General features: G+C 40.4%; 2 protein-coding genes across 2 annotated transcripts; both read right to left on the bottom strand.

Annotated features, from left to right (window-relative positions):
- Nucleotides 1-42038: 42038 nt before the first annotated feature.
- LOC125272302 (endonuclease domain-containing 1 protein-like) lies at nt 42039-43306 on the bottom strand. Its single transcript, XM_048197063.1, has 2 exons — nt 42953-43306; nt 42039-42867 (listed from the first exon to the last, which is right to left on the bottom strand). Exons 1-2 carry the CDS (start codon nt 43235-43237, stop codon nt 42325-42327), a joined length of 828 nt encoding a protein of 275 aa, XP_048053020.1. The 5' UTR covers nt 43238-43306; the 3' UTR covers nt 42039-42324.
- Nucleotides 43307-44888: 1582 nt separating this feature from the next.
- On the bottom strand, nt 44889-59780 carry LOC125273150. The gene is made up of 10 exons (XM_048198416.1): nt 59698-59780; nt 59521-59566; nt 58614-58777; nt 54905-55125; nt 52306-52416; nt 48320-48489; nt 48035-48101; nt 47803-47958; nt 47428-47504; nt 44889-45414 (listed from the first exon to the last, which is right to left on the bottom strand). Exons 1-10 carry the CDS (start codon nt 59778-59780, stop codon nt 45286-45288), a joined length of 1224 nt encoding a protein of 407 aa, XP_048054373.1. The 3' UTR covers nt 44889-45285.
- Nucleotides 59781-66178: the final 6398 nt, after the last annotated feature.

A 66178-nucleotide genomic window follows, 5' to 3' on the forward strand; every position in this document is an offset into this window, starting at 1 on the left:
AGATGTACATCATTAAATATAAAAAGTCTGGCTGTGCTTAATGGGTACATTTTTGTACCCTTTAAGCACACCCCTGTTGCCATTAAGCCCACAATATGTTTAATTAAAAATTCTGGTTTATTTTAAACAACCTTTTTAAAGAATTGAAAAATGTTTTATTTGAAGGTACAAAATCAATCACAAAAAAAACAAAAAACAGTTATCAGTTATATATTCATTATGAAGCGTCATTCAAACACACTGCAACATCTAGACTAGTCCTAGTTCATCTAAGTAACATTCAAAAATCAAATTATAGTATTGTAAGCTTTGACGCCTTTCACTGTTTAAACAAAACGGGCTGTGCAACAAACTCAAGCTCCTCTTCTGTTGTATCGAAATCCTCTGACATTTCTCTTTAAAATTTATTTTTTTACACTTCTAATTGGTGACCACACGATTCATACTTTCTGTCGTGTTGTGGAACAAGATGTTTTAAAATCCTGTGCAGCTTCGAACACGGATTGTGTGTATGATTTGTAGTTTAATGAGAGAACTGCTTTAAATGAACTTATGTCTGATCCGGACCTCATTATAAAAACCTGATGAAAATGGATGCAATTGTGGTACAAGATACGTGTAAACATAAACAGGAGGTTCTGTGTTAAACTTTCTCATGATCCCACTAGAATTTATCAATCTGAAGTGTTGTCTTTTTTAAACAGTGCTAAAACTAATGGCTGGATATCACAATCAGAATTTGATTTTTTTTTTTTTTCAAGTCAAGATGGCCTCTTAGTCAAGATGGCCTCCTATGTTTTTAAATACAACTATTTTAGTTTTGATAATGATTTTTAGCTTTAAGGGAGTGGCACGACGATGGGTTAGATTTTCCCCCAGAATTATGCGAACTTATTCATGGGTTATTTCGAGCACCGCTTTATTTACAATTGCGATGTTAATTCTGTTTTATTCTCATATAATGAAATGGTATAGATATATCAATTATGTATTTTTTTAGGTTCATGAGTTTGTGACCATTTTAAATCCTTTTGTAGAGGAACTGGAATTGTCATTCAGATCCTGATTTTATTGAAAAGTCATGGATTATGTAAAAGAAATCTTTGGACAGAGGATTTCCCACAAAATGGGTTAATGATGCTTTTGATATAGCTTTAAAAAAAAAAAAAACAAGTACAGAGTTGTTAAACAAGAAGATAAAACGTACAAAAAACATTTGTTTTTGTTTTACCACCTACCACCTGTTGTACAAGTTAATATGATTCTTTAGGGTCTAAATGATGCAAATCTTTTGGTATATGCCCGTTTTCAGAATGCAGTTTCTCCTACATCTCAAACTTTATTGAGCCCTATGCTATCGGTGTGGTAATCGTGCACAGTGTAATAATACATTCAAAACAGCTGTATTTTGTCATCCAAGAACAGGTCGAAAATATAAAATTAACTCTGTTATTACATGTGCTTCAATACATGTTGTGTATCTTATTCGATGTCCTTGTGGTTTGTGTTATGTGGGGAAAACATCTCGACAATTGAAACAAAGGATCAGTTAACATAAGAGCTCCACTAGGAGAAAAGATATTACTGATCCAGTTGCTGCACATTACCTTTCTTTTAATCATGATGTGTCCTCCCTACGTTTCATGGGGAATTAAAAGGTGTCTGTTCCACCACGAGGTGGCGATATTGATACTCTGTTATTAAGACATGAATTGTTTTGGATTGTGACTTTGCAAACCTTATCACCCTTGGGGTTAAATGATGAAGCACTGTCAATGTAATGTTGTAGTGAGATTTTATTGTATTTCTAAGTGTCTGTTTGATCGTGAAGGGATGATATGGTATTTTTGATAAGATAAGAATTGTTTGACGTGATTTTACAAACATGATTACATTTGTTTGTAAATAATGAAACATTTGTAATATTTGTAAAATTGAAAAGTATGTTTTATTGGACATTTGAGTCCTTGTTGGTGATTGGTTCACATGTAGTGTCAACTACTGTACATTCATTGGTTGGGACTGTTTTTAAAATGTCTTGTCTGTAATATTATTCATATGCCTGATGACAGTCATTGGACCGAAACATTGCTTGTATTAATAATAAATTAAGTTAAATAAAATAATTAGTTACTTTCCACCTCTGCATTCCAGTACCTGTTACTTTATTGCTTCTGACTTTAGCACACTCCACAGAGACTAAGTTAAGTACTACTCTTGTTATGTTTTCACATGATACTTACTTGTTACATTCATTTGAAGTCCTGGTTTCAGTGCGAGCATTACATTGCCTGACTTGGCTATCTGAGTTTGTTTCTGAGTTTAATATGATGAAATACTGAAGTGTGTTATCTGAATATCTTACTGTTGAATAAACCCCAGCATTGTGTCAGACCTACCTTGTCCTTCTTCTTTTGTTACAAGGAACAACAAGATTGTATAAAATTTCTGTATTCACATTTCACAACACATCAGTGTGTTGAAACTTTGCATGCGTGTCCATGACCCTAGATGGCACAAAATTTCAAGAAAATAACATAGGTTAGAAAGTATTTCAGATAGCTTGAGAAAAGGAATTATAGTTCATTTGTACCATCTGTGGCTAAACAAATAATTTTCAGCATTGAAATAAGGTCAAGGTCAAGGTCACTTTTATTTATATAGCACCTTTAAACAACATTTCTGCCGACCAAGGTGCTTCACAGAAAACAATAAAAAGATCATACAAAAGCAGTCATACAAGGAAAAAAGTATATAAATCAGCAACAGAATCATAAAACCAAATAAAATCAAAGACTAAGATTTAACTCACTGAGACTAAGAAATCTAAATATTATGTATAGGCCTGAGAAAAAAGATATGTTTTCAGAGATGACTTAAATACAGATAAGGAGGAGGAAAACCTAATTGACCGAGGTAGCAAATTCCACAGCTTAGGGGCAAATATGGAAAAGGCTCTCTCACCTTTAGATTTCAAACGAGACGATGGATGGCTAATAACTTGTCAGAGGATGATCTGAGAGATCTTTGAGTGGAATATGGACAGATAAGGTCAGAGATGTAAACTGGAGCCAGACCGTGCAAGGCTTTAAAAACAAAAAACTAAAATCTTGTAATCAATTATAAAGTTGACCGGTAACCAATGTAAGTGCACCAGGATAGGGGCGATGTGGCCCCTTTTTTTTCCCCGTCAAAAAACGAGCTGCAGCATTTTGAACTAATTGTAAACGCGATAGAGAAACCTGGTTGATACCAGCATATAAAGCATTACAGTAATCTAGTCTTGTTGAAATTAAGGCATGAATAACTGTCTCTAGGTCACCAAATGATAGAAAGGATTTCAATTTCCATAAATTCCTAAGCTGGAAAAAACTAGCTCTCACAACAGAGTTTATTTGCTTGTCGAATTTTAACTCCGAGTCAACAATAACACCCAGGTTCTTTACATAGGACCTAAACTGGGAGTCAAATCATGTACTGATTGGGAGGAACCAAATAGAATTACTTTAGTTTTGTTTTCATTTAATTGAAGAAAGTTTTCACCCATCCAACTTTTGATGTCATTTATGCAGACTAACAAATCAGATAAAGACTTAGACCCAGGTTTTATTGACATGTACAACTGAGTATCATCCGCATAAATGTGATATGGAACCTTATGAAATTCAAAGATGTAACGTAGGGGAAGCATATATAAGGAAAATAAAATCGGGCCTAAAATGGAGCCCTGCGGCACCCCGCACGTAACAGAAGCAGGCGAAGAATGAAACTGACCTATCTCCACAGAGAAACTCCTCTCAGTAAAATAGGACTCAAACCACTCTAAGGCCGAGTCACAGATACCAACCTCAGTTTTTAACCGGTTTAAAAGAATGCAGTGATCCACTGTATCGAACGCTGCACTTAAATCCAATAATGCCAAAACTGCACAGTTTCCAGAATCTACAAATAATAAGTCATTTACCACTCTTAACAAAGCCGATTCAGTACTATGCTTAGATCTAAAACCGGACTGAAAAGGATCCAATATATTATTCTCAATTAAGTAAGGGGATAACTGATTTAAAACAGCTTTCTCCAATACTTTCGAGATAGGTCTATAGTTATTAAGATCAGATGGATCCAGGTTTACCTTTTTAAGCAGTGGATGAACCACTGCATGTTTAAAACAAGAAGGAACAGAACCTGACTGTAGGGAACTGTTGATAATAGAAATAATATTTGGTGCAACGGAGTCCAACACTTCCTTTAGTAATGTAGTTGGTATAATGTCAAGAGAGCAAGTGGTCGATCTTAAACTGGACACAATATTCAACAATTCAGAATGCGAGATAGGGAGGAAAAGTGAACATTTAGCTGAATTTGAAGGTAAATAAACCTTTTGGGATGAATTCATTACAACTTGAAATTTAATGCAAATGATTTTGTTTATGAAGAAGCTGCAAAACTTCTCACACCACTCTGGGCTATGACTGACACCAATCTCAGCAGGAGGATTTAATAGAGAATTGATAGTAGAAAACAAATACTTTGGAGAGTGAGAATTTAGAGAAATCAGATTTTAAAAATATTTAGACATTTGCAAGGCAAGTGCTTCTTGAAATTTGACCAAAGAATTTTGCAATAATTGATAGGAGACTTGTAATTTGTCTCCTATCAATTATTCTTTCTGCTCTTCTACATTCCTTTCTTAGAGCACAAACTTCCTTATTTAACCAAGGCTGTTTTCTAGATTTTAATTTCCTAACTTTGAGGGGAGCAATTTCATTTAAAATCTTAGAATATGAGGTATTAAAACTATCAACCAAATCATCAACACTAGAATTTTGTGACAAGATAGGTGTCTGAACTTGAAGTTCAGTACTAGCCCTTTTAAACTGAGTCGCAGTAGAAGAGTCTATAACCCTAGCCAGGTAAGTAGAGGGTCTGCTTTCAGATTTTAAAACAGGAATGGAACAATCAAAAATTATTGGCAGGTGATCGGACAGATCAACATCACAAATATCAATGTTAGTTATTGGAAAACCTGAAGTCATAACAAGATCAAGTGTATGGCCCTGCATATGTGTAGGACCAGAAATAACTTGTGTTAAGTTAAACGAGTCCAAAAGTTGAGTAAACTCTCTTACAAGTGGCTTTTTTGGGCAACAAACATGTACATTGAAATCACCTAGAATAAGAAAATCATCAGCTTTTGCGGCCAAGTTTGATAAAAAATCAGAAAACTCTGTTAAAAAATCCTTATTGGATTTTGGCACTCTGTAAATCAGTGCACAAAGCAAAGGATTTGGTAGGTCAACTTTACAGACCAAAGCCTCAAAACTGGAATAAGCATCTGTAAAAAGAGGCCTACATGAAAATGAGTTCTTGAAAATCACAGCAACCCCGACTAAAAGTTCTAGGGCAACTGAGATATTTACAGTTCAAAGGGCAGAGTTCAGATAAAGAGCTGCGATCATCTGGTGTAAGCCACGTTTCAGTAATGAACAAAAAAATCCATATTATTTGCTGAGAAAAAATCATTCAATAAGAAAGTTTTGTTTGTAACAGATCTGGCGTTTTTAATGGCATCATGTTATTTCCCAGTAAAGAGGAGAAAAGGAAGTCTTTGATATAAAACGAAGACAATCCAGATGTACACCACACTGTGGTTGTTTCTGATGCGGAGCATACCGCTTTGTAGACCATATAACAGGTATCGTCCCAGGATTTAATATGGAAGCTGAAAAGCGTGACTGGGAACCCCGGTGAACATATCTCGAACGACGAAGAATCCTGAGCTCAGCACACCGAAGATAAGTGCTTGGTAACAGGTTAGACCCCGGCCGACAGTTCAGAGGCTTGAGTTCTTGTGCAGTGTAGTTGACTAACACACCGCTACAAGCCGATGGTGAAGACATATCAAAGGGGTAACGTACACTACTCCAAATGACGAACACCCCCAACACAGTCAATAAAGTCCAGCCGCCAAACAATAATACGGTCATAATACAATTTCCCCGCGAAGCAACACTCACCAGGTTCTGAATCCAATACAAATCCAAAGATGGTCAATAATAGGAATCCTTGCGTAGTCCATAAAATATTTTAGCAGAGACCAAAAGCTTTCCAATTTGCAGCCCCACAAAAAGCAGTGATATAAGATGCGGTGATAATCCACTCAAAGCAGGTGCCGTGTATGAAAAAAAAAGACTCTGAAGATCTGAGAACCACAATATTAATCCATGCGTAGTTCATAAAACGAGCCCAAAAATGAAGATCCAAACTGCTGTAGTGATCTTGAAACACTGAGTTGTTTTTACTCAAAACCAAAACTCGACCCAAAGCTAAAATTTGATAAACAAACGTATAGCGAGGTAAAAGCATGTAGGCCCCTATTTAAATATGTAAAATATAAAAATATAAAAATGTGAGCAAACAACGGAGAGCAGCGGCAAACATACATGCACAGCGTTCACTCAAACCGGAAAATAAGTGGGGAAAAAGCTCTTTTTTACCTTCACATGGGTAAGTAAAATCCAAAACAATCTTATTATTTTGGGTCTGTACAGTTGTTTTAGAATATTAAAATATGTGGGTCAAATTGACCCGTGAACATCACAAACATAATAGTCATTTTGTGTGTATATGTCAAAACAAATCAGCATGTTGAAACTTTGAATGCATGTTCATGACCCTAAATGAGAAAAAGTCACAGTGTCAAGGAAAAAACAAAAATAACAACACAGGTTAATCTGCATTCCAGTCATTTGAAGGTGGTAGTTCACTATTAGCTAATCAGTAACTAATTTTTTATTTTTTTTTTATGCTTCCCAGAGAACTACTAAGAACTACTATATACAGGTTCATAATTAACATGAATAATGCATAATGCATAATGCATAATTAAAAGTAAAGTAAAGTAAAGGTCTTGGTAAGCCACTAGTAATGACTGAAGTATTACTAAATCCTTCAGAAGGAATTGCTAATTATTTGGATCAGTATTCTAAAGTGAAAAACATGATAACTCTCTAGTAACTACTGAAGTCTTTGTAAACTTTTGATGTTTTTGTATGTTTTTGTACAGTAATTCCTTATGATATATTTGGTAACACTTAAGTAATTACTAGTGTGTTACCATGATCTTCACTTTAGAATACTGATCCAAATAAGAAGTAGTTACTTTAGAGTTATATAGTAACTCATGAGTTATCATGTTTCTCACTTTAAAATACTGATCCAAATAATTAGTAATTCCTTCTGAAGGATTTAGTAATACTTCAGTCATTACTAGTGGGTTACCAAGGCCTTTACTCTAGAATTAATTATTCATTTTTCATTATTCACATTAATTATGAACATGTATATAGTAGTTCTTAGTAGTTCTCTGGGAGGAATGAAAAAACAGTAGTTACTGATTAGTTAATAGTGAACTACCACCTTCAACTGAGCACTATTACTTACTAATTCATTAATCAGAGTTTATTGTTAGTTAATAGTAGTTACTAGAGTGTTAATAATGCATTACTCATTTGTTCCTGTGTAGTTATTCATTAATGAAGGATCAATATTCTAAAGTGTTACCAAAAGTTCTATTTTGGGGTAAATGTTAAGGCCCTTTCACGCCAAAATTGAAATAATTCAGACTGAAGGAAATGCAAATGCACACCTGTACAGTAGAGGGCGCTGCTCAAACAAACCTTTCAGCTGTGCAGTTGTTCTGGATCACATTAGAGACACAGGAGAATAAATTTTAACACTTACTTTACCAATAAAAAACAAAAAATCTAAAGCCATTAACTGAAGCATTGAAGGTCATCAGCAAGTACATTGGTCAATAAAGTGAGATTAAATGTGTACAAATATTGTTTTTATTTAACATGTTTAATTATTGGAGGTTTGCGTATGATTCTGATTTAGCATTTCACTGATTTTATTCATTTTGAGGAATACTGAATCTGTTTTTGTGCCAATGAGATGAGAAAGTGCATGTCCACATTTAGTCTAGAACTATAAATCATATTTTTCATGTTTAGGAAGGACTTAATTGACCAGTACCATGAACTTTGAACTTGAGATGAAGGATAGGGAACTGTCGGGTCAGGTTGTAGAGGTGTGAGAGTGTGTCAACATGTTCTTTTTTTGAGAAACTGTTGTGGTCAGGGTTATCAATCTGAGACACACCTCAGTACATGATACTATCAGGACTTTCTCAATATCTGAAAATAGCAATTCATTTCCTTTCTTCAAACTTTACAGAATCACATTGTTTTTATTCTTCATCATCAGATAAAGCAAATGTTGAAACACTGAAATGACATGCTGTTTTATAAGTGATCACGTATGCCTGCTGAGTGCAGGATGAGGGAAGGTGGATTGTCTAAGACTGTTGGGTTATCCACCTTTTTCCTATCGAGCCTACTGCATTTTGAATTATGAGGGACACTTCCGGTCCTTTGTTTTACGATCCTTTGTCCTTCTAGCAGGGCATTTGCAGATGTAATTTGATTGGGTGTTCAAGAGAAGAAACACAAGATTCTTATAATACTAATGTGTCACAGAGTTAGCAACATGCAACATAAATTGACAAATAGGAAACGAAAGTCCTTCGATACCAAACATGCAACCCATGTGATCTTAGTTAACCATAGTATGCAATTCTAAAACATTAATCCAAAAGAGTTTGCATTAATACATAGAACAGGCATTTCTATATCCCTATGATAGGAAAATCATAAAATGTGAAAACTGGACACAGGTTTATACATTTATCAAGTGGTTATGCACATAGAATATATAGGATTAAAAGGGTTTATTTGTCCTTTTCAATGAGAATTAAGTGAGAGTCATAGCTCTCTGCAAATCCTTTAAACTGTCTTATCAGTTGGTATCCATGGTCACTGAGGCCCTTCTTGCCCAAGTTGGTGTTTTGGGGGACGGGTCCACAGACACCAGAGTGAGTTTTAAAGATTTTGTTAAATATAACAAATAATTGTGTCTGATTTATCTCAGTTGTAAGGCATCTGAATCTTGACATGTTTGTTTATAATCTGGTGGAGTCCAACCATAAGCTGGAGAGTTATGCAGTTTTGTCTATACAGCAGCAAATGGTCTATTGTTTGTATTTCTGTGAGTATGCAGTCTAAACATGGATGAAACATTCACATACATGTTTACATGTTTATCTGCATAAAATGACATTGTTTATTCAAGGGTTATGTTTTCTTAACTATGCTAACATGTTGATGCAGTTCAGTCATTCATTATCGCTCCTAATGGATTGTTTTGGGGGGTGTTTGTCTGTCTCTTCCAGTCTATGTCATCATTGTGCAGATTTATGCATATCTGTCAATGCAGCAGCTTGTTTCTCGCTTAAAAGCACATGTATAGTACTTGTATTGTCTAAATCTCCCATTAAATGTGTAGGGTGAAAAGTGCTTTACAATGCATAGCAATAGTCTTCTTCAGCTGTTTCACCACAGCGTTATTGGCTTAGCCTTACACCTACAATGATCTGTTAGATGTTTGTGTTGAGAAGGCTCTGTCCTTTTCTCTGTTTCCTAGTTTGTTGGGGGGTTCATTCATGTATGTTACATGTGCAGCAGCATGTCTCACATGCTCACAGCAATGTCTGTGAATGTATTGGCAGTAGCAGGTCTCGGTACTTGCTCCGCAGCAGCAGCAGCATAGCAGATCTATTCCACCAAGACCAAATACATTAACATTGTCATATCCATTACCATGCTAATCTCAATTATCATACCAATATCCTGAGAGCTGTCTTGACAGAATTATCTTAGTCTAAACCTAAAGTAATTTTTACAAACTATATAGCAATTGAAAGCTTTCAGAATCTAATTTTCATATTTGGTGACACTGGGCTGTGTTCCAGAAAGAAGGTTCAACAAACTCTGAGTTAAAACTTTAACTCTGAGTTGACTTACCTTGAGATGGAAAACTCTTCGTTTTCTGTTTCAGAACAGCTGAATTGAGTTAGTTCAATCAGCTCTGAGTAGGTTGACTCTGAGTTAAGCATGTGCACCACAACTATTAAAAGCCACGATCAATGGAGCTCCGATATTATGATTCGCCATGACAACAGAACCCAACAAAAATATCACTGTTATCACTGTTATAATAAAGTGATTTATTTAACTAATGTATGTTTCTCTTTACTGTGGTTAACAAACTCTCAGTTTCTAACTAAACCCGCTTTTGGGAATATACCCCAGTGGCCTGTTGCACAAAGCCGGTTTCAGTTTCTACACAGATAAGTTCAAGATTAGTTTGAGCAAACTGTTTTTTCGGGCTCATGAAGGTGGATTGATTTTTAATGGGTTTCATTGCTATGGTAACTTACGCTACACGGCTAACCTGCTCCGGGGCAGGTTTTATTCTTGGTTAACCAAAACTCGACCAATCAGCTGTGAGTAAAGTGATGCAATAAATCCACTCCCCCTGTATCTCTCGCTCAAAATTAAATCAGTTTATAGTGAAAACATTTTAGAGACAAAATTGGTCATCATTTGCTGCTAATTATTTATTAGAAATACATTATATGAATTATAATTATGTATAATTCATATATTCATATAATTATTATATGACTTGACAATATTAAACTTTGCTTTTAAATTAAAATAAATATAATAGGCTACATGCATTAACATGTAAATCTTTAAAACATTGTACATGCTATTCTTTTGAGCTCTTTGTGAAGCTGTTAAATAATTTCTTATTTCTTGGGCTTCACTTTTTGACTTTCTCTGTGTCTTGGGATTTTTCCATTGTGCACATCATGTACCTACCTAGACAAAACAAGTAGTAGTTGTCCTTGGACACACTGACACTCTCACACGTAACCAGAAGTTGAAGACACACACACATTTACGCAAATACATTTCTTATTTGTTATTATATTTCCTGAAATGCCATTATCCTGGCCCTGGTAATATTTTAATTTACTTTGTACATACTGACACCTAGTGGTGCCTTTAAGAACTCTGTCATTTTATTAATACAGCAGCCATATTGGATTTCAGAGCTCATGGTGCAGAGTGTAGAGGTGCATCCATGTCCATCCTTGTTGTTTTACTCTTGAAAAGGCACAATCTGTAAGTTTAATCTATCCAGTAACATATTATTGTTTATTCTGTTTATGATTGATTGTATATCTCACCATTGTTATATTCTAGATTATGTAAAGGTGATTCATATGTATCTTACATACTGTTTTGAGATATGTGAGGTAACTATAGCTTTGTAAAGATAGCATTTTTTCAATATCTTTGTTCATTTTGGTTACAGTTTCACAAATTGGTCTTCAGTAAAGAAAGTTTGACCCTGATTTCCGTCTGCGACCTTTACTGAGCCTTTGTTTAGCTCGCTGCCAAAGCAAAATAAGAAAAACGCAAGCTGAGGGCAGAAGAGCCATACATGGTAAGGTTTGATTATTAAGTCGTATGATTGGATGCTCAAGCCATTCTGGAGATTGTTGTTTGACCTATGTCTATAAATATGACCCTTCTTCCTGAATAAATCTGAGAATGCTTTGTACTACACTTGATCTGTGTCTGCTTGGTCATTCTCCCGAGAACTCGCGCCGCTGCTGCCACACATCACAGGGGTTGAGGCGCCTGTTTCTAAACTGATGACTGAGACTACAAATATTCTACCTATTATTGAGATTTTGATCTAACAGTTTAGGGGCTCGTCCGGGATATAATTATTCCAATTTTATTAATTCGTCAACCGGAATATTCCCATCAACATTTTGTTTTCCGTCAGAGCGGATCTAAAAGGATATCCGTCAGAGCGGATCTGCACGGATCTTCCTCACACAGAGGGATAACCAAAATATTTGCCAGGTAGCTGTGCGTTTAAACAGTACCCTTACAGACAAATCCTCCTGGACTAACTCTTAGAGCTCCATCCAAGGATAACACTACCTATTATGGGATGAGTTCAATCAATCCTACCACCACTGGAATTGATTAAAAAACAACTTACCTGTGATGAAGGATGACCTCTCAGTCCCCCAGTCCCATGTTTCTTGGGAATATCCCGGACGAGCCCCCAAACTGTTAGATCAAAATCTCAATAATAGTCAGTGCCACACACTGCTGTCATTGCTTTGAGAGAGTTGCTCGGTACTGCCGACCAGACCACTGACAGCACTGATGAGGTACATGATTGTTTGAAAACAATTGAAACCGAAACTGCTTGTAGGACCGATCTGTTAGATACGGCCCTAGAAGAGGGGGATAGTCTATATGTTGATGGTTCATGTTCTAAACCATCAGATGGTGTATATTTGTGTGGCTATGCAGTTGTTAGACTCCCTGACGAAGTGGTAGAAGCAGAATCATTACCATACACATCAGCACAGGCAGTGGAACCAATGGCACTAACGAGAGCTTGTGAACTTGTCACGATTTATACTGATTCTAAGTATGCGTACAGTGCAGTCCATGACTTTGCACATTCTGATTTGATAGGCAGTTTAATTAATGCAGTGCAGTTGCCGAACAAAGTGGCCATAGTCAAGGTGAGGGTACATGCAGCAGGAGATTCAGAGGAAATAAGAGCTAATCAATTGGCTGATACAGCTGCTAAAGAGGCTACTAAAAAAAACATGCAAAAAGGCAATTGAATTTGGGGAAGTTGCTATGATGGCACACGTGACTAATTTGCCTGATATTGATGTCAAAATATTACAGAGCCAACCTACAGAGGCTGACTTACAATACTGGGCCTCAAAACGCTGTCAGCCAGACAAACAAACAGGGAATTATTAGAGACTCTGAAGGGAAAGTGGCCTTGCCAAAGTCGACACTTGTGCTGCTTATACGTCACTATCATGGTCTCTCACACACAAGTGCTGCAAAGACAGCTCAGGCAATTAATGCTTTGTATTGCATTGCGAAAACTAACATTCATCGACCTGTAAATAATTCAGACAGATTCAAAAAGTGGCCAGAAGCTTTCCTATGTGTGAGGGAGAATGCAAAAATGGTGGTTAAAATTTTGTGCAAAGAAATTATACCCATATTTGGGATACCAAGTGTAATTTAAAATGATTATGGAACACCTTTTACATCCAAAGTAACACAATTATTGGCTAAAACTTTAACTATTGATTGATTTAACAGAATGATCAAAGCTCAATTAACTAAAGCGTGTTTAGAGACGGGAAAAAATTTGATGATTGTATTGCCAGCTGTTTTAGCTTAAATACGAATGACATCATCCTCCACTACTAAAATGTCTCCTTTTGAAATTCTGATGGGTAGGCCTTTCCTGACACCATTGGTCAAAGGCCGCGCTGGCGTTTTTTCTTTAGGTGAAATGGAGGATCCTGGACGACTATGTCACGGAGCTGGTCGAAAAATTGAATTCTACTAATAGTGATGTTTTACTAACTCTTCCTCTCCCCTCAGAGAAACCAACACACCAGTTTGTGCCTAATCAGCAGGTGCTGATAAGGAGTCTGAAGCCAGTCAAGATCGGAGAGCCAAAATATCTGGGGCCGGCCACGGTGATTGCAGTGACGAGGACGGGAGTGCTGACCTGACTGACCTGCAGCCGCAAAGGATACACGCGAGTAGACTGAAGGCTGCCCCATGCCAAGGGGGACGTTCAGATTAACTAGGAGAGTAAACATATGGCCGGAAAGGAGCTGAACACGCAGCGTTACGTCCATATGCAATCTGATTATTTAATCTGGACCAACATAACAACGTCAAGGACCATGGAAGGAGAGAGCAGTTCAGTGACAGGCAGTGTTGGAAACTTGCAGAATGGGACTTGTAACAATAACTTTGACCACGGCAGAGTTAATTGCTATGCCTGCTGCCATGACGGAGAACATGGACACCAAGGACTGTTTGATTTGTCATGCCATACATAGCGTCTGGTCCGTTGTCCCTCTAACTTACAATGCTGCCAAGACAATCAACATGAACTATGTAAAATGGACAATGGTTCTCTAACTGGGCGATGTACCTTCATTTGTTGTTTCCTGTTGTACTGATGATTTTACTGCTTTTATGTTTGGCTCCATGCATATTACAATCTTTACAGGGAATGATTAAGACAAGTCTTGGAATAGTCTATAGATCACAGTATTAGATTATGATTATGTGTTTAGATTTTTTAAATCATAAATGATTTAAAGTTGCCATTGTTAAATAATTTCTTATTTCTTGGGCTTCGCTTTTTGACTTTCTCTGTGTCTTGGGATTTTTCCATTGTGCACATCATAAACCTACCTAGACAAAACAAGAAGTAGTAGTCCTTGGACACACTGACACTCTCACACGTAACCAGAAGTTGAAGACACACACATTTATGCACATACATTTCTTATTTGTTATTATATTTCGTGAAATGCCATACATGGTAAGGTTTGATTCTTAAGTTTGATTCTTATTCAATAATAAATTATTTGGTCTATTTGTTTGATTTGCATGTATTGATAAAGTCAGATATGTTCTTTCAGCTGCCTTCTCAAACTTTCATTGCAGCAGCAGTGTTTATTCCTGCCTTGTAAATGCGTTTAATTTCATTATATTTTTGATCTCTTAATCTTCAGAAGAGAAGTGAATTGTGCGTCTCTCTCACGAGAAGTGAATCAAACGGACGCTCTCCATGTTCTGTGTGATTGGCTGTTTGCCGCACGTGTCACACTTTCAAACTCTGGATTAAACATGGATTAAACCAAACTTGCAAACTCTGGATTAAACCTGAGTTGACAGAGAACGTTTATACCGAGTGTTGAGGGCCTGTTGATCCTGAACTAAACCAGGTTGGATTTATATAAATTTGTCAACTCCAAACCTACTCTGAAACTCAGAGTTTGTTCAACTAGCTTCATGCAACAGGCCACTGGACTAGAATTTGAAAAGCCCTGCTATACAACAAAGAAGTGTTTTGTATTTTGGGCCTGTACAGTTGCTTTTGAACAGCTGCCTATTTGGGATAAATTGACCTACGAATGTCATGGTTGCACTGGTTTCTCCTTCATCGCTGCACTCATTGGCTGCATCTGAAAACTGGAAAAAGCTGCCTTCGGAAGACACGTTTCAAGGTAGGAAGGCATCAAGGCACGTCTGAATTCAGTGTTAGCTTGACTTCCTGTTTCATGAGATGCCTTCATCTGATTGATTTTTGAAGGCAGCATAGATGTATCCTTTGCTGCCTTTGATATCCCACAATTCTGTGCGTTCCATTCTATGAGACTTGAGCTAGATAAAATAAAGATGGCATCCGAAAGTTGTGATTTCTGGTCAGTTTGTGTGTAAATGTATGTTTTTGACCAACAAATTACTACTTTAGTAATTAATTATTTGTTTAGTCTTCACCAAAGCTCGCGCTATTTTGCTGTAGATCATTAAACTGTTACGCTGCCTCAGAAGTCTGTCTGACATCAGTTTCGTGAGGTGCCTTCATGCACAAACGCGAGGCAACAAGTCAGCTGCCTAGGTCAGGGGTAGGCAAGTTCGGTCCTAGAGAGCCGCTGTCCTGCTGAGTTTAGCTCCAGCCTTAATCAAACACACCTGAACAAGCTAATCAAGCTCTTCAGGATTACTAAGGCTATAGGCAGCTGAAGGTTTTTTTTCAGGGTTGGAGCTAAACTCTGCAGGACAGTGGCTCTCTAGGACCGAACTTGCCTACCCCTGGCCTAGGTTTATGGATGCAGCCATTCTCCCACTCTCACTCTCCAGAGTGCTGATTTGAAGCACCTGAATGCGATCACCTTAATAAGTTGTTTGCACATGACGTCATTGCTGTAGCACGAAATGCATCTGGAGGGCAAGGAGTGATTTTTCTATATAGGAATCCCATCAAAAACTCAAAATTCCTATGTTTTGCGTAGTTTATGGTTGCTCAAATCTATCAAACCGATAAAAACCACAAGGCTCCTGTTGCAATTTTCGATTCAGCATAAATGACATACAATGGTGACATTTTTCACAATCACGAAATTCAGAAAATCTGCCCTAACGTCACTAGCAAAAAGGCAGCACGATATAAACAAACCAGACTTGAATTGAACGTGGCATGACGGCAGCTTCACATTCTCTATATCTACCTCCTCAATGGCAGTCAAGTCTTTCAATTCAGTAGAAAAATCATTCCTCTTCATAACATAAGGATCACGTCCAATATATTTTGTGATTTTCTGTTTATTTCCTTTCTAAACCAGCACAGTACAGATTTTTCTCCATCTCTTCAATTCTAATTTTCACTGCTTGCCCTCCTTTTTCTTCTATATGGATCCCTTTGTTTCTGAGACTGTTGCTTGCCTGTTACATGCCTTTAATGAACTAACATGCCTGTTTGATGACCTGTCTGTTTGACTCCTGGGTATCATTGCTAAACAGTTTCTGAAGACATTCCAGCAGTGGTACTTAAGTAAAAGTATTGCTATTTAAGAAATATATATATGTCATATGAGACGAACCCCGTGATTCCCTCCGCTGGCCAGCAGAGGGCTCCATCCCCGGAATACTGACACACGCATCCATTCACTCACCTATACTGACTCACACTACATTTCCCACAAGCCCGTTCCTTGGACTCTGATCACTCTCCAGCTGCAGCTAGTTTGTACTGTTATTTAAGCAGCCGTCACACACTGACACACGGTCTTGATCATTGCCCCGGCTGTCATTACTGACCGTTTATACCCTGTTTGTTTTCCTGTTGCCATTCCTGTCTGTTCATCGTTTATCGACCCATTGCTGCCTACCTATTGACCCATTGCCGCCTACCTATTGACCCATTGCCTGTTTCCTTGGACTGTGATTCTTGCCTGTGACCCCGATCCACTGCCTGTTTCTGATCACGTATCTGCCTGTTCTCCATTGCTGTGTTTGCTGGTTCTGACCCCTGCCTGTATGACCATGAGTGCTTTAATAAAGCCTGCTAAATGGATCCCATGTCGAGTGATGAGTCATTACAATATATATATATTTAAAGACATACACACATTAAAATAAGTAAGAGGAATAAAATGGCTAAGACAACATGTAACCCAATTAAAACTCAAATATACATAAAACCATCATGTTATATATATTGAGCGGATAAAACGTGTCTTGTGTGACAGTGTCATACACTAATCAACATATCATAGAATTTTGTAACATATTTGTTAAGAAGCAACGTGGGATCACAGAAGTTATTTCAAACACGACTGATATGTATATATAGGCTATATAGTTTATTTTGCGGCTGTTTACCGCACGTGTCACACTTTCAGGTGCACGTGCTTCAAAGTTAATCGCATACTCTGGATTAAACCTGAGTTGACAGAGAAAGTTTATACCGAGAGTTGTGCAACAGTTGATCCTGATCTAAACCAGGTTGGATTTATCTGGATTTGTCAACTCTAAACCTACTCTGAAACTCAGAGTTTGTTCAGCTAGCTTCATGCAATAGGCCACTGTTCTAAATCAGAAAACTTAGAGTTCAAGTTTTAACTCAGAGTTTGTTGAACCTCCTTATTGAAACAGGCCCCTGGTCTCAGCGCGAGCACTACATTGCCTGACTTGGCTATCTGAGCAATTTTTTCCGAGTTTAGTATGATGAAATACCTGAAGTGTCTTATCTGAATATCTTACTGTTGAATAAACCCCAGCATTGCACCAGACCTACCTTGTCCTTTTGTTACAACGAACAACAAGATTGTGTAAAATTTCTGTATTCACATTTCACAACACATCAGTGTGTTGAAACTTGCATGCGTGTCCATGACCCTAAATGACAGTCTCAGTATCAAGAAAATAACAGGTTAGATAGTATTTCAGATAGCTTGAAAAAAGAAATTTCAAGCTCATTTTTACCATCTGTCAGAGGTGTAAAAAGTACTCAAATGTTATTCAAGTGAAAGTACAAGTACTGAGTGTAAATTTTACTCAATTAAAAGTAAAAGTATCTGGCCATAATCATAGTTGAGTAAAAGTAAAAAAAAAAGTACCACATTAAAATTTTACTTGAGTATTAAAAAAGTAAAAGTAACAGCAAGAATAAAAATTAGAGATTCTTGTTTAAGCTTTTAATCTCTAAAAACATGAAGTGAATGAACCACATACAAGGTTTTATCCTGCTTTAGAACTGTTTGTATTTAATTGTATTTAATTATCAAATTATAAGACTACTACCTAATGCCAGTATGCAACATGCTACTCAAAGTTGTAAAACCTTGGGTTTAACTTAAGCAGAAGCTGATTTTCAAAATTGTGTGTCAAGCCTAGCTCTTTTGGGGCTGAAAAGCAATCCTGCAGTGCTGAAAAGCCTCTCACAGGCAGCCGATGCAGGAAGAGGTGTATTAGTCTTGATAGAGAGGTAGCAGGGAACGTGAGCAGAGACTCCCTGGTGTCTGAAACACAGGCCAGATATCCATCCAACTCTTTGCTGGCTTCATGTGTTGTCGGTTTCAAAGCAGCGAGAATCTTCATCATCAGATGAACTGTTGGCCAATTCCTTATTGTGGTCCAAAGGCTCCAGATGCAGTCTGATGTAGTCCATGCCTACAAGCAGAGTGAGCAGACACAGAGAAAGGTTTGGTTGAGGGGCTTCTGAGAACAAATTCTACGGGTTTTGTCATTAACTACATTTACGTGCAGCCATATACATCTAAATGTCTAAAATCATGCAAATCCCTTATTTTAGCATAAATTCTAACAACATTTCCGAGCCACATTTGATATGAGAGTTTTGTTTCAAGAAACACTAAGGGATAACTACAACCTGCTGCATGAATACTATACATCAATATTCATATTGAGATCACAGAAAGAGATCGGCTCATAATATTCCTAAAAAGTGGGAAAAAAATATATATATATTGGTATGGCTCAAATGTTGCCCAGATTAGAATTCTTCAAGTTTATGTTGCTTGCATAAATTGACCTCGTTTTATGATGGTTTCATCATTTTTCCAAGAGGTCTGAAATTTAGGGAGAAGGATGGCAGCTGCTCTTCAAACATATGCTTGAATCGTGTTTGGATTCCTTGTTGTAGGGCATCCACAAGTGGGCCACAGTACCTGAGAGAATGGTGGAGTCGCTGAAGTTTCAAGCTTAACTGATGGACACTAGGCAGCAGCCACCCCAGCTGTGTATTCATTTCCGCTTGAAAGATGTCGAGTACTTTTGCAACTGGACGCATTGTGTTGGCCCACTCTGTCAAGAACAGCATTTCTGCTGGATTAATCCTACAGGAGAAATCACAACAACAACAACCCAAAGTTGTTTACATCAACAGAGCGAGAAAACGCTTACATTAGAACCTCAAGAGAGATGCATATATTCCTAAGTGCGCCTTCTCCTGCTTCTTTGCAAATTTCAAGAATTCTGTCAACATCCATGAAAGTTGAATTCAAACGCGTTTGGTTTGGCCTTAAAAGCTGAAGCCTGCTTTCTGCTTCAACAGCTTCAGCTGCTAGAGCCAATAGGCTGCTTTTATTCCATAAAGCTTGGCACTTGCCAAAGACAGATCTGTAGAGTTTCTTGTAGTGTTCATTTGAGAGGGCTTTTTGGACATCAACGCTTGAGACTAGGTTAAAGGTGCCCTAGAACCCTTTTTCACAAGATGTAATATAAGTCTAAGGTGTCCCCTGAATGTGTCTGTGAAGTTTTAGCTCAAAATACCCCATAGTTTTTTTTTTTTAATTCAATTTTTTAACTGCCTATTTTGGAGCATCATTATAAATGCACCGATTCAGCGCGCGTCCCCTTTAAATGCTTGCGCTCCCAGCCACAAAGCTCGCAACTCTATAAAACATTGCATAAACAAAGTTCACACAGCTAATATAACCCTCAACCCTCAAAATGGATCTTTACAAAGTGTTCGTCATGCAGCATACCCGATTATGTAAGTATAGTATTTATTTGGATGTTTACATTTGATTCTGAATGAGTTTGATAGTGCTCCGTGGCTAAAGCTAACATTACACACTGTTGGAGAGCTAACCCATGCTAACGAAACATTTAGAAAGACAATTTACAAATATCACTAAAAATATCATGATATCATGAATCATGTCAGTTATTATTGCTCCATCTGCCATTTTTCACTATTGTTCTTGTTTGCTTACCTGCATAAAGTCTGTTAATTCGGCTGTGCTGCTCCAGACGTTAATACTGACTTGTCTAATGCCTTGAACATGAGCTGGCATATGCAAAAGTCGGGGGCGTACATATTAATGATCCCGACTGTTACGTAACAGTCGGTGTTATGTTGAGATTCGCCTGTTCTTCGGAGGTCTTTTAAACAAATGAGATTTATATAAGAAGGAGGAAACAATGGTGTTTGAGACTCACTGTATGTCATTTCCATGTACTGAACTCTTGTTATTCAACTATGCCAAGGTAAATTAAATTTTCAATTCTAGGCACCTTTAAGTATGTGGCAGGCACACTTTTGATGTTTTGGTAGCTGGAATTCAAAGCCATCGTCTTGGTCCAGGAGTAGAGAGGCGTCTTGGAATTCCACACCATCACTTCCCTCACAGCCTTCAGAATCAGTGTCATCACTTTCACACCTTCTTGCCTCAGTCTCGATATGTTTTCCACACCAAAAACTCTGAAAGCCTTCAGGAAGTTGGAACCACTGTCTGTGGTTGTGCAAACAACCTTGTCACGCATTTCATACTCTGAGTGGAGATCATTCATAGCACTGGCCAGTACCTCAAAAGTATGAGAGCCCTTTAATCTTTTGCAGGCAAGTGCAACGGAATGTCTTTCAAGACTTTCAGGGTTGATCCAGTGAGCAGTTAAACCAATGAATGACTTTCTACGTGCAGTCCAACAATCCACTGTGGTTGCAATCCATTCAACTTCACTCATGGCACCTGTCACTTTCTGTTTCATGATCAGAGCAGCTTCAGCTATCTTGGAGTGTAAAGTAGGCCTTGTAATGACAAAACTGCCAGGCTGCAGTATACTAATCAGCTCTTTAAATGATGGCAGGTCAACAGTGCTGAAAGGATGAAGTCCTTGAATGATGTACCTCAATATAACTTCCCACATGGAAAAAACCTATATAAACATATATGTTTCAATATAGGTTTTGATATAGGTTTTACATATATGTGACATATATAAAATTGGCCGTTTTCCTATATAGTATGTACATATATGTACATATATGCACACATATATGCACACATATATGTACACATATATATATATATATATATATATATATATATATATATATATATACACATATATGTACATATATGTACACATAATATAGGAAAACGGCCAATTTTATATATGTCACATATATTAAAAACCTATATCAAACCTATATTGAAACATATATGTTTATATAGGTTTTTTCCATGTGGGACCAATTTCACGTGTTCGTGTAGCGGTGTGTTTTCTGCGTTGTGTCGTAATCAAAGACAGACTGCGAAAAATCTTGCCATCAGGTCCTCACTTTATTCTGTATAACACAAATGGCAATATATGAGGACTTGTGCAGCATACAAACAGCATGCGGCAGCAACGCACAACGCTGAGAAAGAGAGATATTAAAAGTAACTTAAGTAAAGAAAAATAATCAACGAAACATCTGAATGTACATCACAGAGGGGTTTTGGATTACAATCATACAAATATATCATGTGAATTCAGCTGTTACATGAAACATGGCCTTAATTGAATCACCGCAAAAACTTTGTGCGACCTACCGCTGTGATGTCTCATGCAGACTGGGAAGCAGCAAAGTGCGTCAACACCCCAAGTCAGCATGGCGGCAGGAAACCCCAAATATGGTCATGGCAAGTGGAATCACAAAATAATTGTCTAAATACATAACTGCTACATTCGCACATACATAAGTTCTTGCATAATTTTTTTCGTTAATTCTTAGTTTTTGCCTTGATAATAGAAAATATGAGCTAGGCATCATGTATGACAGTCAAAAATGAGATATGAGCTACAAAATGACCAGATCCTGCCATTAGCTATATAGAAGACATATCTTGTATAGGGCATATATATGGATATGAAGAAGCAATACAGGAGACCTATATTTCCTGTATATGCACATATATGCACCTCAATTTTGCCTATATGTGGCATATATACACATATATGCAGTATATATACGCATATATGCAGCATATATATAGCATATATGCAGTATATATGCGCATATATGCAGCATATATATTATCATATATGTGCATATATGTCAGTTCACGGGTATCTTTTCTTGTGTTGTGCATGAATTTTATCACAATGAGAGCACGAAACGATAATGATGATTCGAAGCAATACTGCTATAAGCTCCAAATTTCCCATGGACCTACTAACGTTACCATAGCAAATAATTTACAGACAATTACAAATGCATTCCTAACATTTTACGTGAGCATTATATGGTCAATCGCATGCATTAGTCAAAATAGGCCTATTACACATATAATTTATTTATTTATTTATTTAAGAAGAACGGGGGGAACAATGCATATTAATGAACATTAAGACAAATGTAAATATGCCAGATTATAGCCTTAGGCTAATTTCCATCTGCAGACCCCCAGGCAGGTAGATGTTACACATAAAAAGAAAGAAAAGAAAAAAACAAAAAAAAACAAAAAAAACAAAACAAAACAAACAAAGCTGTATACACAACACAATAAGACAACACAAACACACTAATTCAACAGTCAATATTAAATTACAAAATAGAACAACGACAAGTTAATTAAAAGAAAAGAAAAGAAAAGAAATAAATAAATAATTTACAGGTCATCTGTATTGCACTGAGTCTAAGAGAGAAAGAAAAATAGTTATAAAATATGGATATTGCACAGGCCCGTCTTACCAACGTAACATATTAGAATGCAGTTCACATATGATCGCATGTTTGGGTCTCCCTCAACCACCGCTTCAATTGTGTTTTAAAAGTAATAACAGTTGTACATTCCCTCACTGAAAGTGGGATTCTGTTCCAGAGCCTTGAGCCCTGAAATGACAGAACATTTTGAGAGAAGGATGTACGTCTATATGGGGGCTCACAATCACCTCTAGCTGTGGCTCGCGTTACTCGTAAACCAGGGCCACTAAGAGATTTCTGTTGGATAAACTCATTCAATGGGGGAGGAGCCAAATTGTGAATAACTTTAAAAATCAAACAAGCAGATTTAAATGTTTTAAAATTTGAGAAACTTAAAAAACTATATTTATCAAGAATGTTACAGTGGTGGTGAGAGAAAGGCTTCTTATCCAAAACTTTCAATGCCCTTTTGTAGCATGATTCAACAGATCTAATAACGTACTCGGTTACTAACGTAACCTCGGTTCCCTGAGATACGGAACGAGTACTGCGTATGGGGAAAAGTCTCCCTTTTTCCCCGTCACTGAAGCCTTTTTCAATAACGCAGTGTAACTGCATCGTCATTGGTTCACTCATAGACAAGTTGTTGAACCAATGACGGCGCGGCATAGCTGCGCGACCTATGGCGAGAGAGCGCGCGAACTTTCCCGCCGAAATGGGCGGGGTAAAGGGCTATATAAGCAGGCGTTTCGCCATAGGATTTCAGGCCAATCGACTGAAGCGACGACACTGAAGCCGCAGCCTCGTGGCACGGCAAGTAACGCAGTACTCGTTCCGTATCTCAGGGAACCGAGGTTACGTTAGTAACCGAGTACGTTCCCTTTCGATACTTCACTCGTACTGCGCATGGGGAACGAATTCAACCGCGCCGTGCCACGGCAGGGAACGACATAACTTGTTTTGGACACCGAGAGGGGACCAAGAGAGCAAGTAAGAAGGCAAAGCCGTCGTAAACCCTTGTTACACTACAAGAGGAGATGACTCCTGATCGGCGAGAGGCGGAACTCGAAGAGGCCGCTTGGTTACACCGAGAGGACCCGGGCTTGTAAGGCCGGAACGTCCAGATGATAAAATCTGACAAAAGTGGACGGCGAGGACCAGCCGGCCGCCTCACAGATGTCTTTAATGGAAACTCCATTAGACCAGGCCCAGGAGGAAGCCATTCCTCTAGTGGAATGGGCCCTAACTCCTAAGGGGCATTGAATGTCCAGGGAGGAGTAACAGAGATTAATCGCGTCGACTATCCAACGCGAGAGACGTTGCTTTGAGACCGAAGACCCTTTGGTGCGGCCACCAAAACAGACAAAGAGCTGATCTGATTGCCTGAAAGGCTGTGATCGCTCTACATAGGTCCTCAATGCCCTGACAGGGCAGAGTAACTTCAGCTCCTGTTCATCCGCGGAGGGAGGAAGAGCAGAGAGCGAAATGACCTGAGCTCTAAACGGAGTAGAGAGCACCTTGGGGACGTAGCCATGCCTAGGTTTCAGCATGACCTTAGAGTCATTAGGCCCAAATTCGAGGCACGCAGGGCTCACAGAGAGGGCCTGCAAATCGCCAACACGCTTGACCGATGCTAGTGCAAGTAGCAGAGCGGTTTTCAGGGTTAAAGGCCTGAGGTCAGCTGAACTCAGCGGCTCGAAGGGGTTTCCTTTGAGAGCCCTAAGGACCAAAGAAAGGTCCCAAGTGGGAACAGTAAGGGGACGAGGAGGATTTAATCGCCTCGAACCCCTTAAGAAACGAACCACAAGGTTGTTTCCGACCCACTGACTGGCCAGCGATAGGAGCATGAAACGCTGAGATGGCTGCTACGTATACTTTGAGCGTTGAAGGGGCGCGCCCCAGATCCAAACGCTCTTGGAGGAAGGACAGTATCGGTGATACGTCACACTCCACGGGGTCTATGTTGCGTGTGGAACACCAATCAACAAAGACCGACCATTTCTGGGCGTAGAGGCGTCTCGTGGACGGGGCTCTCGCCTGAGATATGGTCTCTAGTACGTCCCTGGGAAGGTCAGTCGGCTCCCATCGAGGGACCAGAGGTGTAGAGCCCAGAGCTCTGGCTGGGGGTGCCAGATTGTTCTGTTCGCCTGAGAGAGGAGGTCCCGTCTCAGGGGAATGGGCCACGGGGCTTTCGTGGAGAGCCTGAACAGCTCTGAAGACCAAGTCTGGCTCCTCCAGAGCGGGGCCACTAGAAGGACTCTGTGTCTGTCTTCCCTGACTCGCCTGATGACCTGCGGGATCAGTGCGATCGGGGGAAATGCGTAAAGGAGTGTGCTGGGCCAGGTGTGGGCCAGCGCATCGACTTCCTTTGAGAAATATGTTGGGCAATGAGAGTTGTCTTCTGAGGCGAAGAGGTCTACCTCTGCTCTCCCGAAGAGCTCCCAAATCTTGAAAACCATCTGGGGATGGAGCATCCACTCGTCTGAGGGGACGTTGCTCCGTGATAGCATGTCTGCACCCAGGTTGGTTTTGCCAGGTATATGAGTCGCCCTGAGCGACCGAAGCCTTGGTATTGCCCACTCCAGAAGACGTTTCGCCAGAGCGCATAGACGGCTGGACGAAAGACCGCCCTGGTGATTTATGTATGACACCACGGTCATGCTGTCCGATTGGACTAAGACGTGGCGTCCCGTCAAGTGAACCTGAAACGCTTGCAGGGCTTTCATCACTGCCAACATTTCGAGGCAGTTGATATGGAGATGGCTCTCTTCGTGGGACCACGAACCGAAGGCCGGTCTGCCCTCGCACAGAGCCCCCCAACCTGAGTTGGATGCGTCCGTCGAGAGCACCGTCCTTCGTGACACCGCCTGTAGAGGTACCCCAAGACTGAACCAAGCAGGGTTCATCCAAGGTTTCAGGGCTAAAAGACAGGCCCGACTGACCTTGAGACATAAGCGGCCGTGCCGCCAGGCATGTGGGGGGACCCGGGATTTCAGCCAGAACTGTAGCGGCCGCATCCGAAGAAGGCCAAGCTGCAGAACTGGGGAGGCGGAAGCCATCAGCCCTAAGAGCCTCTGGAAGAGCTTCAGAGGAAGATAGACTTTGTTCCTGACGGAAGCCGCGAGCTGCTGAATCGCCAGGGCGCGCTCTGGCGAGACTACTGCCGTCATGCGGACTGAGTCGAAAACTGCCCCCAGAAACGAAATGTGCTGGCTGGGGAGCAGTGAGCTCTTGGCTAGATTGACCCTGAGACCCAGGCATTGGAGATGGCTGAGGAGCACAGATCTGTGGTGTTCCAGCTCGACTCGCGAATGGGCCAAAATGAGCCAATCGTCGAGGTAATTCAGAACCCGGATTCCCATCTGTCTCAGAGGGGAAAGCGCTGCGTTCATGCACTTGGTAAAAGTGCGAGGAGCCAGGGACAGCCCGAAGGGCAGGACTGTATATTGGTATGCCACCCCCTCGAACGCGAATCTCAAGAATCGTCTGTGAAGGGGGGCTATCTGGATGTGAAAATATGCATCTTTCAGATCCAGCGAGCAGAACCAGTCCTCGTGACAAATTTGTGCGAGGATCTGCTTCAGCGTCAGCATTTTGAATTTCCGTCTCATGAGGGAGCGATTCAAAAGTCTGAGATCTAGGATGGGCCTGAGGCCGCCATCCTTTTTGGGGACCAGAAAGTAACGGCTGTAAAAGCCTGACTCGCTCTCTGAAGGGGGAACTATTTCTATAGCCCCTTTCTTCAGTAAGGTCATGACCTCGGCCCGGAGGACGGGAGCGTCGTCCGGGTTCACCAAGGTTTGAAGCACCCCTCCGAAGCGAGGGGGCTGTCGTGCAAACTGGAGCGAGTAGCCCTGCTTTATGATCCCGAGGATCCAGCTTGACACGTCGGGGATGGCCTGCCAGGCCTCGGCCCGAGTGACAAGGGGTTGAATGATGTCGGATGACAGGCCGCCGGGTAGGGGGCCGTACACCGAAGGAGGTGGAAGAGGAAATTTGCTCTCTTTTAGAGGAAGTAAAATAGTGTTCGCCGTGAAAACGGCGTTTTGTTTGGGCGCAACATGTGTGGGCCCAGCTACAACACAGAGCATTTCTCCCACGCCCGGAATTAAACGAGGCGGAGGGGAGACTGCACGAGGGAGCTTTTGGGGTGGTCCGGTCGCAACGGGACATTCCCCAACCCTCTTCCTTCCTGCTGGATCAGGACATCTTCGGAGTCACCGGGTCCAGCACAATCTTGGGCCGGGGTCCCTGGCGTCTCGGGAAGGAGGATTGGCGCTTAGCAGGGCGAGGGCGCTGACGATGCTCCTTAGGCGGCGCTGCTTGAGAGGTGGATGGGGCAGGTTTGGTCTGCTGAGCCGGCGCAGTCCTGGGGCGGCTAGGAGCAGACGCAGAGCTGGAGCGCTTGGGCAGAAAGTGTCTCATGGCCTGAGACGACTTCTGCGCCGCTGTGAAGCGCTCGGTGAAACCATCCACCGCTGGCCCAAAAAGACCGGAAGGGGAGACCGGGTCGTCCAGAAAGGCCATCTTATCCAGGTCCCTGATTTCCGTGAGGTTGAGCCAAAGATGGCGCTCAAGCACAACCAGGCTGGCCATGGAACGACCGATGGCCTGGGCAGTGGCCTTCGTGGCCCGCAGGGCTAGATCGGTGGCGCTGCGGAGATCCTTGAAGGCAGGTGCATCAATGCCGGACTCGTCCAAAGAGCGGAGGAGTTTGGCCTGGAACACCTGGAAGATCGCCATGGTGTGAAGCGCCGAAGCAGCTTGGCCCGCAGAGGTGTAGGCTCTTCCAGCCAGAGTAGAGGTGGTTCTGCAGGGCTTGGAAGGCAGGGCTCTTTTGGTCTTCCATCCCACAGCCGCGGGAGGACAGAGGTGAGCTGCCACCGCTTCATCCAGGGGCGGCAAATGCTCATAGCCCTTCTCTTCTGTGCCGTCGACAGCAGTGAGGGCAGAACGGTGTGTTGTGTGGAGGCGGGCGGAGTACGGAGCGTGCCACGACTTCGTAAGCTCCTCGTGCACCTCAGGAAAAAATGGAGCGGAACGCTGGCGAGGGGCTTGGCGGCGGCCTGGCAGGAACCACTCATCCAGGCAGCTACGCGATGGCTCCTCCAGAGGGGCCCAGTCGAGGTCTAGCTCTTCCACTGCTCTGGATAGGATGCGGAAGAGCTCGGCATCCATACCCTGGCCGTGATCAATGGGCTCCAGAGGAGGCGGGGGAGCAGGGTCGTCCGGCTCGCCAGCCCATCCTTCCGCTTCAGAAGCCGCAAGAGACATGGAGTCATCCGGCTCTTCGTCAGATCCTCCAAACGAGACGAGGTCGCTCGCATCTGCAGAGGGACGCTGCTCTGGTCGGGAGAACATGATGGGAGAATGTTCTCTCGGGGGAGAAGGCGAGGCACGCGGGGGCTGGGCCGACGTGAGCTCGCACAACTCCGGGCGCTGAGTCGCTCTACCCCGCTGTCTCTTCCTGGCCGGCTCGCGGGAGGAAGGAGACGGGAGGGCGCGAGTGGCGAGATCGCCTTCAGTGAAGAAGGCGACCCTCGAGCGCAGAGAACCGAGGCTCATGCTCTCGCAGTGCGGGCATGAGGCTCCAGCGAGCACGCCGTCGGCGTGGGACTTGCCCAGGCACGCGACACACTCGCTGTGTCCGTCATCATCGTGCAGAGGGGCTCTGCACGTGCCACAAGAGTGGCGCGGCATTTGCAGCAACGCCGCCGCCGTTATAACGGCGATTGGGGGGCTCTTTTTAGAGCGGCGAGGGCCGCGGAAGCTCTTTTAGAGCGGTAGAACCGCTGAGGAAACGCTCTTTTAGAGCGGCAATAAGCCGCGGGAAAGCTCTCAAGGGGCGCACCGGATGGCGGCAGGAGACACGCTGAGAAGGCGGCCGGAAGCGGGAGCGGGAGGCGGGCGTCTCGAGGACGGCGCTCGGGGCGGCAGTCAGCGAGGGCGCCGGCGCTGTCTCCGACCGGCGAGTTCAGCTGGGTCCGCTGCGGGGCCTCTTCAGACGGCGGCGGGAGCTTCTCGAAGGCGGCGAGCTTCCTCAGGCTTCAGGCGGAGATCAGCGAGGAGATGCGTTGTCGTCGCTGAAGGAGAAAGGACTGAAATCCTATGGCGAAACGCCTGCTTATATAGCCCTTTACCCCGCCCATTTCGGCGGGAAAGTTCGCGCGCTCTCTCGCCATAGGTCGCGCAGCTATGCCGCGCCGTCATTGGTTCAACAACTTGTCTATGAGTGAACCAATGACGATGCAGTTACACTGCGTTATTGAAAAAGGGAGACTTTTCCCCATACGCAGTACGAGTGAAGTATCGAAAGGGAACAGAAGGACTAGTGTATGACCAGCTGGTAATGCAGTACTCAATATGAGACAGAACCATTGAGTGTAAGAAAGTGATTGCTGCTCTGTCTGATAGAGATGCTCTAATAAAATTCATTATGTTTAAATTAATTATTTTTATAATGTTTTGAGCATGCTTTTGGAAGGACAGTTTTGAATCTAAATAGACCCCAAGATATTTAAATACTTCAACATTTTGTAGTTCTTGTCCTCCTAGGTAAACCCTAGCTGGAGCTAATGGTGTTGTTGGTTTAGAGAAGAACATGGAAACAGTCTTTTTGACCCCATCAAGGTCAAAACTTGCACACACAAACAAAAAAACAAAAAACTGTATCAGTAAAACAAAATACTTAACGTACTTACCTCAATATGCTTCCTTACGTTTGATGGCAAACTTTTTAAGGTCGATATTTCCTTGTTAAGCGGGAGACAAAGGACACATTTCATCTTCTAATACCACTAAAAGAAAAGAATTCGCTAAGGTACGGTCATGGGTGCTCTTGATCCTGTGGCTGATTTTGGACTGTGTTCGCAGCTGAATCATGTTCTTTCTCCATTTTCTTCCACTAACTGACTGTTAAATTTCTCTAATTTACAGGTCAAGGTGCTGTGCATTGTGGTAATTAGCCGCTTTTCCACTGTCGGGCCAGTGCGAGCCAGGGCTAACAGCGTGCCGGGCTGGGCCTATGGCCACAGACCTTAGGTACCGGGGCCAAAATCAGGTTGCGTTTCCACTGTTGCTCCGCAGCGCTGATCTAAAACCCGCCCTGAAACACACCTCCCTTGATCAAACGTCACACAACCCAACCCATTTCAGCATGTAGACCATCACCTGACTACGATTAGCTCCGCCTTTCACCTTGACCACGCCTCAAGCCCCAGCTGGCCCGCTTTGGACCAAGGTTTTCGGCGGGGTGAAAAACCCGGGCCTTTGGCCCCAAGGAACCCTAGTGAAAAAAAGTATACTTTATTGTATTTTAAATATATTCCCTTTTTCTATAGTACACTTCAAATATACTAACAAAAAATGTACTATCATTAAATATATAAAAAGTATATTAGTATCATATTTTCACAATGCAACTTTTAACACACTTTAAAATAATTGTACTTTAGTATATTTTCTAAAAAATATATTTTAGAAAAATATACTTGAAGTGTAAGTTCAGTTTATTTTTTAAAAGTGTATTTATTTGCACTTTATAAAAATATATTTGAGGTATATTTTAACAGTGTGCTGAAAATGATCATTGTAACAATGCACTGAAAGTATATTTAAAAAAATACATTATTTAATATCCTGAAGTTGTAGTGTATCTAATGTTAAATTTGAGTACATTTTTTAAGTTTACTTCTTCATCCTTGGAATTCATTATATTACTTGTGCTTATTTATTTCAGTATGAATGCATTACAAGCCCATTATGCAGTGTAGCCTATGCAATTTCCAAATATGTGTAAATGTTTATTAAGTTTACACTGGCAGAATCATTTTACAGTCGTACACACAAATCTATATTAAACAACACACCAGCAGCACAAGTAATGCGAAAAAATATGTCGAGTGGTTAAACTTACCGGAATTCAAATGTCTCTTCAACTTGGTCTGTGACCAATCAGATTTTGTTGCTCACTGCCTTCAGCCAATCAGAGCTGCTGACGTCACGGTCGTCGTCTGAATCCCCTCGTTCAGTCCCTCAGGTGAAGTATATTGTCGCAATGTATAATTTATTTAATAAAACACTGAAAGCGCAATACATCGCTCAATCTTGGGGATTCTGACCAGTTCAATCAAGTGACATCGCAGACTGACCGTGATGGCGACGACAACCGGCTAATCTAATGGCCTACGCGATCCTGAAAGAACCGGAGAAAAGTGCTGCTATTGGGAGGTGAGTTGTAGTCTACCAGTTAACAAACTTTATTTTATTTTCTTTAACAAACGGAGAGCGATATTTCGGCTTGATATCTCCTTTTTGAGTTTGTGTGTGGTGGTTTATGGCACATGTTTGTATGCAGCACCAAAACATTCATATGATTGGTCAAATCGGCCCGTATTCTGTACGATATTAATTCATAAAGTGTTTTATGCTTGACTATGTAACGTTACCGAAAATATCGACATGCCATTCTGATACAGTTCCCTGCTGCTAATCCTCATTTACTGTTCAAAAATAGTATTGGTTCAATGTAGGATTTAGACAGACTATTGTAAACGTGAATAAAGAGTTGAACAGGTCTTATATCTTTGGTATATTCTGTCAACAGATGCTGTTCTTCACGAGTCTCTGCGGTCATCATTGTGCCATCAGACACAATGAGAAGCTCATCAGAAAATGGAATATAATGTGTAATTTGTATTTGTGTATAGAGGGTCACCATGGTCCAATATTTTTTTTTCTTTAATGAAAAACATGGTAAGTTTTGCTGAATCTAAGTTTAAATAAAAACTATTGGATTTGTCAATGAAATATGTCTCTTCATTAGTGATGTTGTTACACTGTAAAAAAAATCCCAGTAAAATTTACGGTAAAAAACCGGCAGCTGTGGTTGCCAGAACTTTACCGTAAAAAATACAGTAGCAACGTAAAAAAAAAATCTGTTAAATTTACGGTAAAATAACGTATTTCATTAACTGATATAATGTTAATTTACCAACCTAATGAATTACTAATATCTGTTTTGTACCTTTATAATACACTGACAGTCACCAAACACAGTGGTGATGAGAGTCACATGATGAATCAAAGTTCATCACAAGCAGATTTTCCACAAGCTGAGGAGGACAACACTAACATATAGAAGCACACAGTGTCATTCACACACACACTAAACACCATCATGGTAACATGCATGAAATTTAAAAAATGCAATAAACATTAATTTAACAACATTAGATGTGACATAAAACCCTAATGTACATAACTGATTAGAAAAGAAATGAGAAAAACTAAGAAGAAACAGAGTTATTTCAACAAAAATATATCAAATGTGAAGTGTCACGCAGGGAATTGTGGGAATGTCAAATTACGGTTTTTCACTATAAATTTTACAATGAATTGTTATTTTTCACTTCCAAAAACTGTGAATTTAACAGTATTTTACCGTAAAATTACATTAAATGTACCGTTAGATCTATTACAGTTATTCACCGTATATAGTACGGAAACTTTCTGTAAACCAATTGACAGTTTTTCACCGCAGCATTTTTACAGTCTTTTACTGTTAAAATCACAGTCATTTTTTACAGTGTACATTTTATTTGTTTTAATGGCCTTGAAAACAAATGCATTCAACTTTGGGAAAATGTGTTAAACTGTATTTAAATAGTAGCACAACTGTATTGTGTGAGATTATGTAATTCAAAGTACAGTAGTCAACATTTGAAGTGGATCAAAAAAGTTAGGACAACTTTGATTAAAGGTTCCGCTTCAAATGTTGACTATATTATACAAAGTATAAGTAATAACAAAGTGTATTGTTATTGACTGCAAAGTGTGTAATGTTTAATATTTGGAATAAGCCAAAGGTACTGAGCATACAGTATATACTATTACCTGTAAAATAATATATTCATTGTATATTGCTTGTGTTTTCTGAAGACACTCGTAATTATTTTGTAATGTACTTAAATCACAAATGAAGTGTACTTATAACACAAAGTGTACTCATAACAGAAATAAAGTATACTTATAACACAAATAAAAGTATACTTATAACAGAAATAAAGTATACTTATAATACAACGCATATTATAACAAAAAATTATACTTTTAACACAAATAAAGTATACTTATAACACAAATTAAGTACACTTTAATATCACTAATCAAGCATGTAATTAGTCCCTACACAGACATATACTTAAAGTGTACTAAGTATACTTGAAGTTGTTCCAATTTAGTACACATAAGTATACTAAATATACTTAAAGTTGTATTTTAATACTACTTAATTTCAACTTAAATATACTTAGTACAAAATGAGTTGTTTCAAAATAGCACACTTTAAATGAACTAATCATTAACACACTTGAAATATACTAATAATTATGTCACGTGAAAAGAAGACTGGATGCAATAGCAAGTTAATCACTTTAATAGTGCTTCACGCCAGGTAGTCAGATATTTACACACAGTATAGTCACAACACAGACAGCAGGAGAGATGGTAACACAGGGACTGGATGGGCGATGGTGTCCGTGGTGAGTGGTGCTCCGTGGTGAGAATCCGTGAGATGAGATGAGCAAGGTAAATCCAGAACGAGTATCCAGGGGAACAGACAGGAAACAGCAACGAGAACTCCAACTCCAGGAAACAAGAAACACGGTAACACAAGACAACACCAGGACTCCAAAACAACGATCTGACAAACATGAGACGAAAGACAAGGCGTTAAATAGGCAAGATCTAATAACCCACAGCTGCCGCTGATCAGTAATCAGCGGCGACGCCCACACAGAACAATCAGGTGACACACCCCACAACCCACACACAGACAACAGAATGACACAGTGGATCTGCGAACCGTGACAGTACCCCTCCTCCTAGGAACGCCTCTCGGCGTTCCCACCACTCCTTACCTGTTGATTGTAATCATCAATAAGGGAGTGATCCAGAATGTCCCTCGCAGGTACCCAACTTCTCTCCTCCGGACCGTAACCTTCCCAGTCCACCAAGTACTGGAATCCGCGTCCCCTCCGCCTCGAGTCCAGAATACGATTAACCGAATAAGTTGGTTCCCCGTCTACGAGACGCGGCGGTGGAGGAACCGGAGCAGGCGGATTAAGTGGTGAATGAAAAACTGGTTTGATTTTGGACACATGGAAGGCGGGATGAATCCTCCTGTACGCCGGAGGCAATTTGAGGCGGACTGCCACTGGACTAATGATCTTAGTGACAGTAAACGGGCCAATGAATTTGGGAGCAAGCTTATTAGCCACGGAGCGGAGCGGAATGTTCTTAGTAGAAAGCCACACTTTTTGACCAACGACGTATACGGGTGGCTTTAACCGGTGGCGATCGGTATTAGCCTTGGTGCGCGCCCTCACTTGCAACAGAGTCTCGCGGGCTCTGTTCCAAGTGCGATGGCACCTCTGGACAAAGGCGTGGGCAGAGGGGACCGCAACTTCGGACTCCAGACTGGGAAACACAGGTGGCTGGTAACCTAGGCTACATTCAAACGGAGAAAGGCCCGTAGAAGACACTGGTAACGAGTTGTGAGCGTACTCAATCATAGAGAGTTGTTGGCTCCAGGAGGAAGGATTCTTGGACGCCAAACATCGCAACATTCGCTCTAAATCCTGGTTGGCTCTCTCGGTCTGACCATTGGTCTGGGGATGGAACCCAGAGGAAAGACTAACCGTCGCCCCCAGTAACCTACAAAACTCTTGCCAGAATTTGGACACAAATTGGGGACCCCTGTCAGAAACCACATCCACCGGGAGGCCATGAAGCCGGAAGACATGATCAATGACAGTAACCGCTGTCTCCTTAGCAGAGGGTAATTTGGCTAAGGGTATAAAATGGGTCACCTTCGAGAACCGGTCCACAACGGTCAAAACAACCGTATACCCTTGGGAGGGTGGGAGGGCGGTCACAAAATCTAGCGCGATATGGGACCAGGGTCTCGAAGGGACAGACAGCAGTTGGAGTAACCCATCTGGAGGGCGGTTGGAAGTCTTACCAGTAGCACAGACCGAGCAAGCCAAAACAAAATCGCGAATGTCGCGAGCCATACCTGGCCACCAGAATCGTTGCTTGACCAAAAATCTGGTTCGATTAACCCCTGGATGGCAAGCCACGTTAGAACAATGACCCCACTTGATGACGCAGGACCTTAACTCATCCGGCACAAACAAACGGTTCGGTGGGCATGCGGGCGGAGGCGTTACCCCTTCTAAGGCCGCCAGGACCTTTGATTCGATCTCCCATGTAAGAGTGGAGACCACTAATGTCTCGGGAAGAATACACTCGGGAGTAGACGGGCGTTCGGAGGGATCAAAAATGCGAGAAAGAGAATCGGGCTTGATGTTCTTGGAGCCCGGGCGGTACGATAGAGTAAAATCAAAACGACCGAAAAAAGTGCCCACCGAGCCTGCCTGGAATTGAGTCTTTTAGCCGATCGTATATACTCTAAATTCTTATGATCAGTCCAAACAATAAAGGGTACCCCTGAACCCTCTAACCAGTGACGCCACTCTTCCAACGCTAATTTGACTGCCAACAACTCTCTGTTACCAATATCATAATTGCGTTCAGCGGGAGATAAACGATGAGAATAGTACGCGCAAGGGTGCATCTTGTTATCTGAGGGAGAACGCTGGGAGAGAACTGCACCTACCCCCACCTCTGACGCGTCGACCTCCACCACGAACTGACGCGAAGGATCAGGGGCTATCAGAATGGGGGCCGAAACGAAGCGGCCCTTCAGTTTGGCAAATGCAGCCTCGGCTGCATCTGACCACCTGAAGGTCGTTCTGGAGGAGGTCAAAGCGGTCAGAGGTGCGGCTAGTTGGCTGAAATTGCGAATAAAACGCGGTAAAAATTGGCGAACCCCAGAAACCGCTGTAGGGCCTTACGGGAATCTGGACTTGGCCAATCCACCACAGCCTTAACCTTGTCAGGATCCATGCGAATTCCCTCAGACGAGACGATGTACCCTAGGAAAGAAACAGATTGTGCATGAAATTCGCATTTCTCCGCCTTGACAAAAAGCCCATTCTCTAGCAGCCGCTGAAGCACTCGTCTGACGTGTTGAACATGCTCCTGGAGAGACGATGAAAAAATCAATATGTCGTCCAGGTAGACATATATGAACTGGTCAACCATGTCTCTCAACACGTCATTGACGAGTGCCTGGAAGACCGCGGGCGAGTTGGACAGCCCGAAGGGCATGACCAAGTATTCAAAGTGCCCTCTAGGGGTGTTAAAAGCGGTCTTCCACTCATCCCCCTCCCTGATGCGGACCAAATGATATGCGTTTCTTAAGTCCAATTTAGTGAAAATGGACGCTCCTTGCAACCTCTCGAAGGCTGAAGACATCAACGGCAAAGGATAAGTATTCTTTACCGTGATGTTGTTCAGCTCCCGGTAATCAATACAAGGTCGCAAAGACCCGTCCTTCTTCCCCACAAAAAAGAACCCCGCCCCCGCTGGAGATGAGGAAGGGCGGATGAACTTGGCTGCCAGAGAATCAGAAATATATTTCTCCATGGCCTCCCTCTCGGGAACAGATAGAGAGTACAACTTGCCCTTAGGCGGAGACTTACCCGGAACTAAGTCTATTGCACAATCGTAGGGACGATGCGGAGGGAGAGAAGCAGCTCGGGACTTACTGAACACCTCCTTCAGGTCAAGGTACTCCTTGGGCACGTTAGACAGATCCACCGCCTCATCCTGCAAAACAGAAACAGACACCGTGGGACAAGCAGACAATAGACAAGACTTGTGACACTGGGTGCTCCATTCAGTGATAGTTCCGAGTTGCCAGTCGATGCGAGGGTTGTGTTTGGTGAGCCAGGGGTGTCCAAGAACGACAGGTGCGTGAGGGGTGTCCATGAGGAGGAACTGAGCTTCTTCTGAATGGTTACCGGAAGTGACGAGGGTGATGTAATCCGTAGTGTGGGAGAGACTGGAAAGAGACTGTCCATTGAGAGCGTTGACTGAAATGGAGTGCTCAAGGAATGATGTAGGAATTCCGTGTTGTAGTGCAAACGTGATGTCCATGAAACTGCCCTCCGCCCCGGAATCCAAAAGTGCGCTACAGGTGATGTCGTGTGTAGCCCATCTCAGTCTAACCGGGAGGAGGGTTGATGGCGAGGACTTCTCGGCGGAGATCCCGCCCGATAGTAGCCTCGAGTTTACTATCGGGCTTGGTCTTTTACCGGGCAGTTTCTGATGATGTGTCCCGATGTCCCGCAGTATAAGCAAAGACCAAGGGACCACCGCCGCTCCCGCTCCTCCCGAGAAAGCCGAGCTCTCCCTACCTGCATGGGCTCAGGATCGGGTGCTGGGCTAACCGCATCCACCGGGCTGACAGGAAGACCGCTGTGCCTCTCTCCGGATTCCACTAGTGACTCCACTCGTCGGAGGCGAGAATCAACTCGAAGCGCCAGCTCAACAAGCCCGTTGAATGTCTCTGGAAGGTCCAACGTGTATATCTCCCGGTGGATACGATCAGCCAGCCCATGCAGGAACACGTCCCACTGCGCCTCCTCGTTCCACCGACACTCTGCCGCGAGGGTGCGGAACTCGATGGCATAGTCAGCGACCGTGCGGTTGCCCTGCTTGAGAGCGGTGAGTTTGCGGGCGGCCTTTTCCCCGCAACCGCACGGTCGAACACCCTCCTCATCTCGGCGGCAAGTGCCGTGAACGAGGAGCAGCACGGGTCCTGGTTTTCCCAAACCGCCGTTCCCCATAGCGCCGCCTTCCCGGTGAGCAGGGTCAGTACAAACGCCACTTTGGACTCCTCCCTCTCAAAGGTGCGTGGCTGCAGGGTGAAATGGAGAGAACATTTATTCAAAAACGCTCGACAAAAATCTGGCTCACCGGCATAGTTCTGAGGAACGGGAAGGCGGGGCTCCGACAGGTCTCTTTGTGCGGATGATGGTGGGGGAACGGACGGTGGGGCTGGCGCAGTGGGAGCGTGAAGTTGTTGTAGCTGCTGGGAGAGCTCAGACACCTGTGTTACCAGCGCCTGGACGGCGCGTCCGGTGGATGAAAGACTCTCCTGCTGCTGGTCCATACGATTAACAGCGTGACTGATGAACTCCGTGAAAGCTGCTGAACTCGCTGCATCCATGGTAGATGGTCAGATCGTTCTGTCACGTGAAAAGAAGACTGGATGCAATAGCAAGTTAATCACTTTAATAGTGCTTCACGCCAGGTAGTCAGATATTTACACACAGTATAGTCACAACACAGACAGCAGGAGAGATGGTAACACAGGGACTGGATGGGCGATGGTGTCCGTGGTGAGTGGTGCTCCGTGGTGAGAATCTGTGAGATGAGATGAGCAAGGTAAATCCAGAACGAGTATCCAGGGGAACAGACAGGAAACAGCAACGAGAACTCCAACTCCAGGAAACAAGAAACACGGTAACACAAGACAACACCAGGACTCCAAAACAACGATCTGACAAACATGAGACGAAAGACAAGGCGTTAAATAGGCAAGATCTAATAACCCACAGCTGCCGCTGATCAGTAATCAGCGGCGACGCCCACACAGAACAATCAGGTGACACACCCCACAACCCACACACAGACAACAGAATGACACAGTGGATCTGCGAACCGTGACAAATTAGTCTTGCTGCAAGTATACTTAGTATACTTTTTCTCACTAGGGAAGCACCGAAGAGGCACGATCAAGCCCCAGAAGTGACAGTGGAAATGCAACCGGCCCTGGCACGCATTAGCACGCCCGCCTTTGGCCTGGCAGTGGAAACGCGGCTATTGACACGACATTACGTCACTTCCAAAGGACCAGTGAACATGTCTGACCAATTTCATGGAATGTGAAAAAGAATCTCATTGGCAGAATAAATGATGTTTTATTAGCAAAATTCGGGAGGAGCAACATTCAAATAATCTGACTAATCATCACGTCATTTCAGACACCTGTCAGCAAAGAGTAATCAACATGTCTACCCAATCAGCATGAGTGAAAGCATATATATATAGACACGGTCAACTCACCCATATTCCTCGACAGTTTTACAGCATCCCTCCACCACCCCGTCTCCTCACACCTGCCTGGTTACTTTCCTAACCAGAATACGGGGGGAGTACTCTGGGCTCGGGCCAAAATACTGAGCTCGGAGCCCTCTCCTCGGACAGCACACCAAATACACATACTACTACGCATAATATATACTATCTGATTATTTGTAAGTGTGAACTCGTGAAATAACATTTAAATTAAACTGGGCATCGGCGCAATTCAATTGGTTTGGTAATAGCAAGGGAAAATAGAATGATCTCCAAAAAAGAAGAACTTTTTGACTGTAAATAAAGAAAAAAAAAAATAAGTAAAAGTAAAAGTATTGATTTTTAATTGTAAAAATCCCCCAAAATAATACTTAAGTATAGTAATCAAGTAAAATTACTCAAGTACTTTACACCTCTACCATCTGTGTCTGACCAAATATTTTTCAGCATTGAAATAAGTGGGGAAAAGCTCTTTTTTACCTTCACATGGGTAATTAAAAATCAAAACAATCTTATTATTTTGGGTCTGTACAGTTGCTTTAGAATATTAAAATATGTGGATCAAATTGACCCGTGAACATCACAAATGTCTGTTTATGTCAAAATATATCAGCAGGTTGAAACTTTACATGCATGCTCATGAGCCTAAATGAGAAAGTCACAATGTCAAGAAGAACAAAAAAAATCAGCATTCCAGTCAACTCAGAAATCGAAACGGGTCAAACTGACCCACAACAGTACACGAGGGTAATCGAAATAAATCCAAAATCGCAATATGGCTTAGTACGATTATCAAATCTCAAAAGCTGTGATTTAATAACATTCGGGAAGGCAACATCTTCCCAAACTTGTAATGAGAAGCACCTATAAACTGACTGTTATCAACAAGAGAAGCTTTAAGGGCTCCTGCAGTTTTCCACCAAAATAAAGCTTCATAGTTTAACATTTGAAAATGAAGAAATTAACACAGCCATGAATATTAGTATTGTAATTTTACTGTTGTTCTGTCAAATAAAATAAGTATTATTAATATATATTTTTTTATGTTTAGGAAGGACTTAATTGACCATGAGTTTTCAACTTGAGACGAAGAATAGGGAACTGTCGGGTCAGGTTGTAGAGGTGTGAGAGTGTTTCAACATGTGCTTTCTCTGAGAAACTGTTGTGGTCAGCGTTATCAATCTGAGACACACCTCAGTACATGATACTATCAGGACTTTCTCAATATCTGAAAATGACAATTCATTCCCTTTGTTCAAACTCTACAGCAACACACAGATAAACACACATCATCAGATAAAGCAAATGTTGAAACACTGAAATGACTGCTGTTTAATAAGCAACAAGTCCTCCAACTTATACGACCATATAGGTCGTTTGTCACTACCATCAAATACGACGCATATGAGCGTTTCCTATATTAGCGCCCCTATCGGCAGCAGCAGGAGAAGACATGCTACGGAAACTTCTGCCTAAATGCATTGTTTTTTTATCTACTTGTTTACGTTTTAAGCTCTCCCAGCTATTCGAAGTGCTATAAAAAGATATGGATTTAGATGACTTCAAAGACAGGTAAGGTTTCCACCCGTCCTGTAAAGTGGTCGATCGTCCCGTAAATTTATGAATGAAATCGTGTTTCAAATCAATACGCAATCTATTTGTCCCATTATTTCAAGCTGTGTTACGTTCAAATCATTGAAACGGGCGCCAGCAATAATAAGTTAGTTTTCATTGTGATATTAATTTGAAATTCACCTATGTTGGGAAAGGCATCATGTAAAAAGTCCACACATTTACCATGCTTTTACCATAGTAACTGTCGCTTCACCATATGTAACGTTACGTTAGTAAACACGCAGTAAAAGAACATGTATGTATGTACGTATACCATGCTTCTCCCACCGTAACTGTAGATTTACTCTGGTATTTGTAGTGAAAGGACAGTAACTGCAACACTTACCATGGTTTTACCACAGTAACTGCAGTTTTAATGTGGTATTTGTAGTTAAAACACAGTAACCGCAACACTTACCATGGTTTTACCACAGTGACTGCAGTTTTAATGTGGTATTTGTAGTTAAAACACAGTAACCGCAACACTTACCATGGTTTTACCACAGTGACTGCAGTTTTAATGTGGTATTTGTAGTTAAAACACAGTAACCGCAACACTTACCATGGTTTTACCACAGTAACTGCAGTTTTAATGTGGTATTTGTAGTTAAAACACAGCAACCACAACACTTACCATGGTTTACTGCTTAATTTTAAAACGTAACTATAGGTTGTAATCTATGGTCGTAATACGCTGCTTGCACAAACGACCTATGGGGTCGTTTTTTGGAGGAGGACAGTCTCCACTGTGATCACATATGCCTGCTGAGTGCAGGATGAGGGAAGGTGGATTGTCTAAGAAGGCTGTTGGGTTATCCACCTTTTTCCTGACTAGCCTACTGCGTTTTGAATTATGAGGGACACTTCCGGTTTGGGGAACTTCCATTCAAAAAGACTGAAATTAATAATTTCAAATCATAAGGTTGCCCTACAAATAAAGCTTATCCGTCAATTTGACTGAATGAGCTGTTGATTTTCCTTCATGTTTTATTTTCAGACATCATGAGAATAACGTAATGCTTGGTATTTTAACGTAACTTTTCAGTCACTGCATTCTATCCTCGTGATTTTGTCCCTTTGCATTCTGCTGTAATAGTATGAAAAAGGACAAAATAATCTGCACATTTGTGGTCTGTTTTCCTGATTTAATTTACATTATATCCCATTAACAATTCACTGTACTGCACAAAGAATCTCTTGTTCCTCAAGTCTCTTTCCAGGTTTGTTTCAACAGGTAAATACAATTTATTATCTGTCAAAAAAAAAAAAAAAATACCGTAGTTATATTTAACCTGTCCGTTATTGCTGTGGAAAGAATTGTGCTTTTTCATGGCCTGTTGAAAGTACCTTGTTAATGCTTTTACACTTTTAAATGTCCTTTTAATGTTCGTTGGTTGAAGGATGAATAGAATAATGTCATGTGATTGTACCCAGTTTTTAAAAAAAAACATATTATTGTGTTCATAGAGCGAGACCGTTTACAGCTTAATGGAAGTTACACCCATAATTCACGCAAAGCATCATAGGAACAAGGTGGATACCACAATATCAGACTGTGCCATGGCTGTTGTGATACAGGTGGGGTTGAATAAAGGTTTAAAAATGTTTCATCACACATTAAGACATGTTTGCATACTGTCTTTATTAAATGTAACTGATTGTACATCCAGAATTTATTTAAGCATACATGCTAATCCAGTAACAGTCAAACAGTGAAGCTGACAAACATGGCAAGAGCCAAGATATATTGTTTATAATAACAGAAAGCCAGGTCAGGAGCGTGAAGTCATGATCTATGAAGAATGGAAATTACCAACCCCAGTCAAAGATATACAGTATATGTCAACTGATCCATTTTTAGCTCACAGGTTAAAGGCTAAACTAGTTACAGCCACCTGTTGCGGGTCTTTTGTGCCCTGGGGGTAGGCTTGGGAAAATTGTAATATTATTCACCTTGTAATCTGTGGCCAGCTGTGTCTGTAGGTCTGTAATTGATAAAGGCTGCACTTTGTTATTGTTATCAGGTCCATAGTAACCCTTCCCTGAGAATGTATTGCTCTTTATACAGCAGGTGGCTCTCCAGTAATACTTTGAGACAGTAACTCTATTATTAATTTTTATGTTATCAGGAACTACACCAGTCACTACATAAGCCAAATAAGCCTTGTCACAGCCTTCCAGATCTTTAATTACAGCCCCCTCATGTGTCTTCCATGCACCCTGATTGAACGTTGAGTTCTGTGGAGCGGCGTTGGTCAGGGTGGAGGTGGCCAGCATGGAGAGATGATTGTTTGTGTGCTGCACCGGGTAGAGATGACCTTTGTCATAGCCAGAGCCATCGTAGTCACTATTCACAGCCTGATTATTAATGCTTTTGCGACCTTTAGGACTCATACACGGCTCAGCAGTAGTTCCTAGATCCAGCTAATGAAAAAAAAGAAAAAGAAAAAACTCTGACTGTTTCAGCCATAATTCAAGTATTGTCATATTAAAAAAAAAAATACATTACCTGAGGCTCAATGTACCAAGCATCACACCTCCCAATATTTGGACTCCCAAACACATACGCTGAGTAGATGGGGATCCTCCATGCTGTGCTGTACAAAGTTGCATAAACATACATTTTCTGTTTGCTCTCATTCCAAACACACTGACAGATGTGTGCTGTTGAGCTCAGTGATGGTATGAACCGAGGAGGGACATTATTCAAAAAGAACCGCCTGCATTGATTAAAATCCTTCCCAACCTCACTCAGAGAGAGGTAAGGCAACAGAAGAAACACCAGAAGCTTCATGATGTGAGAGCAGACACTGAATCTGTGAGTTTCTCTGGGTCAGAAGAGAGCGAGAGAGTAGACAATATAGATGCACTCTGTCTTTTATAGAGTTTAAGACACAAGGGGAGGGAATAGAGTCACATGTTTGTAGGTTTCACAAACAAGTGTTTAAAAAAATAGCTGAAGAGGTTAACTGTGCACTGCTGATGATCTTAGTTTTAGCACATTAAAGTGACTCATAGCCTCGGTCCTGTCATATGAGGAAGATCCATTTAGATCCGTTCTTATGGATAGATCCGTTTAGATCCACTCTGACAGACAACAACAACTCCCTGAAACTTCCTAGCTGTTTCATTCAGATAGCAAATTTCTCTGTTTTTACTGTTATTTTTATTCCTTATGTTCTATTTTTATTATTCTTCTTTACGTAAAGCACTTTGAATTACCATTGTGTATGAAATATATAACTATACAAATAGAATTGCCTTGCCTAAAGGGTTTGTCTTTTACACTGAAATGCATGAGCTGCATCTTATGAACCATGTACAGTATTTTCACACCTGTGTAGATGACAGAGAACACATTTCATGATCATCTTATCTCAAATCTCTCTCAGTATAATAATACAGCTACAGTTTACAGTTAGAAAAGGAAGAAATCCACTGTTGGTCAGAAAAGAACCGTTCTAGATCAGGTTCATGTTCTTTCAAAAATTCATGAAGCTCATGTCTCAGTTTGAACACCCGCACCATCACCTTCCCACGTGAGAGCCACCGTACCTCTGAATGGAACAGGAGCCGATCATGAGCTGCTCCATATGCCCCCTATCACTCAGCAGTCAGCACATATCCACTGCTGCTGGAAGTATTAATTCCTCCCCTCATGTGAGGCTATTCGCAGGGCTGCAAGATACGATGCTTTCTGTGCTTTCTCGGGTATTATTGTGATGTTAGTCATTCATACCTTTTGCTTTATATGTTCTTCTTTCTTTCTTGGGAAAAAAATCCTCACTTTAATTTGCATGCTCCAGATTAAATGTTGTGAGATATCGGTTGAGTTTATATGGTTTCAGTGCTTCAACAGACAAAATCTTCAAGCACAACGTGCACTGTGGTCTGTCATCACTATATTCCATATTAAGCCATATTTTATGTACAAGTTGTCAAATTTATGCAGTTTCATTTTTTTAGGCTCATCTCTATAAACCTCACCAGCTAAGACACTGTGTTCTCCCTCTAAAAACCTATCCGTTTTAAATAGTCTTAGGATTTATCAGCGTGTGCATGGCTAACCATTCTGTGCACTAGTGTGTCAACGGATGTTCTGCGTATAATTAATATTACTTTTTATGTACATCATAGTTTAAGGGTTGACAATGCTGCTTTATATACAGGTAAAATTATTGTTTAAAATAATGTAGAAGTCCATTTTCTTCTGCAGAGGCAGTCTTTCATCACACTATTATGTAATAATGTGACACAATCAGAGACGAGTCATTTTCTGGTTTCAATAAAAGAGAAACTTGAATTCATGATCCCTTTAAAGGCTGAGGTTTATCATTATACACAACTTTTGTCAACTCATAGCCTGGAAAGTTGTTTCTAAACTCTTGTGTCTCCGTCTCCCTCACACTCTTAGGCTAACTCAGGGAAGAAACATTCAGCACAGACCCAGCAGAGTTTAGCTTTATTCAGCACATGCTTCTTTACCAGATTCTTAAATAGTTTTCAGCACTATATAGGCTGCAGTATCAAACATTCATTTACATTCATTTGAATAGGAAATATACACATGATACATTTAAAATGTCTGATTCTTCAAGCACAGCTGCAGCTGAATATGAGTTTTCATTTTTATTTGATACTTTTGTACAAAGATTTTCTAAATCTCTGACTGACGTAAATAATGCTTTTTACATCAGTCAGTATGTTTCAGTCATGCATGATCCATGTTATATTTCTTCCGGATGGCTGGAGGTTGTATACAAAAACGTACAGGTCAGCCAATGTGGTTTCTTTTGGTAACAAATAAATACTTTGAGAAAATTGCACAGGTTCTTTTTTGATTCAGACGAAGCTTTCCTCCATGTTGGAGCACAACAGGAACGAGTCCACCAGTCTGGGCTTGATCAGCTGTTGATGGTCAGCAGGTCCGATACTGTCCGGACATTCAGCCGCAAGCCTCCTCAAAGCAGCCTGTCAAACATATACGTAATGATGAAAAGAAGTGTATTCAAGAGTGCTATTAGTATACTTTTAAACTAAAAAATATGAAAGTATACTTTCAGTCTACTCTTTATGTACTTCTCAGAAAACACACTTAAGTATACGTGACTTGTACTGACAATAAGGTCTCAGTATATTTGGCCTGTACTTGTTTTGATTGAGATATTCTTAAAAGTATAATGAAGTATTCTAAGTGTACTTGGCTTGTAGTTGTGACCTGAAATTATTAAAAAAATAAATAAAAAAATAAATAAAAATTGAGTCAAAGACCTAAGGACTTTTGTCGCACTTGAATTTGGAATATAACGGGGAAATGTTTATTTTTTCAATTTCTTTAAATAAAAATCAATCGGTCACAATGCAGACTGACACAGATATGGTTAGATTTGAACACATTTACAGTGCAGAACAACCTTTTTATTCTGAATTAAAATCAGCATTTTCAAATCAATATTCGTCAAGGTTTTCCCTGCTGTCCACCTTACTAACTTGAATCTGGCAATTCAGTATATAAAGAAAAACCTAAAAAAGGTGAATTTAAACTAAAAATGCTAAAACTTTACCAAAACAATGATTTTATAATGTTTAAATAGACACCTGAATGCACACTGAAGAAATAAACTGAAAAAGGACCCAGGAGATCAATTCATAAAGAGCTATAAAGCCATCTAGTGGCAAGAGTCATGAAATACCATGTCATATTATGTTTTTTCCACAAGAGGTCGACAGAGTTGAATTAAAAGCATTATGCATTAAATGGAGAGTTATTTTGAATTTAAAAAGAATGTGAAGAATGTGCTTACATTATATTTATTATATTATTTATTGATAAAATCTAGTAGTTTAAAAGGTAAATTAAAAAAATGCATTAAAATGTAGAAAAAAATATTATCAAAATGAAATGAAAAAAAGTAGAATTTTAGGGCTTGGGGTCATTTTGACCCACGAGAGAATGAGGTTATAATTTGCGAGGAGAGGATGAAGGTTAAATATTTTTCATATAGTTTTACAAACTGTAAAACTTCCATTAGTTGTAAATATTTTAGGGATGCACCGAAATTTCGGCCGCTGAAAAAAATGTCATAAAATGTGTAAACTATCAATATCAGTTCACATGTAGTACAGATGCAGTACAAAGTTTACCAGTGTTACTCTTAAAGTATAGCCTACTTGAAAGTATACTTCTATACACTTAAAAAAGTGTGCCATTGTAGTCCCAAGCAGTACTGAAATTATACACTTATAAGTATACACTAGTACATTGATATTAGTATACGTACTACATAATATATACTTATATACTTAAAGGAGGACTCAGTAGAATTTCAATGACACTGTTTGGAAGTTAGTTGGGCCGACACCAACAACAAACGTCTAACCAATCAGCATCAGGAGTGTTTGATGGTCGAGGAGAGAGAACGAGTAAGAGGGAGATTTGAAAATAAGAAAAAACTGCAGAATGAGAGATGGGACAATACAAAAGAGCTCAAAAGAATATCACTGGAATGAAGGTTTATGACTGGGCAAGTGCTTTAGCGTTTTTCAAAATCTACTGATCCCACCTTTAACTATACTTAATAAAATGAACTTGAAGTATACTTATTTTTTGTAAGGGTAACAACACATCCTCCAGTTCTGCTCAAACAATGTGTTTTCTGTTATTAGGATTGTATGGCTCTGGTCATGTTCAGGGACGCTAAGAAAGTTCAAAATTCATCTTTCCACATTACATTCAAGCAGTTTGTTTAAACCTTCCTTTTAGGTACAGTTTACATTAACAATGATTGATTTGAAGAACAGCTGTGCTTAATTGAACTTATCAAACATCTGCTTAACTCTACAGCCTTCTGGGATTTGACTTCTGATAACTGATAACACGGTCATGCAGGAATACTGAAGAATACTTGTGTATTTAAATAGCAACACATTTCTGCTCAGAATGAATATTAGTACAATTTTACACATGAAATAAATAAAAGTTACCAGACAGGTGACGAGTACTGAATCACTGTTGTTCCTTTCGGCTGGTGAGCGACACAACTCAATGAGACGAGGAACAGCTGAGGAGAAGATACAAGATTACCATCTGCAGTCTGACAAACCTAAAGATCAGGCCACAGCTTTAATAATCTCTTAATTGATAAGATACTAAACGCTAAAGAGATGCTGAGCATTATTTACTGTATGTTGTCTCATGTACAGTATTTGATTTACACATGGTTCCTCTGTGTGAACTTCAGACATCCAAGATCTGTTTTCTTCTCAGATAAGTCTGTGCAGTATTTGACACTTGCTTTGAGTTGTGTAACGGTATCAGGTCTAGTTGTTTTGAGCATCGCTAAAGAGTTTTTCTCGTACCCCGGAGCTGTATGGCGGTCTGAGCGACCAGCGGGTCTCTGCTGAGACGAGCCAGTGTGACGGCAGCTTTCTGTTGAACACGCTCGCATGCGGCGCCCTCCGATGGACTGGAGGACGAGGGCTTCTCATTCAGCAACACCAGCAGCTGCTCGATTCCTGAACACAGCACGTGTAACTCTCAGATGTTGTAGGACAGATAAAAACACTGACGGGTGATGTTTAGCGCACATACCCTTCTCCTCCAGGACATCTGCGGTGCATTGCTCCAGAACCGACAGATTGGCAAGGATCGTCACAACCTGTCGGGATTGAAGCATCGTGTCATGTTCGTAACTAAACTGTGTGCAATGTGAGATGACATTTTATTAATGGAACCAAATTAACTCCTTTAATCGACAGCCCTAGTTTTAGCTCAACACAGAACCAGTTCATTCAGGAAGTGAAGGGAAGAGGAACAGATCTGTGAAGGATAACTGCAGTAAACGACTGCTGTGCCTGTGAACGGAGAGATCAGCACCTGGTCTTTGGAGTACGGCGTGTCGACGCGCTGCCGGTCTCTGCAGGCCTGCAGCAGGATGTGAACGGCGTTGGGCTGCAGGAGGATTTCACAGGCCATGCTGTCGAAGAAGGTGATGTTCGCCAGCGCTGCCGAGGCCAACAGAAACACTTCGCCGCAGACCTGCAGACCTGCAGACACACAAGAGGAGCGCTAAACTACCTGAAACCCAGCAGCTCCATCACGGCTTCAGTTTCAGAGTTAATGGATCATTGAAATAAATCAAACTTCTCAATGTAATTTAAAACCAAGGCATTCATCTCCAAAACACATTTCCAAGGCAAAACATATTACACTGACATGTGACGCTTCACAGATTTGACTTGGAGTGTCATGCCTTCAGCAAAATGATCCTGTAGCAGGGATGGGCAAACTCGGTCCACTGTCCTGCAGAGTTTAGCTCCAACCCTGATAGACTCACCTTTCTGTAGCTTTCTAGTAATCCCGAAGGCATTGATTAGCTGGTTCAGGTGTGTTTGATTAGGGTTGGAGCTGAACTCGGCAGGGAAGTGTCCCTCCAGGACAAGTTTGCCCATCCCTGTCCTATAGCATATGTACCCTGACAAAAACCAAGACAAAATATGCTCAAAAGAGGAACAAGTGGTGTGAAGTGCAAATGAGCTGATGAAAAATCAAAGCGAGATGGAGCAGACGTCTTCCTCAGTCTACTCAATTTGAAAAACATTCCTCGTTTGGGAATTCTTGGATCACCAGCAGAATGACTTCTGTCAAGACAAACATGGACAACACTCCCAAACTGACAAAAAGCTGCTTGTCCCTTCAGAGAAAAGCCATGTCACACTCAGAAAACAACCTGCAAACGTGTTATCGACAGAAGCTGTCTTATGACTGAACCATCAAGCCTCTCTGTGCCCTTCTGAAAGGTGAAGTTGTCAGGTTACAAACTCCTCAAGGGTACAACAAAGTAAGAAGCAAAGAAAAATCATCTGCAGGAAACCAAGATTTTTCGTGGTCGAATCAGATCACAGACACATTTTGATGAGTTCAACCCTACAGATCACCAGGACCAGATCAAAAATGTCCTCTCAAACCACATCTACTGACTGTGAAGTAACAGCAGAGGTCACTGTACCTGTCGAGGAATCAGAGAAAAGCTCTAGGTCACTCGATCAGGTGGAAGCATGACCAAACCCAAAGTATCTCCAGTGAGCTGCTTAGACATAGTTAAACATTTGTAAGAGACTGTCAACTCATTTAAAGTGAGATGTTTTGAGTTTATTAAATGTGACAGTTTAAGTGTCAATATTTCGTCATACATGCTTTGAGTTAATGTAGATTAACCATAGGATATTTTTTAGATATATGACGAGATCACATGCTATAAGATCTCGTGTGGTTAAAATGTGACGGCGTGAAGGGAACAGAGGATGAAGTTTGTTTTCTGGGGCAGCAACGGAGTTGAAAAGCTGCACACGCTCGTGACTCTTTAGCTCCGCCCACAGCACTGACGGCAGACACGCCTCCAGGAGCTCAGCTTTTTTCGGAAAGACTCGGTTTAGCATATCTATCCGTTATAAATATAATAAAACTAAAGACTTTTGGGAGATATGAAGGATGCAGTATTACTCTATATACACTCAAGATTAACATGAGATTGGCAGAAACTGTGTGTCCCTCCCCCCATACTGGAACCAGACGACCATTCAACAAAAGCTCCCACACAACCAGTCCCCCCCCCTTAAAAACCAAATCCATAATGCAAAACAAAAATATAAAGTTAGATCCTGAAAGCAATTTAAGGTGATAGAGAAAAATAGTAGAGAGCAAAGGGAAAATAGACCACATTGAGAATCAACCATTACGCGACCGCATCAAATGCGCAAGATAACGCATTGGCCATTACATTATCAACTCCTCTGACATATTGAATCTTCAAGTTATACGGTTGTAAAAATAAAACCCACTGCATCAAATGTTGATTTGGACTTTGTAACGAATGCAAAAATGTCAGAGGATTATGATCAGAGTACACCAACACCTCTGTGCCTCCCCCCACATAGACATCAAAATGCTGGAGTGCCCAGATCATAGCCAAAGCTTCCTTTTTACTGAATTACTGAATAATTTCGCTGATGTACATTACATTTTCGTGAAAAGAAGCATACAGGATGATCCACTCTGTCTTGATCTGACTGTAACAAAACTGCCCCAGCACCTACCTGACTTGTGTCCACCTGAATTTTAAAAGGACGCTCAAACTGGGGTGCCACAAGGACTGGGGATGTCAACAATAACAATTTCACATTGTCAAAAGCTCTCTGACAATTCAAAGTCCATTTGAATTTCGTAGATCCTTTTAACATATCTGTCAAGGGAGAGGCAACAGTGGAAAAATTAGGACAAAAGCTCCGATAGTAACCAGCGAGCCCTAAGAAACGCATCAGCTCCTTTTTGGTCGATGGAGGAGTAAACGTACTTTATCCTGTCCCACCTCCTTTCCCAAGTACCTCACTGTGGCCTGGGCAAACTCACATTTTGACAAATTGACGGTAAGGCGCGCTTCAACCAACTGCTCAAACAATGCCCGTAAACGCTGCAGATGCTGTCCCAACCATCCAAACCCAAAACCACCCAATTCATTAATCTCTGGAAGGTTGCCGGTGCATTTTGCAACCCAAACTCATAACAGAGTATGAGTGTAATCCTGATTGCGTGATAAAAGTGCTTACCTCTTGGGCACGTTTGGTTAACGGCAGGGACGGACTGGGACTAAAAAACGGCCCTGGACTTTGACTAGGCCCGGCCCAAAGCAGTCAGCGTGCGGAAGCTCAACCTTAATAAACAAATGATGGAATGGATTTTAAAAAAAACAAACAAAAAAAAAAACAGGTTTTATTCCAAGATAGCATGGAATAGATTATATATATATATATTATACAAGATGTGTATATATATTATACAATCTATTCCATGCTGTTTTAAAATGAATTTATTACTTAATAATCTTAATTAATTTATGCAGTAATTAATCTTACTGCACAAATAATAATACCACATCTAAATGAAAATACACCATTACAAATGTAGCTTCTGTATTCAAAATTTTCAATGTTTCTTAATATTAGCTACTGCATGTGGTCAGTTATTTTGCGACATTTAGCGGCTTCAGTATCTAAATTCCGCATTTTTTTTTTCTCTCGCCTTCTCAGCCCCACCCTTTTCTTTCCGTTTTTTACCCGCGGCCGCGTTATGCATATTGTTTGATTGTTTCTATGCTTCTTCTATCTAACGTCTTTGCTGTTGGTTTCTTCCTACTCTTCCACTTCTTCTTCTCCTTACTTGGCGGCCACGGCCAGTGCAGCTGACATCCAACCAACTTAAAGGCGCATTGCTGCCACCTACAGTACTGTAGTGTGAAACAGATTAGAGGGGGGAAAAACAGGTGATGACTGCGTGCGTGGCGGGTGGTGGGCCGGCCCGCCGGCCGTCCTGGAGTACCAGCCGTTCTGTGATTCTCCAGATCACACAGATGGCCAGTCCGCCCCTGGTTAATGGCACTTGGCAGTACCCTATAGGAGGTCCAGCTTACTCACGAACTTGGATGCACCAACTTGGTCAACGCAGTCTTCCATACGAGGAAGAGGAAATGCATCGGGCCTAGTTATTTTATTTAACTTACGATAATCAGTACAGAATCTATATGTACCATCTGATTTTCTCACCAACAAGCAGGGCGATGCCCAGCTATAAAACAAATGTTGGGCTATGCCCTTATCAAGCATATACTGGACTTCAGATTCTAATACTTTTTGTTTCTCAACCAGGACCCAATAAAAACGCTGCCGAATTGGCTGTGCATCACCAACGTCCACATCATGATGGATCAGATGCGTGTGTGTGACGGCTCATCTCCAAACAAACTGGGGAATTCGGTCACTAAATTAATTAATTCGGACTATGTCCATCAGACAGATGTTGTAACAAACTTTCGAAATTCCCAAGCGTTTCAGAATTACTCAGACGCGGCAACAGCTCACTGTCTCCAGGTGCCTTAACACCCTCACCCTCCCAAGGAGAATACAGAGGCTCCTCTGGTACTGTGGCAGCAACGGAAATGGGACATATCTTTATCTCAGTACTGCGAGAAAAATATGGTTTAAGCAAATTAGCATGACAAAGCTGGTTAGATTTCTTTTGATCAGGAGTGGCAATTACATAATCATGTTGCGAAACCCTCCGTACCACCGTATATGGACCAGAAAATTTTGCACAAAACGGAGATCCAGTATGAGGCAACAGTACCAATACTTGATTGCCCAGACTAAAAACACGGTTCTTTGCCCTTTAATTCGTCTTACAACACTGCAAGTGGTCCCCGTACCGTGTGACCGAAAACTCATTTAGACTGAACCTCAAACTCTCCTGTGTCACCTCCCGAGCCGCGAGCATTAACACTCTGAGGTCTGAAAACGCGCCTGCGCGTTTTGCAGGGTTTTTTTTCACATTGCAGCAAAACAGACTTAAAATACTCCGTCATTTTTTGTCATAGAGACATAAGTAATATATCAATTGAAACTATAGAATATCTTCTTTTATTTGTATACACTCAGAGTAAAAACACAATGTTGTGCTTTTTGTAAAATAAAGAAAACTAACATGATGCGTGATTTCTCCTCTCCCTCTGAACGAAGTCCAATCTGATAGTTTTCAGAAAATGAACTGTAACTTAGTGAATACTAATCACAGAAAAATTAAACTTATGTCTAAAAAAACGTTAAGATGTCAGGTTTTAAATCATGTAAGTCAAATCGAAAACAAACCTTCTGTGTTTATGTAATCTGTATGAAAAGAGAGCCATGTCAGAAGTCCGTGATTCAGCTCATTATCCGCTAATGCGGCCACGCCCACGGATCCAGCGCTATTCAGACGCAAATTCAGAGGCAATACATGCATTCATCGTCTCAATCGTGTATTTATTGTCTTGAAAAGTGTTTATCTGGATGTAAAAGTCATGGTTAGGGAGCTCTAGAAGACATGCAGTTAGTTCCTGTTTCATTTCTTCTATAGATGAATTTTAGATGAGTTTTTGCTTCTTTAGCGCCCTCCGGCTGCAGTATGAATTGGAAACTCCATTCATGGAATAGCCTCTTCTTCTTTTAGATGAATTTGTGGACTAAAAATGCACAGAGAGCGCCCTCCGACTTCAAGGATGAATTGAAAACACCAGCGCTCATAGTAATGACAATGAATATTAAATAAATATAACTTCTCTGTATAGAAAATTGACATAAGCATATGAGAAGCATATTTCTCCAAATGTGCATGCTTTTAAACTAAAAGCCTATATTCAGACTCTTTGCATCACAGAAATACATTATATTTTAAAGTATAATATAAAACCATTACTTTATATTGTAATAATATTTTTCTGTATGTTTCATATATCATGATGAGCTTGAGACATCACAGAAGGTTTTTTTCACAGCCTACCTGACTGAAATGCCTCATTAATATGCAAGTCATTTCAGCTCATTACTATCCAATTCTTTTGTCTTCTCAGGTGAGAATGGCCCATTTTTTCAGTGGTGATTCACGCCTCCATGCATATTGTGTTTCTTGGCAAAAAGTGTCTTACAAAAACTAAATCAATATATTGTTTTATATGAAGGAGTAGGCAGCATAATTTTTACATAATTTTGAAGCAAAAACTCTAGTTTACAACCTCCAATACCCAAAAGTCTTGTGAACACAGATTTAATATACTTTTTTTGGCCTTATTTCAGTGACTTAAGTTTTTTGTTTTTTCAGTAACCACGCATAAACATTATTCCTTCAAAAACACAAACATGTACATACATGTTCCTCACATATTATTGTAGCCTAGTTTGTGCTGAATACAGTGTAATGACACTTTTGTCATTTATATGTTTATGAACAACTGAAAAAAGCACAAATGTCAGGGCATGTCAAAACTTCTCCAGGCCCCAAATCAGCCTCAGACTCCAGAGGGTTAACCAAGGCAACCCGTCTTCCCAATCCCTGTTCAATTCAACACAGTAAGCATGTAACAGCGACTTCAGGGACTGATGAAAACGTTCCAACGCCCCTTGGCTCTGAGGATGGTACGCACTCGACTGGTTGTGTTTTACCCCAAGCCATTTCAGAATCTCCGCAAACATTCCAGACATAAAATTGGTACCTCGATCACTCTGAACAATCTTCGGTATACCAAAAATAGAAATAAACTGCGTTAAAGCTTTAACCACAGCCCTAGTAGTGATCTTATGCAAAGGATATGCCGCGGGATAACGAGTTGTTTGACACATAACTGTGAGCAAATACGAATTTCCCGATTTAGACGGAGGCAACGGCCCAACACAGTCAACCAGTATGTGCTTGAAAGGTTTACTTTGGGTATCGGACACAATGGCACAGGCTTTAAAATCTGATTGGGTTTACCCACCACCTGCCAAGTGTGGCAAGTTTTAATAAATGCTGCAATATCTTTTTTAAGACGAGGCCAATAAAATTGCAGCAAAACCCGGTGATACGTTTTTTTCATGCCCAAATGGCCCGCCACATCACCATGGGCAGCACCTAATACCGCCTCCTTAAACTGACCAGGCACTACTACCTGAATTATTGCTTCACCACCTGAATCTTCATTTTGATGACTCCACTTTCTCAACAGCAACCCCTCCTGTATAAAGTAGCCATTTGCTATGCTCTCCACCTCCTCCGGCTGCACTACAGCAGTGAACAGAGCTCGTAAAGCAGGATCTTTCTGCTGCGCAGCTACCAAGTCACTATGAAACACCTCAGGGAATTGACACTCCAATTCATCAGCTTGTTCTTTTAACACTCTGAGGTCTGAGATATCGCCGGCAATACCACCGCGTTTTTTTTCTTACCAGTGTGAAAGAGACTCAAAATACTCTGTCAATGTTGCACATACAATTAAGGGTTATACACCATTTTAATCTGTTGAATATCTTCTTTTATTTGTGTACACTCAGAGTAAAAACAAATTGTTGTGCTTTTTGTAAAATAAAGAAAACTAACATGATGCGTGATCTCTCGTCTCCCTCTGAACAAAGTCCAATCTGATAGTTCTCAGAAAATGAACTGTAACTTAGTGAATACTAATCACAAAAAAATAGACTTATGTCTAAAGAAACTTTGAAATGTCAGGTTTTAAATCGTGCAAGTCAAATCGAAAACAAACATTCTGTGTTTATGTAATCTGTATGAAAAGAGAGCCATGTCAGAAGTCTGTGATTCAGCTCATTATCCTCTAATGCGGCCATGCCCATGGAGCCAGCGCTATTCAGAGACAAATTCACAGGCAATACTTATATACATTGTCTCAATCGTGTATTTATTGTCTTGAAAAGTGTTTATCTGGATGTTAAAGCCATGGTTAGCGATCTCTAGAAGTTTTGTGAACTCTAGAAATTTGTGGACTAAAGGTGCACAGAGTTGGCTGCAAGTATGAATTGAAAACACAGTATCCAGCGTTCATAGTGACAACAATAAATATAGAATAAATATTACTCCTCTGTATAGAATATTGACATAAACATGTAAGAATCCATCAATATTTCCCCAAATGTGCATGCTTTTAAGCTAAAAGCCTATATGAAATGCCATAGAGGTTACATAATTGTTCAGACACTTTGCATCACAGAAATACATTATATTTTAAAGAATATAATAAAATACCATTATTTTAAATTGAGCTGAGACATGATTACAGAGGGTTTTTTTCACAGCCTACCTGACTGAAAGGCCTCATTAATATGCAAGTCATTTCAGGTCATTATTATGTGATTCTTTTGTCTTCTCAGGTGTAAATGACCTATTATTCATGATGATTCACGCCTCCACGCATACTGTGTTTCTTGACAAAAAGTGTCTTACAAAAACTAAATCAATATATTGTTTTATATGAAGGAGTAGGCAGCATAATTTTTATATCATTTTGAAGCAAAAACTCTAGTCTACAACCTCCAATACCCAGAAGTCTTGTGAAAACAGATTTAATATACTTTTTTTGGCCTTATTTCAGTGACTTAAGTTTTTTGTTTTTTCAATAACCACGCATAAACATATTCCTTCAAAAACACAAACATGTACATACATGTTCCTTACATATTATGGTAGCCTAGTTTGTGCTGAATACAGTGTAATGACACTTGTGTCATTAATGTGTTTATGAACAACTGAAAAAAGCACAAATGTCAGGGCATGTCCATTCTCCAGGCCCCAAATCAGCCTCAGACTCCAGAGGGTTAATGGAATAAACGAAAGTACAGGTGGAGGAACAACATCTCTCCACACTCAGCCCCCTGCCAAATTATTCCCCAAAATTACAGAAACACCATTCACAGGCAATGATGGACGCACTCCAAATGTTACCTCTCCTTCGACCAAATCAGATTTTAGGTTAACTTTGTGCAATGGAACTGACAAGGTCTGCAGCCCTATCCCCCTTATCAATGCATTTTCCCCCACACTTGAGGCAGCAGAAAAAGGCAGAATAGACTCTAAAATTAATAATTCAGATGACCCAGTATCTCTCAGGATCTTAACTGGTACTTTGTCAATACCATCAAGTAAAGACACAAAACCGTCAGTAATAAATGGAGCATAATCAGAATCGGTCTCAAGAGTTTTTAATTCAACAGAGTCGGGGAGCACTTCCAAATTTACTGAAGCAGACAATGTCTCCACTAATAATGCAGGAGCAGAATTAACCTTTTTACTTCGCAATCTCAGTTTGCATGCCAGCATCAACAAATCCACTTTTATGGGTTAAAATAAATTCATCCGCCAATACCGTGGCTTCAGCAACGATATTGGGTTTATTTTCATTGATATACGTAGCAATGTTGTCAGTAACGATGTTTCTAAATTTCTCCAATAGAATCAAATCTTGCAACTCCTCAAAAGTACTTACATTCGACGCAGCGCTCTACTGATCAAAATGCACAGTCAGCTCCCTTCCCACTTCTACATGGGTTTGCCGATCTCCTTTTCGCCAATTCCTGAAGCGCTGGCGATATGCTTCTGGAACCAATTCATACACCTTCAGAATGGTAGACTGAATAATAATCTTTTCGATCCTCCACCGTAAGTGCCATATAAGCCTCTTGTGCTCTCCCTGTAATGACACTTTGAAGCATCACTACACGATCCGTAACAGGTCAATTACGTTCCTCCGCAATACTCTCAAACAAGGAGAAAAAAACATCGGGTCGCATTTATTAAATTTTGGGAGCAACTTTAAGTTACATACCACATCGAATGCACGCAAAAAACTTTAATTCAGAGGTGCACCTTCAGTAGCTAATTTACCTTCACTGATCAGTTTTAACCGGTGAACTTGTAACTCAAATTCCCTTGACAACTTTTCGGATTCCAACTGCTGAGCATGTTTAAGCTGTAATAATTCAATTTTGCGTCATTTAAGCATATCGTCCATTTTTAATCTTTCCAATTCAAATTCACAGCCTTTAACTACCATAGCCATCTCTCGATCATGTATTTGCTGCATTTCAAGAATCTCTTTTTTTTTGATCAAACGATAAACCTGAAAATATATCCATCGGTTCCTTCACCTTCCCAAAATCCGAAACGGACAAAATATTTTTCTCACTCAACTTCGCTTTCAAAGCCGTTTTTAACTCATTCTTTTTCAAGCATTTATCTAATTCTGTATTCTCATAATGTTCCACAAGTTCCCACAATTGCCCTTTATCTAACGAATTTAATAATCCCTCATACGGAGCTTTAATAAAATCTCCAATGGATGGCATTCTTAAATTTCCAATTCACAAATTCACAGGCACACAAAAATAAATATGGTCAATACAGATGAGAAATAATTCATAATTACCCTTGCTACACTACACCCATACCTCCCCACTATACTTCCTAAACCTAATCTTCATGCAACTCCCCAGAGTCGAGCGCCTTTGAGCACAAATACCGCTGGCCGAGAAGTGAGCAAATCTGCCCAATCCACAAACCACGGCCGTGTACTCAACCCAGGAGTCTGCACAAAAATAAAAAACAAAACAACAAATGTGTGTCTCTACATCATGATATTCTTGGCCAAACCTCTGCGGTCTGTTTATAAATCAGTTAGTCGGAGTGTTTAATGTGGCTCTAAGCTCTCCACATTCACAGATTTTACTGTTAATGTTATAAATGTTTAGTCTGATCATAATCTAAGTAAATGAATGGTCAGAATCATCATGAAAGGAGAGCTACTGCGTTCTCGGAGACTCACATCTGGCTCCTTTTAAGTGCATGCTGGCAAATGGATACCTTCTCCAGCTGGCTGATGCCCTCTTCCACACAGCAGATGGAGGCGACGGTCCTGAGCGCGTGAGCATACAGAGAACTGAAGCAGTCCTGCCGGCAGATCTTCAGCAGAGCCACCACAGCACCCTCCTGTGGAGAACAGCAGAGAAACTCTCTTCATTCAGTTATAGCTCAGTAATAACTCATCTTTGTGCTGTTTGAGTGTGTGCACGGGTACATCAGGAGTGTGTGTGTCTCTCAGACATTAGATCAGTGTCCTTTAACCCAGGACTGTGGATGACAGAAGCCAGTCGGCACTAGAGAGAAAATGCCTGCGCGAGGATCTAACCACTGTCATTATGTGAATAAGCTTCATTATGTGATGAGAGGCTCAGTCTGCAGCACATTCACAAACACACTTCAGCTCTCTCTGTGTTCAGAGACTCAAAAACATCTTAAAGAAAACATGATCTCGCTGATGTCTACATGTTTAAAATACCTGCTTTATTTCATCTTACAATCAGTGATAAAAATAAACTACTGATGAATGATTTTGTGTGGTACAGCAGAACATTGTTTTTTTAGCTATTATATGTTTATTTTTCATTCTTTAACATTAATCATAATCATGTTTATTCTTAAAAGATAGATTTACAATGATTATTAGCCTGGCAAATGCCAGTCACTAAAATGGGTCTGATACACCTATAATAGCAGTACTGTATCTAAAGTGAAATATTATCTGCATGGACAGATTGAGTATTTAGGGGGTATTATTTTGGCAGGCCCATTTTGACCCACGTGCCAGGATTTTACCCCCATTATTTTCTTCTGTCTGAAAACCCAAAGAGTCACTAAAATGGGTCTGATACACCTGACTGTCACAGACACACCAGGCTCTGCACCCAGCCAATCACGTCGCACTCCCTCACCAGAGTACTGATCACACGCACCTGACACTCATCACCAGTCCAATCAGCAGCACCATAAAAGACACTCACAGTCACTCAGTCATGGTCCGGTCTCGTTAACGCATACTAACCTGAATGCTTACCTTACGGACTCCTTACCTGTCTCCAGTGTGTCTCCTAGATCCTCTGTGTTCTCCAGTCCTCCTCTGTGTTGCTCCTGCTCCACGTCTCTCAGTCCTCATCGAATCTGGAGTGAAGATCAAGTCAAGTATTCCTGTCTTGATATCTGTGCTGTCTGGAAACTTCGTCTGCTTAACTCACCTGCTCACTGCTCTGGTTGTCTCAATAAACATCGTAAACTGTACCTGTGTCTCCGACCTCCTCTGTATGTAACACTGATACACCACAACAATACTTTGTGTGAAATGATTCATTTCTGACAACCCCCCTCCCTCATTTGTCTGACTGGATGTCCGTAAATTCCAGTAGCCCCTCACTGCAGTCTAGGGATATATAAGGTGGGAGGAGTTGGATCTGGATCCAATCATGAAGACCTCGTAAATGGCCTATTGCTTGTGTTTTATGTAAATAAATTAATAACAAATTTGTTTGTATTTTAATTAAAGTGTGCTATGTGTTCCTGTGCAGTGTGTTTGTTAGTTTTCATGTATCCCTTGTATATCAATCCCCCTCAGCATCCCCTTAAGTAATTAAATGAGGTTTGTGTTATACGAATATTGTAAATGTATCAGAGTCAATAGCCAAAGCTATTTAGCCTGGACTTTATTTGACTTTTTATTTGTGTGCTGTTGTAGTTTGTAAATTACACTTGACTTTTTGATTCTGTAAATTGTAAAATGTAAGGTGTTTAAATATTATTTTCCCACTTTGGCTGAATATGTTAGATAAAGTGGGCCAGTGGGAATCAGGTAAAGCAGGCTGACCTTTAACCTTAGTTAATACACACAAATTCATTAAATAAATTGACATTCACTGGTTATTTTATAGCTGTAAGACTTATATTTTTAAAAAACAGAAATGAGTCTGCAGTAAGGAAATTCAAGTCAGAGTTAGAAGAAAGGAAAGAGAGAATAAAAAAGATTTTGAGGCATTCAGTTCAATCTGTGGAATGAAAAAGGATGTGAGGAGCAAAATGTAGATGCTGAATATAAAGTTTTAAAATATGCACACAATTAAAGTTCATTTAAAGTGTTTAGAGTACATAGAAAAAACATTTTTTTTTTACATATAGTTACCGTTTCAAATGTTCATATATTTTTGTTTCTTGTGTTATAGTCGCATTTTTAACATAGTTTTAACAGTTCATTTTGTTAATATTCTGATTTATGAAAATTCTGATATTCCGATATAATCAAATTTAATGTGAAAACATCATCAGTTGTTTGGAATTTCACACATGAATTGAGATGAGGATTTACATGATTTTTTTTATTCACAACCTGTATGTTATATATTTTTTTGGATTTGTTACATATGTTGTTAAATATGTTTTTCAGATAATATGTGCTAATTCATCATTTGTTTTTAAGATGCATAATTTTTGATAAATAAGGGATGGCCCACTTTACCAGACCAGCTGGCCCACTTTAACTGAAAATATATATATTTTTTTTTTTTCTGGAGTGCATGATCTAAAAATGTTTATACCTGTAAGATTCTATAACATCGTGTGTCCCTTGTAATATGTCTCTTAACATAGTGTCTTTATGTTATCTCTTATATTTTGGGATCTAGCCATGATGTAATGACAAGACATACTGTTTGTTCTGTCTTTTTCCTTATAAGTATGTCTTCCCACACAGCAACATAATGTGGCCACATCTGATACATGTGGATTACACACAGACCAGATGTGGGCCGGATCTGGGCCGACATTATGTTGCTGTCAGGGTTGTGCTTTTCCATATTTCTGCCGAAACTCAATAATTTACATCCCTAAATTTACTATATACTGCATCACTTTCTCCAATAAACCAGCTTATACAAATAACACTTTATATGAACCATATTCAGATTGAAATATTATAGCTGGACATTAAAGTTAACTAAAGTAATAAAGAAAAGAAAAGAAAAAACATCTGGATATCTAAATTACATTTTACAACAAGTGGCCCACTGTTGTGGAAATTTTAATTTTTCATATGCTTTTTACCTGTATTCTTGTGAAATATGATGCTTATGGAACATGGTATGATGTTGGCTTCAGTGGTAATGTTTAACATAGTGTTAACATAGATGTTAGAAGTAGAAAGAGCAGGATATGGTATGGGGACATGCAAGATGTATGTTAAAAACATGTCTGTGCTAACAATGTGTGGAAAGTTACAGCCGCTAAGAGATGTTCCTAATATGGTAAAAGGACAGAGGCTTCGGCCTTGGAGGTTAGAGATATAAAAGTGAGGGGAAGCTTTCGTTCTTGGTTTTACACTCTGCAGCTACTTGTGTTTCTGTATGACCTGTCTGACTTTTCTTGCAAGAAATAAAACCTTTAAAGACAATTGGACGTGTTTGTCTCTTATGCAGTAGAGTCGGAGTTGATTTTTTTGCCACAACAATTTGGTGTCAGAAAGTGGGATTCCATGGATGTGCCTTTTGGACCCGAGAGCGGACGGTGACTGATCATCCTGGACTTAATAGTAGTCTCAGCCCTACCCCGAATAGATTAAGGGATGAGGGGCCGACCGCCAGGGTCCGGAGGGGGACACCACTGGAATCAGAAAACGAACCCAGGTGGCTACACGACTCTCTGGTAAGAGATAAATTTAAATTTTATGGGGAATTAAGAGTAAGTGTGATTTGGTAAAATTTGGAAGATTAGGAAAACAGGAAAAAATGAAAAATTTGTGATTTAAGTGATTTAAATATGAGTTTATGTGGGTAAAATAAGTTTGGAATAGAAAAAGTGAAAAAAGGGCAATTTATGTTTTGGTAAAACGAGTAATTAGGAAACAGGACAAACCATTTTGATGACTCTGACTGACTCTGTGGTCATGGTCGGGGGGTTTTGGGAATTGAGGTCGGCTGCTGCAGAAAATTTCTAGGGTAAGACGCAAGTATTTGGGTAGGAAACAGGACAAACTGCATTTTGGTGACTCCGGGGTGCTGTAGTTTATAAATTTGTGAAGGTGTGACAGTCTAAGCGCTCGAGTCTGTAGTAGTTGTCTGAGGATTGAGGCTCAGCCCGTCCAACTTTGGGATAAAAGTTGGATCTGGAGCAGACGTCCACCAGATTATTAGGTGCGCACCGAAAGGAAATCCACAGGAGGCAGAAAAGGAGAGCCAAAATGGGGAAATCCCAGAGCAAGCTTGCAAAAAGTGAAGTGATAGGGGGTGTTGTAAAATATGATGTACCAGTGTTTTATCAAATGAGAAAATTGAATGGCCAAAGATGCATGTAAGATATAGAAAAGTTAGTTAAGTATTGTGATTTCCCAGAAGAGGGAACGTTGAGTGGTCATAAGACTTAAGGTCGTAAGGGAATGAGTTGAAGAGAACTGCGATTTGGGGATGTTGTGTTTGTGTGAGAGCAGTGTGTGTGTGAAATGTAAGCAGACTAGAGATTGTAGGCAGAAGGGAAAGAAGGTGAATGCAAAATGAATTGGAAGTTCGATGTGAATGTAACTTACAAAAACGTTTTGTTTATTCATCCATTAAATGGATGCATGACATTAGATGTCTAGAGAACTACAATTTATATAAGAATGATTGAAGGAGAAAGCAGCTATAAGGACTGTCAGTCCAACCATTTATTAGAAATATGATTAAAATAATATTGTGGTTCTGCAAAACAGTAGAAACCATATTGATAATATGTTTTGCATCTGCAAACTAACTATTTGATAGTGAGATAAGTGGCTATGATGAAGGGAAATATAGCAGGAAAAAATTAATTTTATGAAAGTGAAAATGAAAATTCTAAAAGAATGTTTCACTTTGGGGAAAAAAAAGGTTGAACAGTCTCAAGTATGTTTTTAGGTGATCAGCGCATCGCTATCACAATGTAAAATGACTAAAATGATTTTGGACCTTTAATGTCTAAATGTTTGGTTTTTGATGGTCAAAAGTTAAATGGCAGAAAAAATGAGACTGCCAGTTGTAACAAAGACTCAACCTGACTGGAAATTTGTAACCTCTAATTTCCATGCTGTGTGAGTAAAAGACAAATATAAACAGTTGTTTTTTTGGAAAAAGACAATAGATAAAGTTTGATGTTAAAAGTTATAAAAGGCAGAGTACCAGTCCTGAAATCCTCAGTCTCTCTCTCATTCAAAGTCAGCTAAATGCTGCTATCTGAGCTTGTGTCATAAGAGATAACAAGCTATTTATACTGAAGCACAGTGTCTCAGCTGAAAATCATGGACACAGAGATGTTAAAAGAAATGATTGCCATGAAGAGGGAAATTAACTTTTAAATTTGTTAAAGGAAAACTCAATGAGTGTAAAGACGTCTTTAAATTAATAATATAGACCTTGAAGGACAGAAGTGACTATTTTGATGAATTTCTTCTATGACCAATAACTTGTTCCATAAGCATCATATTTCACAAGAATACAGGTAAAAAGCATATGAAAAATTAAAATTTCCACAACACCCACTTTACCTGCAATCGCTCTATAATTTGTTGAATATATTAAAACTTAGTTTACCATTGTCAATAAGCTAGAAAACCCCCCCATACAATTAGCGCTAAATAACAAATAAATACAAATGAAAAACTATTAAAATTGTGCCCTTCATTATTTCGTTATTGAACTCCTTGCTGTACTGAAAGCATCATGTTTCGTCCACCACATGATCACGTGAAGAATCGACCAAACAGGACTTGGCCTTTGGTGAGATGATGCTGCGTGTCGAAGAGGAGGCGTAAAACGGTAGGAGAGTTACACGTGTAATTAGGATACAGTCTTGAATAACATATATTATATGACACGGTTAATTTCATTAGCATTACACTAATTTCATTTCAAGAAATTTGTGTGTAAAATGTTAATACTCAGTGTGTAGCACCCACTGATCTATAAAATGACTTATACTTATTTACAAACCCGATTCCACAAAAGTTGGGACACTGTACAAATCCATGAGATACTCTATTGTTTCCTCCTTCTTATATAAATCTCATTTGTTTAAAAGACCTCCGAAGAACAGGCGAATCTCAACATAACACCGACTGTTACGTAACAGTCGGGATCATTAATATGTACGCCCCCAATATTTGCATATGCCTAGCTCATGTTCAAGGCATTAGACAAGGGCAGCCAGTATTAACGTCTGGATCTGTGCACAGCTGAATCATCAGACTAGGTAAGCAAGCAAGAACAATAGCGAAAAATGTCTTTTTCCTCCAATAGAGGGTTGATGTGGTTTCTGTTTTAAACCGTGCGCCGGTAGGTGTGTCAATCAGTGCAGCTGAATTCTGCATGTCAAACCCAGAATAAAAACTGTGAGCGCAGGAGTGTAGAGTTACAGTCACTGAATTCTCCTCAACTGCTGACTCACACTATTCTGACTCTGGACATTTATGTTTGCATGACTTTTTCATTATAGATATATATGTGTGATTCTATAAACTTCTTACAAACGATCTTATTTTATAAGATTGTTCTACATCTCTCCTCTTCGTACAGGTGAGAAATATGTTTCTAAATACATCATTTCATTATTGTTATACGTTACTGAGGAGCTTTATTTTCATATGGAAGACTGGATTATTTGCTATTTTATCAGAAATATTTTAATACTGCCACTTGTAAATTATTGAATGTTTGCAATATTGTAACAGTGTGATCATCATTTGTCTCCATATTCATTGTTTAAATTAGATGGAAATACATACTCCAGCCACTGTATTTAAAGTTGTTTTTCATCATTAAGTCTCTGTTGATCCAGTCGGAGCTGTAAAGTGTCGTTCTGATGAATCAAATATGATCAAACATGAGCTGAGAAGAGAAAGCTGCTTACAAATCTGAACTGACACATAAAATCACATTTATATATTTGACACTTATCAATCCCACATACTTCAACATCTTTATTAATATCTATTATGAATGTTTTAATATCAGAAGTTGTAATAACACTGAGCTCATGCAGCTGTTGATCTGATGTCTCGTGATCTGATGTTATATCGCTTTAATAAAGCTCTCTGTGTGATTGAACAGATTCAGATGGAGTGGAGAAAGAAAATCACGCATCCAGAAAACTGCTGGAGCCTCAGAAATCACAGAGCAGCAGAAAACAAGAAGACAGAGAGAGAAATGGAGACCCAAACCAGTGAAACACAAGAGGAAAGAGAACTGAGACTTGACAGATGTGACAGTATGAAGAGACTGAAGCCATACTGTGAGTGTTTTTGTACTGCAGATTGTGCGGTTCCCTCCCTCAGCCTAGCATGATCAGATCAGGGAGAGCAGCGATAACCCCTCAGGGTAACACAACAGAACCAACACAAATATCATTCATGTTCAATGTTTTAAATGTACAACATAATTTAAGAAGAATGAGTTTGGTTCAAAGAGCAATATCAGAAGGTCAGATCCTGACGGGAGGACAGGAGGGTCATTAACGCTTGATCATGACATTTTAGTTTTGTTAGATTTACTAATCAAACTCTTCAGA

This window comes from Megalobrama amblycephala, linkage group LG7 (assembly GCF_018812025.1).
Source record: "Megalobrama amblycephala isolate DHTTF-2021 linkage group LG7, ASM1881202v1, whole genome shotgun sequence".
Taxonomy (NCBI): Eukaryota; Metazoa; Chordata; class Actinopteri; order Cypriniformes; family Xenocyprididae; genus Megalobrama; species Megalobrama amblycephala.

Excerpts from the sequence above, each read along its gene's own strand:
- LOC125272302 (XM_048197063.1), bottom strand. The coding sequence starts at position 43,237 with ATGAAGCTTCTGGTGTTTCTTCTGTTGCCTTACCTCTCTCTGAGTGAG. Across the intron at positions 42,868-42,952 it reads CTTGGTACATTGAGCCTCAG|CTGGATCTAGGAACTACTGC; the intron begins GTAATGTATTTT and ends TTTTTTCATTAG.
- LOC125273150 (XM_048198416.1), bottom strand. The coding sequence starts at position 59,780 with ATGAGGACTGAGAGACGTGGAGCAGGAGCAACACAGAGGAGGACTGGA. Across the intron at positions 47,959-48,034 it reads AGATGTCCTGGAGGAGAAGG|GAATCGAGCAGCTGCTGGTG; the intron begins GTATGTGCGCTA and ends TGCTGTGTTCAG. Across the intron at positions 45,415-47,427 it reads CAGTACTCGTCACCTGTCTG|GCTGCTTTGAGGAGGCTTGC; the intron begins GTAACTTTTATT and ends TATGTTTGACAG.